Here is a 72,089-nt window from a genome sequence, read left to right as displayed (position 1 = left end):
TTTCTCTGTAGAGGTGGGGACAATGTGCCTAGCACACAGTAGGTGCTTAATCAATGTTTATTCATTTATTGATTACTTGATTGTAAAACACTGAATATATCTGTTTTTCCCATATATTATTTATTTTTTTTCTGAACTGTTTTTCTTTCTCTTTATTATATTTTTATGAAGAATTAATCCATGAGACGGGTAAGGAACAGGCATACGTTTGAAAGTATAGGTGTTGAAGAACTAATCATTTTTTGTATATGAGGCATTTGGGATTAAGTGACTTGCCCAGAGTCACACAGCTAGTGAATGTTATGTGTCTGAGGCTAGATTTGAACTCAGGTCCTCCTGACTCCAGGGTCGGTGCTCTATCCACTGCACCACCTAGTTGCCCTTTACGTTTTTTTTTTCAATGTAAACTCCTTAAGGGCGGGGATAATCTCACTTTTGTATTTGTTTCCTTATAGCTTAGCAAAGAGACTTACAGACAATAAACATTTAATAAATGCTTACAAATAATGACCACATCTGATAATGAATACTCAGTTCTCTTCCATCAATCCCCTGTGGCTCTGCTGAGAAGAGAGAAGTCTTGTTTCCTTTTCTTTTCTTCAGAACCTTTACTGGCTGTTCATTTACAAACTTTGACTTCCTTTTCATGACACTTACATTTACATTGTTGCAGTGATTGTATATGTTGTTCTTCTGCCTTTACTTATTTCCATCCACACCATGGTATACGTATTTTTCTCACATTTCTGTGAATTATTCATATGTGCCCAATAACATTCCATTACATTTCTTATGCCTTAATTTATACAGTTATTCTCCTCTACAGTGAAGACCATCCTTTACTATTTCTTTGATTTCTTAGAAACTTTTTATGGGGGGGGGGGAAGAGAAGAGGAGGAGGGTAGCCTTCATTTGTATATCTTTCCTGCCTTAGCCACAGGGACCTTGGTTATGCAGTTACTCTTCTCTTTGGCAAAGGGAGTTTGTAACAAACAGTTGCAATCCTGCACGCTAGAAGTTATAGTCAAATCATCTTCTAAATATTCAAGTCTTTACACTTGGGTACTAGACTTAGCTGAGGGGACACACTGGTTGAGACCACAAAACCATAATTTATAGACTTTTTGAGAGCCCTTTGAAGAAGTCTTACCAGCAAATAGGCTACTTTTAGCAGTTATAGCCTTTATTTCTGGAGTTGAGATGTGCACCATCAACCATCTCCCAAACTCTTGCTAATTAAGAAGATGTTAATAACATCTATAGAAGGTAGGAATGTGCCAGTCATTTGGGAAGGTTTTCAAACAAGAATCAATAGCAATAAAAGTATTTTTTTTTTTTTGGTTCCTTGTGAGGAAAAGAATAAAAGGGCAACCACACACTAGGTCATGTGTAACTTTATACTGTTTTTACTGGCTCTTAACCCTTTTCCTTCCAGGAATTGTTAAGTTCCTTTAGACTCATATATCAGCTGCTTGGGCAGGTTCTCACCAAGGATTACTACAAAGTCTCTCAACAACTCCATAGAATGTAAGTCAGCTAATACAACTGATTCCCTGGAAATTACGTAAGATAAGTAAATACCCTTGGTGTTTGTGTATTCATATTCAATGAGAATTTCATAATTTCCTCTCTGTGTGAAAGTCACACAGTCTCTTGAGGGTAAAACATGCCCTTGCTTAGAAATGTTAGGAGGAAGGACAGAAGGTTCCCCAGTATAGAGAAACAGAGGAATCTCCATTCAGGAGGGGCTTTCAGCCTCTGTATGCTTGTAAGAGACTACGTGACCAGGCTGTTTTCTTTTTACAGAGATAATCAGAACTGAATAGAGATTTCTGAAGGAACAAGAGGACATCTTCCCATGCCCAGGATTCTTTTGGGTTAAATGCTGGAACCTTCGATTTAACCCACTGAGACAGAAGAGGGAAGTCCCAAGAATAATTTTTTTTTTTTTTAGAGTGGACTATCTGACCTTAAGGAGTAGGTGTTGCTTTTAGCTTGTTAGACTGCACTTGGTATTTCTGCCATAGGTTGCTTGGATACACAAAGGTTTTTTACTTTTCTCTGGGAAACCAAAAACACACTGAGAAAAGTAGTCAAAGCTGGATAAAATATTAAAATATAGAGGATCATAATATTTAGCACTCACCTCAATAATCAGTGATAGCTTCCCCTTCCCTTCATAGTATTTTAATACACGCAAAGGAGAGGAATGGGAAAAAAAAAAGGAGAGGAAACTGGTGAGCTTGGAAAGAAGACAACACAGAGAGAAAAAATAAACTAATTTCTGCACTTAATGTATTTAGTGAGCCACTGTGATTCATCTTGAGCCCAGGATTAAGAAGACTTGAACATATTTCTAATTTGCAACATGGACTTTGAAATCATGGCTGCAGCATTGGTGACTAATTCAGCTATGTTCATAGATGCTTTGATCAGGTAGATTTTTCATCTTGTTTCTGAGAGGAAATGCGAATAAAAGTATAGTACCATTTATTCTTCATGTAGGGAATTACTTAAATAATTTTCTTTGTGTATTTACACTGTTGAAAATGAGTTTTACTTATGGCTCCATTGGCACTGAAAGTCACTTGTCTAAAGAGAATGATAGACATGCGGTTTTTGAAGACATGAAATACTGTTTTTCTTTTCTTTTGAGGTTATCATAATTTTAGTTTACAAGTGTGTTATGTGTTGTCAAGAAGTAACTACTTTGTTTAGCTCTGAATTTGTTCTCTCCCCCTCATCTTTTCTTGTGCTATTTTAAATACTCTAATGTTATACTTACTGAAAATATTCAGCAGTGACAAATTCTTGGTTGTCCATTACATACTTTAAAAAAGCTCCATGGAATAGAGAAATTTCAATTCAGGTCTGGTTCCTTTTTACCTCTTTCAAGCAATTGACATTTAGATTTGTATCAGTAGTAACTTTTTTTTTTTTTGCATTAGGTTAACAGGAGCATCCTTTCATGCCCTCTTTATATCTCCAGAAGAAACTTTGTATACTTTATGGCGATGTATATTCAATAGAATTAGTGTTGGAGTTGAACTTTCCTCACTTGGAAAATATAGCTATTTTTCAAAAATCTTGTTGAAATCAGAATTATGTCCTTGCAGCTTATAAAAGAGGTTCAATCGCTTTGAGTACGAAAGTCATTTCTCCTGATGAATTTTTTTCTATTTTTTTCACTACTGTAATATGAATATTCCTTTTCCCTCAGATGATGTGCTAATAAATGGTGATCAGGATATAATAGATATTTTAGACTGTCAAGTCCTGCTTCATCACAACTTAGTTATGTGAATGAGAAAAAATAGGTTTAAGTACAAAAAAATCTGAAAGGAGTTGTTTTTCACTGATTAAAAATGTTTGGTACATATATATGTGTGTGTGTGTGTGTGTGTGTGTGTGTGTGTGTGTGTGTGTGCGCATGTGTGGGCAATTCAGAAATACATTATAACTTCACAGTTGTTCTACTACCAAACTACATAAACAATTTTCCAAAACACTTATGTTTAGAGTGACATTTTATTTGAATGAGTAAGATAATTACACAAGACAATTTTTTAATTATTTGTATTAATTTATTTTGATTTACAAGACAACAGTTTTGACCCTAGTCATTACTTGTAAAATATCTAAGTGAGTACCTAAAAAAATGAACTATGTTAATAATCAGGTTTTCAGTGCTTTTGCTTAGGTCTATTTTAGTCCATTTTATTGGCATAATTATTATTGTTAATAGCTAACATTTTATGTTATTTTAAGATTTGCTAAACATCTTACACATAATCTTTTATCTAATCCTCACAGCAACCATGTGACTTACTTTCTATTATTATCCCCCATCTTTCTCCAAATTGAAAAGATAAAAATAAGCTCTGATTGCCTAGGGTCACAAGGCTAATAAGTATTTGAAATGGGATTGCCCCCAACCCATGAGGGTAGAAAACTTTGGATTATCACATAATTAAGATTTCAGAGCTAATGAATTTCAGAGTTATTGTGGAAATAGAATCAACAAGATTTTGCATATGATTCATTATTCAAGATTAGGGAGAGATAAAAGATGAGAATGATTGAAATTTTGAACTTGGCCAAATAAGTTGAAAGGGTGGTGGAGGCCTTAATAGAACTAGAAAAAAAAAATTAAAGGACAGATATGGTTAGAGTAGGGATTCTTAACACTCCCTGGTTTTGTGTGTGTGTGTGTGTTGTTGTTGTTGTTGTTGTTGTTTGTTTGTTTGTTTGTTTTTAATACTCCTACATCCCTTTGGCAATCCAGTGAAGCTTAAGCAAATTCAAGCAGCAATCTGTGGAGCACTACATTAGAAACCTTTTCTCCTATGTTCCTGAATGTTTATGTTGTATCTCTTACTGGCTCCAAACATTATTTAGTAATCAAAACTCCAGGGAACAAAATAGCATGGACAGTGCCCTGAGATCAGCTAGAATTGTATATTATCCGAGTTTGTTATGACTATAGGGTGACTGATTTTAAACTAGAACTTATCTATTCAAATGAGTTTTTTACTCTTTTAAATAGTTAATGTGGATAATTGTATGCAGTACTCTTAGTTTTCCAAATACATTTGGAATACCTCCTTGAAAACTGCAGCCTACAACCCATTATGATGAGAAAAAGGGTATGAGTAGTATGCTTAGTGATCACAAATCTACATTTTCATCTTCTGATAACTTGATTTTTAGAAACATCCAAAAATTATTTGGAGCCAAGATTAGAAATGAACACAGGTGATCAAGATTACCAACTTTTCTAGTTACCAACCATTTCTAGTTTAAAAAACAGTGTGACTGGAAAGTGATGGTACTATGTGTGTGTGTGTGTGTGTGTGTGTGTGTGTGTGTGTTTGTGAGAGAAAGAGACAAAGACAGAGACAGAGAGACAGGGAGAGACAGAGACTCATGAAAATAAGTTTTTTTTTTCCCAGAAAAAATTAATTTTTATGCCATGCTATCTTTCAATATAGAGTATGGTAAGAATGTCATGACTGATTTGTGAATAATTTCTCCTGCTGGGGCAGCTAGGTGGTGCAGTGGATAAGCTCCTTCCTTGTAGTCAGGAGGACCTGAGTTCAAATCCGGCACCAGACACATGACACTTACTAGCTGTGTGACCCTGGGCAAGTCACTTAACCCTGATTGCCTCACCAAAAAAAAAATTGTTTCTGAAATCAATCAATAAGCACGCATTTATTAAGTAACTACTATGCTCCAGGAAATATACTATATAAGAGGAAAGCAAAAGTAAAATGAAAAAGAAGCCTGCCCTCAAAGAGCCAATTTTATTGGAGAAACAATATGCATATACATAGAGCAGGTGTGATCAGGTGAACCCCTGATCTTTTGACTGAGACACATGTCTTTATGTGAAGATGCAATGAACTCTTGATTGGTTTGTAATGCCTAGAGGTCTACATTGAAGATTATTAATTACTTATTTCAGAGGATGGGCTAGAGGAGCTATAGGATTCTTCTCTCTTCATCTTTTTGGATCTCTGTAATTTGGTGCATGATTTATTTCATTTGGACTTCCACCCCAGTGACAATGACAGATTGCAGGTGAAGGACATGGAAACATGAGATGGATCTTGAGTCCCTGGTTGCCCTTTTTCACATTTCTGTTCTCTTCTCTGGCAGCAATCTTTTCACAAGTCAGCAATCACTAATCCTATAAGATGAATGTTTTTAGCCTTGACTATGAGCTCACTGATTGAGAATAGCTAAATTCAGGATTCAAGTATCAGCTGATCAGAGGAAGGAAAGGTCCACAATGGTATTGTTGTCATAGGAGTCGATCACCATAATAATCAACTTGCATCTGAGCCATGGAATGGCTCATCAGGAGAGAAGGATGATACAAGTCATTTGGAATGTGAAATCTCTGTTCAGCAATCTCACAAAGTTTTCTATATTTTTTTCATAGTTGGATTGGGGAAAAGAAGGAGTATGATAAGTGTTTTATATTATTTATCTTTGTTCTTTGAGTCTTTTGTATAATATGCAATATAGGAAATGAAGATCTATACTATCCCTGTTGCTCTTATTGTACATATACCTCTAAGTCCACTACTGGCTCATCACTTTGTTAATTCTTCTTCTCTCCAAGTTCAAAAAACAGTCAAAGAGTATATTCTAGAATTCATTGAGGAATTACTAACATTATGAAATTTTCTCAATAAGGAGTGTGAGTCCCAATCATAACATAAAAAAATTGGGGAAATCTCTTTTCCTTTAAGCTATCTACCTCTCTCACTCTCAAATCCTAAATTTCTAGACATAAGCAAGTATCGCTATCTGGCCATGATAGTTATTAACAGTATCAAATAATAAAGAAACAGATAAACATTTAAACGATGTATGTGTTGTGCTGGGGATTGTAGCCTGAGTCACCTCTGTGCTCTGGGAAAACAAGGGAAAGAGTATTACTGTCAATTGGGATTTCTTCATCAGCTGCAACAAGGGCTTGTTCAGCCTAGTCTCAGATCCAATCTACTTCTGCCACATACTATTTTCTATATTCTGCCTCTGTGGTTACATATGATACTCACGTGTCATCCACTCATGTCTTTATACTACCCTACTTGAAAAAACTCTTAATTTGAGAGGAAAATATCCCCCAGTCCATAACTGCCTATTGCTTCAGAATATTTATGCCCTTGAAATCTCTATGATCTTTGGAAACTCACTCTAGCCCAAGAGCTCTACAATCCCAGGGAAAGTTGTACCTTAATTCTCTGTGTAAGGTGCTATTTAAGCCAAATTACATTAGATATTTTTGGGGTGAGGTGATGGGAATAGTTAGGGGAATCAGGAAAGGCCTGAGGTGGTGCTTCAGCTGAGCTTTGAAAGAAACTAGGGATTTTAAAAGGTAGAAGTGAGGAGGGAACACCTTCCTGGCATTGGAGATGGAGTACATGTGTGATGAATAGTGAAAAGGCCAGTTAGGCTGGGCCTTATAGTGTCAAAAACAAAAAAAATCTGGCTGGAAATATTGGTTGGAACCAAGTTATGAAGTACTTTAAATACTAATCAGAAGATTTTGTATTTGATCCTAGGGGCAATAGAGAATGACTGGATTTAATAGAACAGGAGAATAATAAGTTCAGACCTATGTTTTTAACATTGGTGTGAAGATTGAATTGGAAAGGGGATTGACATGAAGCAGGGAGATCAGTTAGGACACTATCGTAATAGTCCAGGTGAGAAGTGATGTGGGCTTGACTTAGAGAGGTAGCTATATTTTAAGCCTCAGGGAGGAACCCTTCAATTCTCAGGTACTAGACTTGTACTTAGATGGCTAGAAATACAATTCAATGATTAAAGCCATAAGACCTTGGACCAATTTAATTTACAGAATGTTGTTTAGTACTTGACCCATTCATGGCAAGCTCTTATGGTGGACTTTCCACCACTTAAATGACCTGAGGGCTCTTATTGGACAATCCTGATATTAATGATGTGATACAAAAATCAACAATCACCCACCACCCTGAAGGAATGATCAAATATGGAGAATCAAGACCAGAAACCTTAGACTTTGCCTCCTATCTTCAGAAGGGTCAAACCCCAGGGAACCAAGCCCCATGTGCCAAATATGTGGTCCATATGGTGGATGATGCCATTTATTTTTGCAATTCACACTGTGTCTTCTGATATAAGGCAGTATCAATAAGAATTTATGCAAGATAGTAATGGTTTCTTAGCTACCTTACTGCCAATGACCCATGATGAGAATATACTGCTTCCAAAAGTGTCATAGACTCTGCTATGCCCTGATTTTCTTGGTGCTGTATCATTAGTCCCTTAGTATTCCCTGGTTAACCAGGTAACACCATAATCTGTGAGCCCTAAGGGGAGAGGAAATAATACTAATAATGATAATAATAATAATAATGAATAGCAAACATTTATATAGGAATTACTATGTGCTAGGTACCATGCTAATTGATTTACAATTGTTATCTCATTTGATACTCACAACAATCCTGGGATGTTGGTATTAGTATTGTCCACATTTTTTTAGATAAGGAAACCAAGATAAACAAGAGTGAAGTGACTTGCCCAGAATAACCCAGCTAATAAGAGTCTGAAGCTGAATTTGAACTCAGATCTTGCTGATGCTAGGCACTGTGCTCTATCCATTGTGCCACCCAGTTGCCCCAATGCAAATTATTTGCAGACATTCCCCCTCCCATCTCACCAGAAACCAATATACCTAGCAGAATCTTTCCCCCCCCTTTTTTTCTCCAAACTCTACCCTCTCCCCAAACAATGGCAGGATTTGAGCACTGCTTCTTTGTTCTGGGGGCTAACACTGTTCTCCTTTGCTAGGGCTGTGCTGCTTATTGCCATATCTATAAGCCATGGGTATCATTGCCCTTGACTGGTTCAACACAGAGGAGACACACCATGGCTCAGCTGACTCCATCTGTCTTTAGTTGCTGAATGTTCATGGTCAGTAAACTTCCTAATCCCAATAAATCAGTAGGAATTCCTCTTCATTCCCTTGGGTGTGTAACTAAAAGCTGAAACATAGCAGCCAATCTTTACTTCCTCCTTATTGATCTACCCCTACTTCAATCATGCGGTCAACCTCAAGGTCATTCCTATAAAATCCTACAGTCTAACAGTAAATATTCTAGACTAGGATTGACTCAAGCCATTCTGATGGTTCAAATGTGGAACTGGAAATGAGACACATGTAGATTATTTAATACTTAGTAAAAGGAAATTTACTTAGTAATAGCATCTAAAGGATATCTTGCAAGGATAGAAAATTGATTCAGTTGGGCACAATTTCCCTGGCTTCACATCTGCCATGGTAGCTATAGTCAGAAGCTTGTGTCAAACTTGAAGCGAGATCCTTTGACTCCTCATGTGTTGGCTTTTGTATTTAGGTGATCAGAAAGCTACAGCAATGATTCAAGTCTTAGTTCCCTGGACCAATTAAGTCCCTGGGATGGTTTCAAAACCATTCAAAGAAATACTAGTCTAGTCTTTGTGGGATAGATGTTGCTCCTATGACTCCATATGAATGAAGATAATGGGATATAGGCAAGAGATTTTGTGGAGGAAATATTAGTAAGACAGCAATTGAAGGAATATGTGAGATGGAGAGTGAGGAAGAATGAGGAGTTGAGGATGATTCTTAAATTCTGAATATGAATGTTTAGGAGGATAATGGTATCCTCACTAAAATTAGGAAGCCAAGCTATTTTCCAAAAGCAGTTTTTGTATTCTCTTACAAATCAAATCCTAAAGCAGAAGTTTATATGATGGTAGAGAGGTGTGCGTATGTGGGTGGGGGAGAAGAGGAGACATGAGCGGGGATATAAAATTAGAATGTACTGAATTTCCTGGATGGGAACAAGACAAATGACCCATTGATGGTAGGTGTGTAGTTAGAAAACCATTTTTTCAGTGGTGAATTTTAGAGCCCCAACTAGCAATATTTTCATTTGGACATTAAAACAACAGGTCTGGGAGATAGAATAAATAGTGAAATAGGAGAAACTAGAAGTGGTACTGAGAGCAATCCAAGCTTGGGTCTAAATTTGCCAAGAGAGAGGGCAGGGTTACTAGTCTCAACCCTTGAAGAAATCAGTGAGACCCTGCTCAACAAAAGGATCCGGAATGGGAAGACCATCATCTCTCTAGAAGGAGATGGGCAATGAGTTTTATCTTTGATCCTTTGGAATCACGGGTCTATCCTTGTATTAATAAGAGTTAAACATCTTCCAAAATTGTTTTTCTTTGTAATATTGTTATTATATAAGCTGTTCTCCTAGTACTATGAACTTCATTCTGTATCAGTTGACAGAGGTCTTTCCAGGTTTCTCTGAAAATGTTCATTTCATAACTTTTATGGCACTGTAATCCTCCATTTCATTCATATAATATGATTTATTTAATTATTCACCAGTATGTGGGAACCCCCTTAGATTCTACTATTAGTACTAATTAGTAGTATTACTATTAAGAAAGTTACTATAAAATGTTTTTGTTATGTAGATCCTTTTCTTCTTTCTTTGATCTTTTTGGGGTACATGCTTAATAGTGGTATTACTGGTTAAAGAGGTAATGGTATTAAGGTATAAATTCCAAGTTACTTTCCAGAATAACTGTAACAGTTCAAAGCTCTAACAATAGTTCATTACTGTGCTTGTTTTGATCACATTCCTTTTAATATTTGCCATTTTCCACTTATGTCATCTTTTCCAGGCTGATGGATGCGAAGTAGAACCTCAGTTTCTTTAATTTGTATTTTTCTAATTATTAAGAATTTAGAGAATTTTTATATGATTTTTGATAGCTTGGATTACTTCCTTAGAAAACTATCTGTTCATACCCTTTTATCATTTATCTATTTGAGAATAGCTCTGAAGCTTGTAAATTTGAATTAATTCCTTGTATATCTTGGGAGGGATCCAATGTCTTCATTTCATAAACGAGATAATAGAGGCCAGAAGCTCTCCCATTTACTAGTCTTATAATTATGGGGAAATCTCTTAATGTTTTTGGGCTTCAGGGATGACCTCTTAACCTAGGGTCCATGAATTTTTTGTTTAAATATTTTGATAAGTATTTTGATTGATATTTTTATTTCAGTATAATTGGTTTTCTTTTTAACCCTACATATTTTATTTTGTGCTTTTAAAACATCTTTCTAATAAGGGTCCATAGACTTCTATATATGCCATGTTTACTGCTCTAAACAGTGAGTTCACTGAAGACCTATTTCATTATTTGTTCTAATAATGTATAAATATGATGGAAAATAAATTATTAATGTCTAAAATGATACAAATAATTCAGTCAATATTTGTGAAATATCATCACTATATGCTGAGGTCACATTATTGGATAACTTTTCACTTAGAAGCAAGTTGAATTGTTTAAGACTCTTTATTGACATTTTTGGCCTAGGTAATGTTCGGATATGTTTACTTGTGTACATGCAGTCAGCTATGCAAAAAGTTGTTGAACCTCAATTATTAGGAACCAAAGCAAGAAAAATTTTAAAAAGCACGAAAACCCTCTGAGCAGACAAATATATATGATAAATTCCATGAAAAAATAAAGCTTTTCTTCTTTAATCATTATTTATAACTATTTATACATGACACATTTTATAAATAACTTTAATAATTCTTGTTATCTGATTCCTCAATTCATAGCAACAAATTAGAAGTGAGAAGGTTAGAAACTGTCCTGAGACACTTAGAATTATGCAGACTATCAGATTCAAAATCATCTAGAAATTATCTAATCTAATCCTTTTGCTTTCTAGTTGAAACACAGAAAGAGGTTAAATGATTTATCAAGGTCTCACAGACAGCTTAACAGTATATCAGAATCTACTTCTCCTGACTTCCAAGTTCAATGGTTTTTCTAATAGTCCATACTGCCATACTGCCGGATAGACTGATCAGAGTAAGAAGTTCTAATAAATAGCAAGAGTATGGGAGAAAATGAAAAAAGAAGCCTAAGGGCAGCTAGATGGTGCAGTGGATAGAGTAATGACCCTGGAGTCAGGAGGACCTGAGTTCAAATCTGGCCTCAGACACATGATACTTGCTAGCTGTGTGACCCTGGGCAAGCCACTTAACCCTGATTGCCTACTTTAAAAAAAAAGCCTACAAAAAAGCTTAAAACAGCATTCTAGAATCATAGAATATGAGTTAGAAGAGATCACTGGGATCATCTAAAATATGCCATACTTGAATGGGAATTACTTCTATATCTCTGGCCAATATTTATTCAGTTTCTGCTAAATAAGCTTACTCCCACAACAGGGAACTCAACATCCTGAGGCAGTTCATGACCTTTGGGGCAGCTCTTATTATCAAGAAGTTTTTCCTCATAATTAACAGAAATTTGCTAATTTGCAACCCCTTCCCATTGCTCTTCTGAGGCTAAGCTGTACAGTTCTAACTAACCCCTCTTTATTCCAGTCCTTGAAATATGGGGAGACAGCTGTCAAGTCTTCCCTTCTATAGGCTAAATAACCCTAGTTCCTTTATTAAGATGTGGTTTCCAGTCTCTACCATTGGGGGCTCCCCTCTCTGTTTGCCGATTCAATTTGTTAACTATTCAAAAGACAGAGGAGAAGAAAAAGGTAGTACTATCTTTATCCTTCCTAAAATACGCCATTCAGAATTGAACAAAATAGTTCAGATGCAGTCTGGTCATGGCAGAATATAGTAAGATTTTTATAAACATAGGATCATTTAGTATAAAGGAAAAAATCCCTGAACATCTTTATAGACCCTCTGGACCTCTCTGGTTTAGAGTGCTCAGTACTATACAATTTCTGATGTGCATAATGATCATTTTGGGTCATATAGAATAGGCTAAATTATGTTCAGATATGTTCTTAAGAAAACAAGAAAGTATGCAATGCATTTTAGAAAGGTTTCCATTCAGAATGGTTAAAAGACTTGAGATTAATGTTTCACTTATATGGATAATTCCCTAATGTAGAGCACAACCTTCTTCAGTAATTCTGGATAGATCCAATTCAATTCAACAGTGATTTATTGAGTTCCTGCTGTGTGCAAGGCAAAAGGATGCATGGCTAGTAGATAAAGGGGCAGATTTGGGTCAAGTCCTGACTCTTACCTATACTAACTGTGTAACCTTGGGTCAGGGGCTCTCAAAATTTTTGGTATCAGTAATTCTTTACACTCTTAAAAATTATTGATATCTTTAAAGAACTTTTATTTCTATTGGTTGTATTTATTGACATTTGTTGTATTAGAAATCAAAATATCTTGTTATTATCATGACATTTTTGATCTCATTGACCCATGAAAGGTTCTTAGAGACCACTAGTGGTCTCAAGGTCCTCCTTTGAGTACTTCCTCTGTAGGCTAATTTTTTAACCTCTAAGTTAAACCTTCAGGCACTCTTTAACTATATACATTGCAGATCTGCATTGCTAAAGAGTGTTTCTTCACTAGGAGCTTCCTTCGCTGATGAAATCAAAAGTACAGAATAAACATTTAAAAAAAAAGACAGGAGGAGGGGAGCCAGACAGTCAGCAATAAGTTGTGAATAATTTGCTATCTGCTAGGCACTGTGAAAAGCTCTGAAGATACAAATACAAGCAAAAAAGACAGGCTTTACCCCTTAAGGAGCTTATATTGTAATGGAGGGAAGACAACATCAGAGGGAGGAGGGGTGTTATCTGAGCAGAGGCATGGGGGCTAAATCAACCATCCAGAGGACGGATTCCCTGGGTCTTTTCTCAAAATAGAGGTTCTGGACAGAACTCACCAAAGGGAAAGGGTGGCCATAGGAGCAGAGGGATGTTTCAAGGTGAGAAGGACTTAGCCAAAGAGAGAATCTGCAGGGTGAGAAGGCAGCTAAAATACAGTGGTGAAATTCAGAGAGTAGAGCCAATCTAGAAGAAAATCGAAAGATAGTTTCACAAATGGAGTTTCTGTGAAGAATTCAGCAACAGAAGAAGGAGGTTGGATAGTGTGATATTCCAGTGTGAAAGGCCCAGAAGAATTAAGCAATGCTCCAAGGTACTGTACTAGGTATTGGACATACTAAGACAAGAATGAGACAGTCCCTATACTCTAAGACCAAACAGTCTATTAAGGCATTGCTGTGATTATAAGTAATAAGATAATTATTAATAAGTAATAGGACAATTGAGTTGATAAATAGTTTAGTAGATAGAGTGCCAGGCCTGAAGTCAGAAAGACCTGAGTTCAAATCTGACCTCAGACACTTACTGGTGATGTGACCCTAAGCAAGTTACTTAATCCTGTTTGCTTCATTTTCCTCATCTGTAAAATGAGCTGGAGAAAGAAATAGAAAATCTCCTAAAAGGGTCACAAAGCATTGGACATTACTGAAATCATTCAACAACAACAAGTAAGACAGCTGTCATATGATATGTGAAAGTAATATCATTACTTTAAGGCTATACCACAGTTGTGTGTGTGTGTGTGTGTGTGTGTGTGTGTGTGTGTTGCAGCAGGTAGATGGCGTTACCTACCTGGACAGAGCACTGTACCTGGAGTCAGAAGGACTTGAATTCAAATCTGGCCTCATACATTTGCTTCCTGTGTGGCCATGCACACGTCAACAAAGCCCTGCCTGCCTCAATTTCCTTATCTATTAAATGAGGGTAATATTAGCACCCGCTTCACAAGGTGGTTGTTAGGATTGTGAGATTATATTGGTAGAGTGTACTGCAAACCTTAAATGCTAGCTAGTATTATCCATTATTAAATGTTATACTGTATATGATAACATTCAAAACTGACTGCCTCCATGAAGTCTTCCCCATTCCACAGCTATTTCTCACTTCTATGAACTCCTGCAGCACAGTAACCATCTTTCATTTTAACAATCGTATGTACTGTGTGGCTAAGTGATACATTAGATAAATCCCTGAGCCTAGAGTCAGGAAGACTTAAGTTCAAATCTGGTGTCAGGCACTTACTATGTGACTGTGGGAAGTCACTTCATCTCTAACTGCTTCAATTTCCTCAACTGTAAAATGGAGATAATAAAAACCTTTATCTCTCAGGCATGTTGTGTTGAGCAATTGTATAACTGTTACTCAGTAAAACCCAGTAGTGCTCTATTGTCTCTGGGATCAAACATAAACTCCTTTGTGTAGCTTTTAATGCCTTTTACAACCTATCATCTAGTCTCAATGTAAATTACTCCCCTTTCCACACTGACATATGGCCAAACGATCTCCTTTGTTTCTCACATAGAGCACTCATTTCCCATCTCCCTAGTTTTTCAGTGTTTGGCCCCTGTGCCTAGAATGCACTCACTCTTCAACTCTACCTCATAAATCTCTCTTTAACACCCTGTGTTACCAGGGTACAGTATAATCTACCCAATGTATACTGCATATTGGTACCCAGTATAATAATTAGCTCATTTCAAGCCCATAGGGAATATAATCATCTCTAAAGTCAATGCGGTACCCTCCTCTGTGACTTTAGGGAGTTTATTTTAGATGAAAAGTTCTGAGTTGAATCACAGTTATTACAAACTCTCAAATGTTAAGAAAATTCCTAACATTTAGGCAAAGGTTGGAATCTCTTCCTAAAATAACATTTATATCTATCTCCAGTTAACTCCTGACGTCTTTGTGTTTAAAGCAAAATTTAGCAAAATGCTTGAGTAATGAAACAGAGGATCATATTATAGTTCCTTTGGAAAGAGAGGCACCAAGATGTGAAGGCGGGGAGAACCTAGATTCCCCTCAGTCCTTGAGTAGGTAGGTAAACTGATGATATCAACCTGGGTCTTCTGCTCCAAAATTCCTGGAAAGCCAGTGGCCCTCCTTGACAACCGTCTTCGCTGTCTCAGCCCAGTCTTGTATTTTTTCTCTCCTTTTAATGATTGTCCTAGGGCTGTTTGGGCTGCTCTGAATGAACCTGTTTATTCCTCTCTGCTTTCAGACCATTCAATCTCTATCTGGTTCTGAAGTAACCCTTCCTTTTTTATACAAATTTCCTAGGAATGGCCAAGTCTCTGATACACTGTCTGAATGATTTGGAGAGTACAGGCTAAGTTCACATTTAGTACTAATTGATTATCAACTGAATAAAGAACTATTCTTAGCTAAAGTGAATATTTTTAAATGAGTGGAATTGGTGGAATCAAAACCTTACAGCTCTCTTCCTTCAAGCTGAAGCATCATAAAATGAAATTTTTTGTTGCCTTCAACTGTCCTGACCTCTCTCCCTAACAACTTTATAGTTAACAATGTCATAATTACAATGTATGTAGCAATATGTACATTTGCTGTATTCTCTGTGAGAACATAAACTTTAGAGTAGAGACTGTCAGATTCTTTGTACTTGAATCTCAAGCACCTAGGACAGGGCCTGGACACATGATAAGAAGGAAGGAAATAAGCATTTATTAAGCTCCGAGTGTGCACCAGACACTTTTAAATTATTTACAAATATAATCTTATTTAATCCCCACAACATTTTACAGTTGAGGACACTGAGGCAGAGATAAAGTGACTTGCCAGTGTCACCCAGTTAATAAGTGTCTGATGTCAGATATGAATTCAGGGCTTCTAGACTCTAATCATTGCCCCATGTAGCTGCCCTACCTAGTTGGACTAAATAAATGCTCGCTGATTTATTGATTAAATAAAGTCTTTTTGTCCAATGTGTTGAGGCACTGGTGCTCATTTCCTAAAGCAAAACTTTTTCCCAAGTAATGAGAGAGCTAGATAGTATAGTGGATAGAACACTGGGTCTGGAGTAATGAAGACCTGAGGTCAAGTCTCCTGCCTCAGATACCAGTCGTATAACCCCAGATAAGTAACTTAAATCTCTATCTGCCTCAGTTTCCTCAACTATAAATTGGGGATCATAATAACACCTGTCTCGTTCAGTTGTTGTAAGGATCAAATGAGATATTTTTAAAGTACTTAGCAGAGTGCCTGGTTCATAACAGCCACTTAGTAAATGCTTATTCCTTTACCTTCTCCTTAAAAACAATAGATAAATAAATGAATTTTCTTCAGGACAGAAGATTATAACCTCACCCAGTCTGCCTTTCAAACCAATCTGTGTTTTATTTATTTGAATAATAAAGACAAATAGGTATTTCAAAAATGAATAAACAGGTTATAATGTCCATATTAAATAAACGCAGGAGCTTTTCAATGTCACATGGTTTAGAAATTACACAGCACAACTTATAAGTGGAGGTCTGAAAAATGATGCTCATTACAAGGGATCTTGACTTTTATTAGGCTCAGTATGTTGAATACACAAGAAAGATTTATATCTAATAGAACAAACTTCATGTACATCATAGACACATGCACAATCTGGACCCTAATATGAATCATGACTAATATTTTAGTTACTTTTTATAGGTGGTTAGCCAGAGGGGATTAATCACAGAAGAACTGGCATTTCTTTGGAAAAATTCAGTCCTTAGACATATCTGAACATCAAATTGTATTGGATCTCATTAATCTATTAATCATTTTTGCTGTATATGAGCTGAGTAGGCTAAACAGAGAAGCTGACTCAATATGTTAGAACTGTTTGTACCATACTCTTAAAGGCCAAATTAATCCAAACACCAATTTCTCTGGAATTCAGTTGAAATCCAGGAGGCATTTAATAAATGATTCCTGAATTAAATTGGATGTGGCTATGAGGGGAAGCCATTTACTAATTAGTCTAGTTTGCAAAATCCAGCCATGCTATTACTCAGTTTAATATAGGTCTACACAGTTTTGATTACCTATATAATTCAAAGAGAATATACGTATATATATATATATATATATACACACATACATACATTTTATATATATATATATATACACACTTCAGTTGCATGCCTTCAGAATTCTGTTTTTGAATGAATGATGTTGATAATTAAAAAGAAAGTTCTTGAATTTTTTGGTTGATTGGCTAGACAGACAAAATAAATAGGCTAATTTGCAATTTTAGGGTCAGAAGACTTGAATGTGATTCCCATTTGGGTTATTTAATTTATTTAATTAATTAACCTTGGACAAATCTTTTCATCTCACTAAGCTTTAGTTTCCTTAAGGGACAGATCCTTGACTTTAGAGTCAAAGGACCTGGGTGACACTGTGTGACTTTGAAAAAGTTACATAATCTCTAAGGGTCTCAGTTTCCTCATATATAAAATGACAGGTGTGGACTAAGATGGCCTCTGAGGTCCCTTATGACTCTAGATAAAGAGTCCTATAACCCAGGTTTAAATCTCTCCTCTGACATTACTATTGTGACCTTGGTCACATCACTTAATCATTCTGGGACTAGGTTTCCTTATTTGTAAAATGAGGGGGTTGTTCTAGATGATCTATGAAATCTTTTCTTGCTCTAGATCTATGATCCTATTTATCTCACAGAGTGAGCAGGGGAAATATTTTGTAAACCTTAAAATGCCATTAAAAAAACACTGTAAATTTTCTGGGTTGGACTAAAAGTGTGATTTATGTTGTAGGATGATCCAGTAATAATGTGAATAGAATTAGGTAGAAAAGGAAAAAAATCAAATGTATTTTCACCTACATTAAATTCTTAAAAAAAAACAACTAACTATAATATTATGACTTTTTATTCATTTCTAAAAACAGGTATGAAATAAAGATGATATAAAGTTGTGTTTGTTTATATTATGTTCTTTAATCATTCATTAAAGAAATTTTAATCCACTTCCCAGAATTTGATATTTCTTGATGAGCAGTATTCTTTTATTTTTAATAGTATTTTATTTTTCCCAATTACATGTCAAGAAAAATTATAGCATTCATTTTTACAAGATTTTGAGTTCCAATTTTTTTCTCCCTTCCCTCCCCTCTTCCTAAAATGGCAGGCAATATGATGTAGGTTATACATGTGCTATCATGTAAAAGATATTTCCATATTAGTCACAGTTGTGAAAGAAGAAACCAATCAAAAGGAAAAGAAAACACAAAAAAGAATAAAGTAAGTGAAAAAAAGTATGCTTTAATCTGCATTCAAAGTCCATCAATTCTTTATCTGGATGTGGATAGCATTTTCCTTTCTAAGTCCTTTGTACTTGTCTTGGATCACTGTGCTGCTGAGCAGAGTTGAGTCATTCATAGTTAATTGTCACACAATGTTACTAATACTGTGTACAATGTTTTCCTGGTTCTGCTCACTTCACTCTGCATCAGTTCATACAAGTCTTTCCAGGTTTTTCTGAAATCTGCCTGTTCATCATTTCTTATTGCACAATAGTATTACATTACATTCATATACCACAGTTTGTTCAGCCATTCTCCAATTGATGGGCATCCCCTCAATTTCCAATATTTTGCTACCATGAAAAGGGCTGCTATAAATATTTTTGCCCATGTAAGTCCTTTTCTCTTTTTATGATCTCTTTGGGATACAGACCTAGTAGTGGTATTGCTGATCAAAGAATGTGCACAGTTCGGTTGTCTTTTGGGCATAGATTCAAATTGTTTTCCAGAATGGTTGGATCTGTTCGCAACTGCCAATGGTGCATTAGCATCCCAATTTTCCTAAATCCTCTCTAACATTTATCATTTCCTTTTTTTTGTCACATTAGCTGATCTATATGAGATGACACCTCAGAGTTATTTTAATTTGCCATTCCCCAATTGATAAATGTTCAAAGGATATGAACAGACAGTTTTTGGATGCTATCTGTAGGCATATGAAGAAGTGCTCTAAATCAATTTTGATTAGAGAAATGCAAATTAAAACAATTTGACTAAGTTCTCTATATATTTGAGAAATGAAGTTTTATCACAGACACTTGCTGTAAAGATTGTTTCCCATCTTTCTGTTTTCCTTCTAATCTTGGTTGCATTGATTTTATTTGTGCAAAAGTTTTTTAATTTAATATAATTAAAATATCTATTTTATACTTCTTGATATTCTCTATCTCTTATTTGGTCATGAATCTCACTTAACTTCTCTTTTAAGAATCTATATACTATACCATTTGGTGCATTTGTGTTTAGTATTGATATTACTTCATTGTCTATGGTACTTTTAGTAAGTTGTAGTTTCCTTCCTTATCTCTTTTAATTAGATCTATTTTTGCTTTTTCTTTGTCTGAGATCAGAATTGCTGCTTCTGCTTTTTTTTTCTACTTCAGCTGAAGCATAATAGATTCTGCTACAGCCCCTCACCTTTACTCTTTGTGTGTTTCTCTGATTCAAGTGTGTTTCTTTTAAACAACATATTATGGAATTCTTGTTTTTGATCTACTCTGCTATCTGCTTCCATTTTATTGGAGAGTTCATCCTATTCATGTTGTCAGTTATCATTACTAACTGAGTATTTCCCTCCATGCTATTTAGCCTCCTCTTTGTTCTCTCCTTTCACCCGTTCCCTCTTCAATAGCGTTTTGCTTCTGTCTACCGCATACCCCCATCTGCCCTTTCTTCTGTCAGTCCCTCTCCCCCCTTACTTAATCTCTTGTTGTCCTACTTTTTTGTTGGGTGAGTTAGATTTCTATAATCAACTGATTATGCATATTATTCTCTCTTTGAGTCAGTGCTGATGAGAGTTAAGTTCAAGTGATGCCCATTGCCCATCTTCTGATCTTTCCCTCCACTGTAATAGGTTTTTCATGTCTCTTCATGTGAAATAATTTACCCTAACCTACCTCTCCCTTCCTTCGGTACTCATTATACTCCTCTTTCTCATCCTTTATTTTTTATATAATTCCCTCAAATTAACTTTATATCCATACCCTCCATCTACGTATATTCCTTCTACCTATATTAGTGGTATGATTTTTAAGAATTACAAATATCCCATATATGGAGGTAAACAATTCAGCTCCATTGAATCCCTTATGTTTTATTTTCCTTTTTCACCTGTTTAGGTTTTTCTTGGGTCTTGATGTTGGAGATCAATTTTTTTTATTCAATTCTGGTCTTCTCCTTATGAAAGCTTGAAATTCTTCTATTTGACTGAATGATTTTTTTTTCTTGTTGAAGTATTATGCTTAATTTAACCGGGTAGGTAATTTTTTATTGTAGTCCTAACTCCTTTGCCTTCTGGAATATCATATTCTATGACCTCCAGTCTTTTAATGTTGTAACTGCTAAGTCCTGTGTAATCCTGATTGTGGCTCCCTGATATTTTAATTGTTTCTTTCTTGCCCTTCCAGTATTTTTTCCTTGACCTAATAGTTTTGTAATTTGGCTAAAATACTCCTTGGAGTTTTTTATTTTGGGATCTCTTTCTTGAGATGATCAGTGTATTCTTTCAATGCCTCTTTTGCCCTCTGGTTACATGATATTAGAACATTTTTCCTTGATAATTTCTTGGACAATGCTATCCACGTCCTCCTTTTGATTAGGGCTTTCAGGTAGTCCAAAAATTCTGACATTGTCCTAGATCTATTTTCCAGGTCAGTTGTTTTTCCAATGAGGTATTTTACATTTGCTTCTATTTTTGCATTCTTTTGCATTTGTTTGATTGATTCTCAATATTTCATAGAGTCATTAGCTTCCAATTGTCCAATTCTGACTTTTGGGGGGTTGTTTTCCTCAGTTAGCTTTTATACTTCTTCTTCCATTTGGCCAATTGTACTTTTCAGGGAGTTGTTTTCTTCAGTGGATTTTTGTGTCTCTTTTTCCATTTGGCCAGTTCTACTTTTTAAGCAGTTGTTTTATTTTTCCAAGCTGTTGACTCTTTTTTCATAATTCTCTCACATTACTCTCATTTCTTTTCCTAATTTTTCTTCTATCTCTCTTATATAATTTTTAAGCTCCCCTTTGAGCTCTTCTATGAGTTCTTTCTGGGCCTAATACCATTTCCTGTTTTTCTTTGGGGTTTTATCCATAGGTGTTTTGACATTGTTGTCCTTTTCTGAATTTGTGTCCTGATCTTCCCTGTCACTACCATAACTTTCTATGGTCTGATTCTTCTTTTGTTGTTTTTTGATCATCTTTTTTGGCCTTCTTTTAAATTTAAGCTCTACTCCCATGGTGGAAGGAGCACTGTCTCAAGTTTCTTGTGCCAGTAGCTGCAGGCCCTGGCTGTTTACCAGGTGTTGTACTAATGTTTCCCTAAGGCCCATGGGGGATCCTCATGTCTGTTGCTGCACTGAGGGGGTGGCATGGGGGACTGTGGTGCTAAAGGCTGTAGGGGTCTGGTAGCTTCTCTGGTGCTAACCCAGGGGTCCTAGTGGTGGTGTCTGGTGTGTGCTGAGGCTGGTGGGCTCTTTCAGCCTTTCACCAGGGCTACACTGAAGCACATGGAGGTCTGGTTGCTGAAGGTTGCCTGTTTGCCTGGCCCTATGCTGAAGTACACGACTGTGGCTCAGGATCTCCTACTGGTTTGCTGAGGTGCAGCTTGCTGCTGGCTTGCTGGGATGCTTCCTGTCCTGAATTGCATTACCCTTTTGACTGAGACAGACCTTTCTTGCCAATCTTCCGTGTTTCTTGGGCTAAAAGATTGTTTCACCCTGTCTTTTTACTGGTTCTGCTGTTCCAGGATTTGTTTTAGAGTGCTATTTTACAGTTGCTTAGAGGTGAATGTGGGAGAGTTATTGCAATTTACTACTTACTCCACCATCTTGGTTCCTAGAAGTCCATCACAATTCTTTTAAAGTTAGTGATTTTCAAAAAGATTCAATTCCAAGAAATTAAACTATTGCCTATCAGAGAGAATCAATGTACCTTGGAAAAAAGCAGAGACTCTGATTTAATCATAATAAAGGTAGAGGGAAGCAGGACTATATTTTAATTTTATTAATTTCCTGTTTCAGATTAGATTTAATAGAAATTGATGAGCATATCTCCTCTCTCTGTTTCTTAGAAGTGCTACATAAGTAAATACTTTTCCTCAGAATGATACAAAGTCAAGATAAGCTGCCATCCTTTATGTGCCCTTTGTTCACAGGTTAGGGCTTGGTTCCTTTTGGGCCTTCCTGCTACTTAAGCCAAAGGGTTGGGATTTAGTTTTATATAACTCCATATGTTTTGCAGAGTTTATTTGTGCTATTTAGAAATAATACATAACTCAATAAGTGTTAAAGCAGAACCTTCTTGGAGTATGAACAGTATTTATTTTGTAAAGGCTGAATCATTTCTCTTCAAGGAGGTAAGACAGCTATTCTTGAGACTTGGTTGGTCTGGTGGACTAAGAATATAAAAAGTTCTGGCTAAATGAAGTCAATGATCTGGAGGTTTATTAGAATTTCTACTGCCCTGGGGATATCTTTACATTCTAAATTTGAACTTGAATCACTCTAGTGGCCTGAGCTAGGTTCAACCCAAAATATTTGGCATCAGGTGGAAGTAGACGGCAATGACTTACTGGTTCATTTTGTTGTTGAAGTTGGGGAAGGTGTAATACTGTCATGGATATTTGTAGGATCATTCTCAATGGTATAAGGAGATATCCACTGACCATGTAGGATTAACCTGATGGATATTTTATACCCCTTGTGGAACTACTTCCTGTACCGATGAGTCAGAGGAGGGAGCAGGCTTTCACTGCCAAGGAAATAGGGAGCCAAAGAGTCTTTAGAATCGTTAAAAAGGTGGGATCTAACAGAAATAATATGGAGATTCTTCTAGCTCCAGAGTTTCCTTGGCTTAAGGTGTTTATGGATAATTTGCTCTTTCAAAGTCAGCTGAATCAGTTACTGGGACTGTTAATTAAATTGTATTGACACTTCCGGGATTAAGGCCATAATAGTCCTTCCTCTTTCAAACTTGAGTTATTCCTGAGATATTTCCCTACCCAAACTGATTGCTCCAAGCCAGCCAAATCTTTGTACCCAGATTTGAATAACTCTTGGGAAGATTACCATTGGGAAAGGGCTGATGTTCTCCTGAGGCTCCAGCTGTGATACTGGAGGATAATGAGTACATGCAACATGGTGGCTTAGAAAGTGAAAGGGTTGAGATACACACACACACACACACACACGTGCGCGATTGTGCACGTGTGTGTGTGTGTGTGTGTGTGTGTGTGTGTGTGTGTGGAACTGGCAGACAAGTTGCTGTTATATCAGAATATTATCAGTGGATCCATAGAGTATTCTAGTTTCCATTGATATTTAAGGAGAAGACCCCTGAGGGAAGCAGCATCTCTGATCAGAGAAAAGTGGGTAGAAACTTGCTCTCCCTGATCCCCTGTTTGGGTCAATTATGGTCACCATGGTTATGGATAGTAAGAGTTGTTGGAAGCCAGTACCTGTAATAGTGTTTGTGGAATATGAATGCTTATTATTATGGGTAAAGCCAGAAGAAGCCCTTGGAGATAACCATTTTGAGTAGTTAATATTAAAACAAAAAAAAATATTGGATTCCAGGAATGGTTAAAGATCTTTCTTCCCTAGTAATGGAAAGCTTAAGATCATAGATTTCAAATGGGAAGAAACTATAGAGACCATTGAATCCAACTGCCACCTTTTACAGATCAAGAAACTGAAGTGCAGAGGGATTAAGTGAATTGTTTTGATTCACAAAGCTAGTAAGAGCCTAAGTCTTTCTGACTACCAGTCCAGCTCTCTATCCACTATCCCACACAACCTCTCAATGAAGAAGGCTGAAGTACTAAAAAAATACCCTTATAAAAACTTTGTGTAACTGGTAAAGAAGGTAGATGGTACTGGGTAGTTTACAGTAGATTAGGAACTTAATAAAGCTGTTAATAATGATTGCTTCAGGGATTCTTCACCTTGTTAATGTGGTATACCAGGTATCCCAGACCCTAATATAGTGGCATGGAGTTATTCATTTCATGAGTGGCTTTTTTTTTCTTCTGTATCCTCATAGCTGAGACTAGATAGAAGGAGTTAGCTTTTACCTAGTAAGGATATCTGTATATTCTTAGTATCCCTACTCAAGATTACTTGATTTTTTTTTTTCATTTTTCCACAGTTTGGTGAATAAAACCTAAAAGAGGTCCTACTTCCTGAAATCACCAATGTCCACCATTAAATTGATGATATAATATTGACTGGTATAGACAGGGCCATGGTGGCAGAGGCTAGAGATGGGATCACAGCATGGAATCATAATGATCATAATGATCAGGTTTCAACATTCTTAGTTAAATTTTTGCAATACTTTAGATGGGAAGAATCTAGTTGGGGTGGGGAACCTGTGACCTCAAGGCCACATGTGGCCCCATATGTTCCCCATCTCTGATAGATGATTCTAGATTTTGTCCATAATAGCCTACTGACATTTGCTTTTCCATAATCTAAATGGGAAGCTCAGAGGCTTATTGAATTCTTTGGGATTTGGAGAATCCACATTCTCAATTTTGCTGACCCTATTTATTGAGTCACTCACAAGTCTGCCTTTTTTAAGTTACACCTGGAAAGAATTATAGCCCTGAGAAACCTAAAGCAGTTGGTCAAGCAATCTCTCTCACTGGGTCCTTGTGATCTGATGGGGCCTATGTTTCTGGATGTTTCTGTCATAAAGATCAGGTGAGGTGGAACATTTGGCACTTACCAAGTACTAGGCTATTAGAATTATAAGGTCTCTGAGGTAGTCACTTATATCAGTTTTGAAAAGCAGTTACTGACCTGTTACTAGACCCTAATTACAACTGAATGGATAACACAAGATAATATCATGACCCTGTGTCCTGATTTCTTCATAATAAGCTGAGTGATGCAAGATATTCCCTCTTACAAGATGGACAAGGCAATTTCCATTGTTAAGAGGAAAGTGAGTATTCAAAATCACATTTGCCTGAGTCCCTTGAGTGTTAGTACCTTTCCTTGGAAAGAGGTGGCTGAGAACTCAAATCATAGCTCTACTGTTTTGCCTTCTACCCTAGCTCAAGGATAAGACAACGTATTGAGGAATGTCATTTTGCCTGCTTCACAGATGGTTCCACCTGCTTTTAGGGAGGTATATAGAACTGGACTTGGTGAGTTCAGTAATCATTCCTAAGATATCAGGGTCCTGAAAAATCCTTCAAGGGGGCCAGCCTGCAAACTGTATCTGATATCAGCCCTCCTGCTGAGATTATGCTTTTTAAAGGACTTATGGTTTTGTAATTAATTTTTTTCATTACTTGTATTGACTTTCACCTCTAATGTTGCCTATGTTAGGTTTGTTTCTGAGATGAGAGTTACTTTAAAGCATTTTAAGTGGTGGAAGTATTCTTGGAGGATTTTTGGGACCTTGCCACTAAGAGGTGGGATGTGGTAAGAACATATTTTTTCCCTTTTCTTTTATATTGGCTGGGGGTGGTTTCCTTTAAGAATGTAAGAAAGACATCCTCTGGACTTGGTTGGTCTGGAGGACTGGGGATATAAAAAGTTCTGTAGCAGAATTTCCCTTACCCTATGTGGGGATACCTTTATGACCTGGCAATGTCATTTCTGTGGTGAATGTGGAATAATAGCATTTTATCAACTAGGAATTCTTTTTCACCTTATTCTAGGTAAAGTTGTTATTTTTTTTTTATTTTCAGTCTGCCAATGTTGCATTTTCCAGTTTCAAATTTTTATCCCTGGATTGGCTTCAGCAAGGTGGGCTGAGAATACTCCTTGCATGTGGTATTATTCATACATGGTAGCCATTAATGCGTTCTCATGTCAGGTCAGTGGAGTAACAGGTTGCAGAGTTTTGAGTGGGTTCATTCAATGCATAATCTGAGCAAAAGGAAGGGTGGGAAAGTCTTGTTATCAGAATATAAAGTGTTCCCTGCCTTTATCATATAATCATAGATTAAATATCTAGCACAGGACTAGGAAAGAGAGCAGAAGGGACAGAGCAGGACCAGGTATGTCTATGAAAAACATCTACAGATGCTATCAGCAACTTCTGTAGGCTGTGTAAAGCTATGAGGGTGTGCAGAACAGTGGGGTGGAGGTGGATTAGTCAGGCTCGGTTACAAGCACTGAGATCTTTTCCTTTGAATCTAACCGTTTTCCTTTCCCACACTACACAGACATGCTAGCTACGCCATCCAGGGTGGGTACTTGCTTGGAATAGCACTGCTAGAAAACTGGATGAGGCCTAGGTAGATTTAAATAATATGCACCCCAGGGGCAACTGATCTCTGAAGACAATATAACATCCACCCTGAATGGGAAGTAAAAAATCCTAAATGCCTTACTTCCTTTTCTTTTCAGTCCTACTTACCGCACAAATGTACCCAAAACCAGGTACCCAAGGAAAATCCTGGGTGCAAGTGGTGTCACAGGGGAAGGAAAACTGTAATTGAAAGAAAAACTAGTCACTGAAAGAGAACTAGTCCCTGAAAGAACCTACCACAGTGTCTCTTGTCTGGCACAGGGAAAAGGGCCTTGGGAATGGTGACTCAGCGGAGGGAGTTCTGAGCTTTTGTATAGATCCCAGATTCAGGAGAATATTATGAAAATTCCGTTTTGGCAACAATCCAGGACGGGGGGAGGAAAAGTGGAGAGAGGACAAGGTGAGAGGAAGTAAAGACAGGGAGAGACAAAGACGAACTGACATGAGGACAAGTAGTTAAACCATTTAGAGGTCTCTAAATCAAGATTCTTTGCAAGTAGGTATGTGTGCAAATGTATTTCCCAAATGAGTTCCTTTTTCTCAACTCCTTTCTCTTCTTTTCATTTTCTCTCCCCTTTCACCACCTACCCTTTTCCTACATTGGAGCTGTTGTCGGGGTACCGGGCAGAGAGGAAGGGAGAAAAGGAACAAGATTGCAATCTTCCCCCAGCGAAACCAGCCTTTTGCTGGCATGATCGAGGATCGCGGAGAGAGTCACAGTCCGGGGAGGAAAAAAAAAGTGTGGGCGCAGGGAGGAGTGGAAAGCTTGACCCCCAAACCAGCTGGAGCCACGGCAAGCTTTAATAGCGTGCTTGCCTCTTTTCCCACCTGCTGCAGTCCCTCCCTGCCCGAGCTCTAAGGCTTCCAAGTCACTTCCTTCCCCGACAGCCTCCGGACTTCGCTCCAGCTCCACTCTTTCAGTCCAACTCCAGGGGCCTGGGCAGGAAGAGCTCCAGGCACCGCCAGGGCACCTCTGTCACTGCCACCACAGAAGCAGCAGGTTCTCGGGTAGTGGCAGAGGCAGCAGTGACCGAGAGCATCTTCCCCCTCCCGTTTCCTCCACTCCCTTCCCTTCCCTCCCTCTCTCTAACCACCCCCCACCCCCTCATCCTCCTAGGGCCGGCTCCTGCAGCTCTTTGCTGCTATTGGTGGGCATAAGCTTGGTGGGGCGGGGCCAACCCAGGCCGGTATCACATGGAAAGCCTCAAAAGAGCTGAGTATATTGCAGAGCCCATAAGAACCCCGGGCCAGTGTAGCAGCAGCCGTCACCTCCGCTAGCAGACTGTGCCTTTGAGAATTTGGGATTGCATTTTGCTCACTCGCTTTTAAAAAAAAACCACTGGATCTTACATGCCTCTCCTTTCCCCACTTCCACTCTATGTCCCCATGCTCCTGAGCCAGCAACAGGTAAGGGCTGCTGTCTATTTTCTTCCTCTCTTCCCTCTTGCAGTATGTCTGTCCTGGGGGAGCAGATCTGAGCAGTCCCCCTATTCTTCTTTTCTCAGCCCCTCTGCTAACAGAGGTCCGCAACTGTCATTCCAGCGTGGTGCTCCCCCACGCGCCGGAATCCCATATCATGCCTGTAATGCCTGTAGTTTGTGTGTGCCCAGGAACATCCCCAGAGCTAAAAATACAGACATGCTTGGAACAGTTGAGTAATAAAAACAGATTTCTCTGCAGCATCTGTTTGTGCTCATAACTTCCACTGCACCAGCTGTAGAGAGATACCGAGTTGGGAGCAGGGGGTGAGTGTGTGTGTGTGTGTGTGTGTGTGTCCTCTCTAAAGAAGAGGGGGACCAGGGAATTGATCCCAAACCTAAATAGTTCTATCGTTCAATCTCTGGCGTGTCATTTATTTATTTATTTTCCTAGTAGTTTCTAGCGTAGTTTAGAGAAGGCTCTCAGTAGAGTGAGCTTTCCAAAGTTGCTTTGGTGGATGGGTAGGTAAGTGGGAGCCTAGCTTTCGTTGAACTTCAACCTGAAAAAAGCCCATTAAACTTTCCTCTATCACAAATTGCCTTTCAGTCTCCTATGCAATGTAAACTATTCTTATTAATATCGATAATGCATCGTTTGGCAGCAGTGTAGAATCAGGGAAGGACATTGTGGTGGAATGACTGTTCTGAGGAAAGATTGCATCATAACACTGGTTTATCATGACAATTTAAAAAAAAAAGGAGAAATAGGAAATAGCAGGCTTTTTATGGTTGCCCATTTCAGTAGTGTGTTAACCAGTTTATCTCTGGCTGAAAATTTACACGGATTTCCAGAAAACTCAATTTACCTGTTGTGTAAATGATGAGGCTAGCCGAGTGTTATCTGAAAACCTTTTTTGCTTATGCAAAGGATGCGTGTCTCTTGCATCCTTTATTATTATTTTTTCTTCCACATCTCTAATCAACAGGCTGTCAGGCTTCCTCTAGCTAACTATTGTGTTATGCATTCTGTATCTTACCTTTGTACTTGTTTGCTTTTCCATCCTAACTGCCAACATTTCAACATCACCCCCTCCACATTCCCATGAGTATTTAATTTATTTTACCATCATCTAGAAAAATTGATGCTTCAAAGAAGCAAGGTGTTATTCCAGAGCTAGGCGGATTTATGTTGGGGGGGGGAGGGTGGTGAAAGGAGGTGATGCATTTTCCCTAGCTTCATTTTATTTTTTTTATACTACATTGGCTTTTCTTCCTTCCTTCCTTCCTTTTTTTTTTGTCCAAGTTGGTGTCCATCAAGAGTCTATTCTGAACATTCCTTAAGATGTATTTTTATTTTGAAAAAGTTTTAAGCTTGTCTAGAAGCACAGGTCATATATAAAGCTGATGAGCAACTTTTAAACAATAAGACTGGCTGAAGTTCATCATACCTTTACCTGGGCTGATTATTTAATGTTTTAAATATTTTAACAAAGTGGATATTTTAATCTTAACTGGGTATATCGGTTTCATTCCATGGGCTTGTGTTGGCTACATATACATCTCAGTATGTCAGAATTGTTCAGATAATTTTCAAATTGAGAAATGCCTACCCAGGATTTCCTCCTCTTCCCCTTCCTCCTCCTCCTCCTCCTCCTCCTCTTCTCCTGTTTACAGAGCTCTGAAGAGGTTGCCTTGCTAGCACTTGTGCTCACATAGCAACATGTGCCCTGAGCATACTCAGGGCTGGTCTATATGGCGTCAGCTGGGGAATATCTGCTCTAAACGCTCATTAGCAGCTCTCCTTCACAGCCCAGTAGACTTATCTTTCCCTCCTTTGAATGAGAAATTCTTGCATACTGTATTTCTGACTTTTTCACTGAGAATCATTACCATGTGAGGAAAATCAGTGGGTCCTCTGAAATGTCTTTTTTTATTCTGATAAAATGATACACTACCATCTCCAGTTTTTATAATGGGGGGATTATTCTGAAATTCTTTTATTTGCCTCTTCTTCTCTGTTTCACCCTCCACAGACTTCATATGTCTCATCTCCATATCTACCTAAAATTAAAATGTAGAGAATTTTTTTCCTGTCCCTTACACTTAATTTTGTCTCAAGCCTATAAATAGACTTGACGTGAACAATGCCACATGTAGTCTCTCAGTTTCCCAGTGCAGCTTTCTGCTTTGGTTATTATGGACTGGGATAAAATGATGGGCTGATGCTAGAATCCCAGAAACCTCTTTGACAGGAAAAAGATTTTATGGTTTGAGTGTTCATTAGAGTAATGATGCCATTGAGTTCTAGAGGTCAAGGAGATCAATGGGCTTTCTGTGTGCTCACCTCATCTCACCTCACATCCCTTCTCTTTTTTTCCCCCAGAAGTTCATTTAAATTTGTGCCTGATTATTCATGGTTATTAAGCTTTATCTCATGAAGTTTTTCATCAGCTGCATGTTCCCTGTTAGATCTTGTTTTGGGTGTTCTGGTCACTCCATAATACCCAGGCACACTGGCAGGCACGTCAGTCTCTACAGTGAAATATGAAGACAGTTATCATATCAAACTCTGACATATGTCCTAGAGTATCATTATATAATCAATTCCAAGAAGCCATCTATATCTACATACATGACTGAAGCTTAGGAACATCTTCTTTAGGTGTTGAAGGATATAATTTCCCAGACTAAGTGTTTTTATTTTGTTTTGTTTTTTGCTTCCACGTCTGAAACATATGAAGTTGTAACATTTTTAATGGGTGCTTTGCATATGGAACAAATTCTACCAGTGGAAATAGAACAATAATAGTCACTCAGTGCAAGCTCTTTTCAAGGGTCTAAATACAGAAAGCTATTCATAGGAAGCGGGTATTGTGTGCTTTGAGGAATTCAAACAAATGTCCCAGGGTTAAGCTTTCTGGAGAGTCCCATGTCAGTCAGTGTATTTCCTATGGTTGGTTGGGGAAGGGCAGGAGAGGGTGTATGGGGAAGGGTTAACCTGGAAATAGTACAGGAGCAAGGAAATAAACTAAGGAGGCTATCTGGTCATGTTACATATTTCTCTTTCTGAAGTTCCGTATGTCTCTCTTGATGCACTTTTGAGCCAGCCACGTAACTTGGAAATTACTGTGGAAAAACATTCCCTTGCTGTAAAGGATTCTATACCCTCAGGAATGGGGGAATGTATTCTTTTGTCCAAAGAGAAAACTTCACCCAGAAGTAGACAAAATATTGAAGCAGGTGGAAGGCTAGTAGTACAAATGCAAATCCTTTTCATAAAGTAACTTGAAGCCCCACTCAAATTGGGCATCATTTAGGTGTCAAAAGCTGCCAAAAAATGTAACACGCATCGGAATTTTCACAGATGACTAATCTCAGGAAATATGTGTTAGGGCACATTCTTGCATAATAATTTGGGAGAAGGAACAGGGGAGACAGAAAAGTATAATAAAGCATGTATGTGTGTATTTAGGGGAAAGAGAACCTTGTCTTTGTTTTTAAAATGAATGCAAAAAATAGTAACAAAAATAAGGACTTACTTGTGTGAAGTGTGATCTAAGCAGTTAAAGTAGTATCTTAGATATTAGCAGGTAGCATTGTGTGTAGTTTGGGGAATTTTTTAAAAAAGTCTGGGTCCTCTCATCAGAAGATCGATGCATTTGTGTTCAGGACAATGGACTTTTATTTTAGCATTTTAAGGTTTGCAAAATGCCTTAATGTACTCTATCCCATGCACCAGACTACTTAAAGTATAAAAGACTAATTTGACTCTAAAATCAAACAAAATAAATACCCCAGCCAATCTATTTCTGACACCAAATCAAGTTAATAGGCTTGGTCCAGTGATTCTGAAAAGGAAAATATCTTGGACTATGAGGTTTCAGGTAATTTATCAAAGGGAAATAGGTGACATGTAGTTGAGATGAAACATGGAAGTAAGTTGCTTTTATCTAGGGGAGAATAACATAAAAGGTAGAAGCTGTTTGATTATAATATTAAATAAAGCTGAGTGGCTTCTCCATAGGAACAAATAGCGAACAACAGCACTTTAGGAGAAAGAATCATTAATGATCTACCACGGCTAACTTTTTTTCTGGTGGGAGAACACCAAGTTGGAGCAACACGAAATGAGTTCAGCTATCAGTTCATGCTCCAGCACCACAGTGTTGAACTCCAAGCTTTTTGTTGCAAATGTCAGCTCCATCTCAGGAGAAACTCAAAACTCCTATTGCTAGGCAACAGAATCACTCCTTATCCCCTAGAGCAAATTGCCTTTCAGTCAGAATCAGTTGTACCATAGAACTCTTATCTGGCCTTTCTGTATGTTGGTTGTTTATTGAGTGATCTAGCAAGCCTAAACTGCTATTGAAAAAAATGACATCTAGTGAGATGAAGTGGATAGAAGGCTAGCTTCCAAGTCAGGCATATCTGTCTATCTTTGATACATATTGGCTTTGTGACCTTGGGCAAGTCATTTAACCTCTTAATACCTCTAGGCAGCACTTTAAGAATCTAAGTTACAGAAAAGGTGCTTACCTGCATTGTTAGGGGGAGTTTCCTCTCAGAGGAGGAGCCCTTTAGGCAAATTAAATCACAGGTCTAGCCCCTATCACTATCATCAGTTTTGTTTGCCCATTTATACAAAATGAACTCTTGTTTTTAAGTTCAGCTAGATGGTAACTGATCTTTTTTTTTTTTATTCCCATATTAGATCCACAATTCCATTGTTACTCTAGGCACTGAAGTCTAAAGTGGAGAGGGTCCTGGCCTTAAACTCAGGGAGACCTGGGTTCACTTCCTGCTAAGAATATTTGTTAACTGTGTCATCCTATGAAAGTCACTAACCTCTATTAACCTCAGTTTCCTCATTAAGAGGAGGATTATAATAACTACCTCATTATCAGCCTTATTATGGGAATCAAATGTGATGATGTATGTAAAGCAATTTACAATTTACAAAGTGCTATGTAAACATCAATGACTACCACTACTAATATTTTGTACACATACGATGTTACCTAAATATTTTTTAGTTGTTTCTTTTTAATGAACTTTTAGCCTCACATCAACCTTCTCAGGTTGGCAAGTGGAATAAATTAGAATACTACACCAAGGGAGGGAGCAAAAAGGGTAAAATGAGGCATAGCAATGGGAAATTGCTTACTCAAGATCATTGACTGTGCCAGGAGTCTGAAGTTGTAATTAGATGACCCTGTAACTAATCACTAGTCCATGTTTACAGTTTCATGCATCAAAATCTACTAAGGCATGAGAGAGATAATCAGAGGGACCAAATATTAGGGGACAAAAGAGGGGGGAGGACATGACAAATTTGTATTACATCCTAAGGTAACTTCATTATTTTATGTTAAAACTTTTCAGGAAATATAAAAACAACTGATCTTTGACAGGAGCTACAGTTGACAAGATTATGCATAGTTCTTTATTTTCTAATTCACAATATCTTTTTTTTTTTTTTTTTTTTTTGCAGAGCATATTCTCCAGATGCCAGATAAGTTGCTAAGGTAACATCTGCATGTCAGTAGACAATCCTTGGTAGACCCAAGGCACCTGGAGACTCCCATCTCTACCAATTTTTTTTCTGTGTGTGTTCTTCCTTAGCATTCAAAACTGTTTCTCCAAAGGGTTCTGCAGAAACTCAGACTGTTTTCTAAAGCAGAATCACTTCAGTCCACAGCAGAAGCGATGGGCAGTGTACGAACCAACCGCTATAGCATTGTCTCTTCAGAAGAAGATGGCATGAAATTGGCCACCATGGCAGTTGCAAATGGCTTTGGAAATGGGAAGAGTAAGGTCCATACTCGACAGCAGTGCCGGAGCCGCTTTGTCAAGAAAGATGGTCACTGCAATGTCCAGTTCATCAATGTGGGTGAGAAGGGACAGAGGTACCTGGCAGACATCTTTACCACATGTGTGGACATACGTTGGCGGTGGATGCTGGTCATCTTCTGTCTGGCTTTTGTTCTCTCGTGGCTGTTCTTTGGCTGTGTGTTTTGGTTGATAGCACTACTTCATGGGGACTTGGATGCACCTGATAACAACAAAGCATGTGTATCTCAGGTCAGCAGTTTTACTGCTGCCTTTCTTTTTTCCATTGAAACTCAGACAACAATAGGCTACGGCTTCAGGTGTGTCACTGATGAATGCCCCATTGCGGTTTTCATGGTAGTGTTCCAGTCCATCGTGGGTTGCATCATTGATGCATTTATCATTGGTGCAGTCATGGCTAAGATGGCAAAGCCAAAAAAGAGGAATGAGACTCTTGTCTTCAGCCACAATGCTGTGGTCGCCATGAGGGATGGAAAACTGTGCTTAATGTGGCGAGTAGGGAACCTCCGGAAAAGCCATTTGGTGGAAGCTCACGTACGAGCACAGCTCCTCAAATCCAGAATTACGTCTGAAGGAGAATACATCCCACTCGATCAAATAGACATCAATGTGGGCTTTGACAGTGGAATCGACCGTATATTTCTAGTCTCTCCAATTACAATAGTCCATGAAATAGATGAAGACAGTCCTCTATATGACTTGAATAAACAGGACATGGACAATGCAGACTTTGAAATCGTTGTAATACTAGAAGGGATGGTAGAAGCCACTGCTATGACAACGCAATGTCGTAGCTCTTATTTGGCAAATGAAATACTCTGGGGTCACCGCTATGAGCCTGTCCTCTTTGAGGAGAAACACTACTACAAAGTGGACTATTCCAGATTTCACAAAACATACGAAGTGCCCAACACACCTCTTTGCAGTGCCAGAGACTTAGCAGAAAAGAAATATATCCTCTCAAATGCTAATTCCTTTTGCTATGAGAATGAGGTTGCACTCACGAGCAAAGAGGAAGATGACAGTGAAAATGGTGTGCCTGAGAGCACTAGCACAGACACACCCCCTGACATAGACCATCACAACCAAGCTGGGGTGCCCCTAGAGCCCAGACCACTAAGGCGAGAATCAGAGATATGACTAACTGGCTTCTCTTTCAGGACGTGACTTTAAAACACAGTCTGTTGTTGGTCAAAGGCACATTAGGCTGAAACTTGGCCCAAACAGTTTGCAGATGACGGTACTGGTGAAGAGATATATCAAGGCAAGCAGCCGCAGGGGATGGAGGCTTGTTATAAGGGTTTCAAAGGGAAGATTGGAGAGTTGGAGCATTAATATAAAGCACTAACATGTCTACGCATGATCAGATGGCACATATATGTTGTAGAATAAATTATTATTTTTGAGATAAAACTTGAACTTGCAGGCAAGTGTTGGTAGGGTTTGCAACTTTTCCAGAATACTTCTCTAGGGAACAAGAATGTTTTTAATGGCATAACAAAGGCAAGACTCTGCCTTAATTTTTTGGAAAAAAAAAGCTGCTGCTAACTACATGAACAAAAATTATATTTTTGTTGTAGTGTAGTTTTTATTCTGTGTAATTTAAAAATCAGTGTTGGAACTTTGGTGAAAGCTCACGATACTCTTAAGTGGCAAATACTTGGCTAGCAGATGCCAAACCAAGAGCCGGAACTTTTGAGGCCAGTAGTTTTTTTCTCTAGAATGGATTTTTCTCTCCCTGGTTACATAAGGGGCATTATGTAACGCAAGCCAAACGGTAGCTTCCAAGGATCTCTTCTCCATGATTTTTAATGAGTTATCTCAAATTGTAAGTTAAACTACCTAAAACAATACCAAAGATAATGCATAATTTTGCACAGTTGAGCTTACTTTCAAAAGGAAAACTAAAAGTCAACAACAATAACAACAAAAAACAGGCTGCTTAGGAAAAACAAAGCAGGAACTTAACATCTTGAGCCTCAGTGGACTGGAACTGCCCCATCATTTTGCACCTTATTCAGAAGACAGAGCATGAGACATAGAGCCTAGGAAAGTGCAACATTTCCCCCCTTAATGCAACTCTGTTATTTTTAGGGGAGAAGGAAAAAGGAAGTGAAATTTCAAAAGATACACGGAGGGGAAAAACATGACACAAACCAACATCTGTTCTCTGCTTGCTAGGTAACATCAAGCAAGGCTGCTTCAGAAGGTCAAGTGGGTTGTTTTGTTTTAGGTTGGGGTTATTTTGCACATTCCGAAACTGCTTCTAAGAGGTAGTGTCCTGGCCTAGCTGAGTCTGCATTCTGAAAACTGAGCCATCCAGCAGGAAAAAGAGGCTGTGACTGAACCCCCTTGACTGTCATTCCAGTTCCAGTTACGCTCAAGCCAGGCTCAGACAAGGCACTGAGCTGCACCCTGAGGGTCACTCTCTCTTCCTAAGGGCATCTGGGAAGGGCTGTACATGTCACACAGAACTGTAAATGACAGGAAGGTAAAGCAGGGGAGGGAGTGGACGTGCCACTCTGATGCAGCAACAGGAAGAAGAGGGGAAAGGTTGTTTTATTTATTATTATTATTATTATTGTTATTATTATTATTTTTGGCCAAGGGAAGAGTGACAAAATGTAATGATTTTCTAGGGTCAAAAGAAAAAAAAAACATTTAAACAATAAGCAAAATAAGGAGTGAAGGGGATAATTCTGTCAAAGAGTTGTTTTCTCCTTCATTTTTGCATACTCAGTTGAGTGCACACTCAGTGTTGGTCATTGTCTCCCATGGAGCCCTAAAGCATATATACATATATATTTTTAAATGATATGCTGGTTTCTCTGAAGGCTATTCTTTTGCCTTACTTGCTTTAAAACCTCCTGCCATACTAGCTCCATAAAGAGACTTAGATGTTGCTTAGAAATCCCTCATCTGAGTCCTGTGGTTACTGACTCCCCCTACCCCACCAACCCCATCTTAATCTAAGTCTCCAAGTCAGCTCTTATGGTATTAGATCACTGTATGCCATTAAAAAACAGCTTGTTCTGATGTCATAGTTTTTGTAAATGGACATCTGTGATGATCTCTGATTGCTGAACATCCCTACCTGAAGGAAATGCCTGCGGCAGCCTGTGGCATCTGCCACCTCCATAGTTCTGAAACTGGGGAAATAGTTGCATTGGAAGAGCAAATTTGGATAAGAAAGAGGATGGAAGATACTGCAGAGGGAGGTATAGGGAGGAGAGGCTTTTAAAAAGGAGACGGAGATCAGTAGGGCTTAGGAATTGAGGGCACAAGGAAAGAACAGAAAAATGATGGTCCTTGACAATGAAGGCAAATGATTGCTTTAAGTGCTGCTATATATGGGAATGTCCTTGCAAAGTATGACAGCAATCAAACCAAAGAGTATTCAGTGACATGTAAAACAAATGAAGACACCTTTGAGAAGTGGATGGGCTCAGTGGAGGTTATTTTCTCCCTTTCCCACCCAAATACACAGAGCCACCACTTAGGAGATTTGAGATGAGTGAACGGGGTAGGGGTGGGAGGAGTAAGGACTGAGGGTGGCATATTTAACTATTTCTAAAAGAAAAACAAATTAAAATTTCTGCTGCACAGGTTTGGGGTTTCCTTTTTTCACAAAAAAATTTTTTTGCAGAAAATACATTTTTAAAGTGTACATTTTATACAGTTTATCAGATATTTTCATATTTAAAGCCAAATGTAAATAGATGTCTATAAAGAAAAAAATGCCATAGGAAGTATAAATTTCAGTGCAACAAATTTTGTTAGCTAGTACCTGTATGCTGCTGGTTAGCATGGTTTTAGCAAATATTCCAAAACCTTATAGGGCTCTTAATGCTATGGGCTTCTGTTATTTATTTAAGCATGGACTTTTAATTTGAAAATATTTTCTAGTTACAGGCATTTTAAACAAGCTTTCAGATGGCTAATTTGTCAACAATGGAGACTTAGACAATGCACTGCTCTCCTTGCTGTATTTGTTTTCCTTTCCTTTTTTTTTCTTTGCTTTGAACCCTTTGTACTTACTGATTGGATGTTAGATGTTTCCTTACAGAACTTGCAAATCTGACACTTGGGTGCAGGTGGGAGCCACTGTGAAAGTGACAAATATAAATCTTCGAGCCTTCCCGGTTCCTTAAGTGTGGCTTCTCTATTTGCAAGCACAACTACCGTTGGCCTTACTTAGAATTGTTCCTCCTTATACTGCTTTCACCCCTTTCAAAGATGGTATGGTTCAGAGACTTAGATGGGAATTTTTTTTCCCCTGGGTTTCTTGTTATATATTTATATTTTTGTTAATGGGGGAAGAGAAGACTCAGACATAATGACTATATTTTGCTAAGTGAGACAAGAAGTTTTCTATCCTTCAAAGAGAATACTTGAATGAGACATTTTAACAATGTCATAAAAATAACACTGCAGCCATTTCCAAATTCTGGTTATTTTTTCCTCCTTATCTCATCCTTGGTTATTATTCACTACCACCACCACCACCACCTCCACCACCTCCACCACCTCCACCTCCTCCTCCTTCTCTTCATCTGATTAGAAAGTACTAATGCTTGTTTTGCTTAATTTGATCTATTCACTTCCTGCAATTTATCAGATTAATTCCCTTAATCACCCCCCCTCCCCCTACTAAAGAAAGACAGGATCTGCTGAGTTTTCTTGGATTAAGTTCTGGTTTTCATTAGAAAGGGAAATTAGATGGTTGAAATTAGAACGTAAAAAACAGAAATTCTATATTGTAGAATCTTTCAGGCCCTCACTGGTTGTTCTCTTATTAAAGATAAAGAGTGTTACATGATGCCCACCATTCCTTTACCAACTAGATCTGTTTTCCTATAACTGGCTTTCAGCTCTGGCAAGATGAACAATCTAGGCATTTGACAATCGTTGTACATTACTATGTTCCTGTTTGCCATCTTTTTTTTTTTTTTGTATCAAAGTCTTCCTATTGTACTGCACAAATCATGGATTGTACATATTTTTATATATTATGTCTTATTTTATTATTTCTAAATAAAAATCCAAAATATTAAAAAAAAAACTTATCTTAAGGATTTTTGCACTTCCTTTAAAAACAAAACAAAACAAAACAAAACACACCACTAATGAATGGACAATAACTAGGACACAATGCAAAATCTACCACATAATGGGACATAATCCCTGAAGCCTGGAATGAATGGGTGAATTGAAATGTAAAGAAGAGGCAGGTGCAGCACAATAGCAAATTAGCCTAATCGAATGTAAAAGGAGGTCTTTACCTTCCTCATAGTCTAGTGCCAAAAAAATAAAACTAAAGAACATTGCTCAGGTGATGTGGGCAGGAGGGTGGTATTTTGCATACAAGGCTGAAAAGAGCTTGGAAGGATTTTGGAAGCCTTTACAGCAAGGTACTTTTTTTTCCCTTTCTAAGTATTCTATTTTTAGGAGAAGCATCATTTTTGTGAACAGAGAGCTAGTCTCAGAGCCAAGGAGACCTCGGATACAGTTCTTCCTCTGATACATACTGGCTTTATGACCCTGGGAAAGTTAATGCACCAGAAAAACTCCTCCAAAAGGTAAGATTTGAGCTGAGTCTTCTAAAAATCCGGGGAAGCCCAGAGGCAGAAGTGAATGGGGGATGGGGGTGGCTCAACCTATTCTCTCTCCCTAAGCATTCTATTATATTTTCCATATGGCTTTGAAGGAAAGGAAGTCTGCTTTTTCTTGATTTTCCCTTGTCTGGTCACTTGATTTTTCAGGACCATGTGTCTCAAAAACCATTTTACAGTGGGACTAGTATCCAAACATTTGTCAATCAATTAGCATTTACCTGACACTGTGCTAAATTCTGGGGAAACAAAGAAAGGCATAAAAAAAAGCCAACAACAAAACAGAACAAAAAACAGTCCCTGCTCTCAAGAAGATTCCTCTCTAATGGTGGGGGCGGGGCATGGAAACAACTATGTACTGTACAAGCACGACACAGACGGGATGAATGAGGGGGCAGTTTCAGAGGCAAGGAACAAGGATTACAAAAGACCAGGAAGCACAATTTTTTTCTGAGAATTGAAGGAAACCAGGAGGCCCAGAGGAGGAGAGATAGTGTTCGAGGCAAGGGAGAAAGTCAGCATAAATGCTCAGACTCCAGAGAGGGAGGGTCCTGGGGGGGGGGAGGGGGTGGAACAGCAAGGAGGCCAGTGTCACTGATTATATATGACAGAGTAAATGGAGGGGAGTAACATTTAAGAAGACTGGAAGGATAGGAAAAGGTCAGGATATGACAGATTTTGAAAGTCAAACAGAGGATTGCATATTTGATCCTGCAGGTAATGAGACAAATCTAATCCCAATTTGTGATACAATAATTTTAGGTTTAAAACTCCCAACTCATTGACAAAATCCTCACCTCCTGCTGGTTCTTTGTTGTTCTATCAAGATGTACAGCTGTCTTACAAATCACAGTCTTTGAGAGCTGATACTTAAGAGAAATACTATGATCTGCCCAGGATCACAATATGTGTCAGAGATAGAACCTGGACCTAGGTCTTCTGATTCTGGTAGGAATGTTTTTCTAATCACTTCCACAGCTTAGGGTATATTTAGAAAGTCCCCTATTTGACCCTGAACTCATTGAAATAAAAGTGCCAGTGAAGCTTTTGTACCAAGTGCCCTGTGGGGAGTGTTCTCACATAATCAAGGATCGATAATAGAATTCACTATCCACATTAACACAAAACACCAGGTCCAGCAGCTTGGCATAGGAATGACTCATAGGGATTGGGCCTGTGATTTTGTTGCTATGGTTTCCCCAAGGTGAGGAAACACCATCCAGCAGTACAGGTCAACATTCTCTCTGCAATTTGTGGCATTAGAGAATTGTCCAGATCCCCAAAAGGATAAGTGACTTGTCCAGGATCATACAGCCAGTCTGTATGAGAGATAGGACTTGAACTCTTATCTTCCTTTGACGAAGACCAGGTCTCAATCTACTTCCCCATGCTGCCTCAAATAACTAGACACAGACTTGTTAAAACATGCTGTTTACAAACAAAGCATCTGTTTTTATTTTAGGCAGGCATGTACATATCCCAAAGGCAACCCTCTGACAGCCCCTTAGCCCTTGGCAACAGAGATATCAGATGACAAACATTACCTCTGAAAGAAAAAGATCTGGGTGTTGGACAAAGTATAACATGCAGGCTAGGTGTTTTCTCCTGTTTGGTCAGGCACTCCTGAATGTCTGCATGGTCAACAAAGCCTTATTGCCTTGTCCTGCCTTCCTCTTCATCTCCCCTGTACAAACTTTTCCAAGGTTGGCTGAAAGTTTCAGCAGGCATCTCTTGGAAACATTCAGTCCTGTTGGCAGCCAAATAAGACCTCCCAGGGGTTGCCATAGAAACCAGCAGAAACGCCAATGTCTGTAAAATCTTTAATTTCATCTGAGCAACTTTATTGAAGAACAAGAACAAAAAAGAGAGGTGTCCAAAGAGGAAATTATCTAAAGATCTGTGTGTCAAATTGTAAATTGCTCTTCTAAATAAAGTATGTGAGTGCTTTTGCCTCTTACAATCTTGTGGGATAAATGTTGTAGTTCTATCTGAAAGAGACCTCCGAGGCCATGTAATCCAACTCCCTCCTTTTTCAGATGAGAAAACAGAGGACAAGTGAGGTTAAATGACTTGCCAGGGTCACATAGATAGTGTTATAGGAGGAATTTGAAGCCAGGTTTTCTGATTCCAGGGCCAGTGCCGTTTTCACCATCCCTCACTGCCTCCTAACACTTTAGCACCTCTATGATTCAAACTACAAACTTGAGACTTTCTTAAGAGACCTCTCAGTTCGGACCCTGACCTGTTACTCAATTTCACTGAGTGTTGTTGCAAAGGGAAGTACTTTGTAAAATTCCAAGCACCATATAAATGTGAGTTATTGCTGATAGTGTTTATCATTGAGTCCTGTTCAGGCTCACCTTTCTAATCTCATCTTGGCTTTAGTGGGAAGTATTTGGTTGCAAGTTAAATGACTATGTATCTAGCTACATGGGTTCATTGTGAGCTGCTGAAATTGCCATCTTTAAGCATTGGATGCTCCAAAACCTTCTGTGAGTTTACAGTGATTCTGTAAGATAATTATGGGGCAGGAAAATGCCCCAAAAAGCAATTAGAAGAGGAATCCAGCAAAGTATTTTTTGCTCTGCTATTTAAATCTCTACATAAATCAAGGGGTGGAGGGGGTAAAAGGGTGGAGAGATACAAAATACTTCAATAATGACACTTTGCACCTGGAGTGAAATGTTTCAGCTTTGCCAAAGCCTTGTTATGCTGGCCATATTTAAGATGATGAACAGTTCTTATCATTCCCTAAAGTAGCTATCAAGTTAGGTTAGTTTCTGCCAAAAGAACAATTTACTTTTTCTTAGGATTTAGTGGCAGAATACATGATGGAACAGAGGGCAGAATGACAGCATGATGTGAGAGATGGGCTGTGCAGTGAAATCAAAGTTTGATTTGGTATCAGAGAACTTGAATTTGTATGCTGGCTCTGCCACCAACTAGCTGTGTGACAGTAGGTAAGTTAATTCCCTTCTCTGGGACTCGTTTTCCATTTTCCATTGTAAAGTGGCAGAGTGGTAGATTGATCAGAGGTTCTGAACCTAGAATCTGTTAACATTTTAATACATATTTTGAAAGTTATATTTCAATGTGATTGATTTCCTTCAAAATCTCACATGCTGCAAGAATTTAAAAACATTATTCTGAAAAGATATCCATAAACTTTACCACTTACCAAACGGAATCCACAGCGCAAAAAAAGTTTAAACAATCCCAAACTAGATTATCTTGAAGGTCCCTTCTGGATCTAAATCAATGATCCTGTAATGATTCTATACTTGACTTTTAAGATTCTTCATGGTGATTTCCATGAGGTAGGTACAGGATTAATTTACATAGGGAAATACAAAAGCACAAGGTAAACCTTATGGACAGGAATTTTATTCTGAGACTCTTCCATGTGGGCTTTTACAGACGAAAATTTGTTTTTCCTTCATTGTCTCCTGTTGGGTCACTTGATTTTGAGTACCATGTGTCTCAAAAACATTTTTACATTGGATTTGACATCCTGTTTTTATATTGATTAGTAATATTCTGGTAGGAGAGAAATTTAATTCTTAAATGAATAAAGTACCTAAAGATCTTTCTGTACTTTAAGAACTGACAGCCTGGAGTTCCAGAATGTTATAGCATTGGAGGGTTCATGTTCAAGTCTATTAATAACCTGACATGTCATGACACTCAAGTATCCAGTCAAACTTGTCCTTATAGAATAGAAATACTGATCTTTGGAAATATCCAATGTAGGAAATCGATTATTTTAAGAGTATATGTTCTATAGACAGCTCTTTGTGTCTAGCAGGATATAATAAAGCAAAGGAATGTCCTCAAACTATATCTTATAAAAACTAGGCCAGAAGTACTGGATACATAGGCATATAGCGAAATCTTTCTTAAAATAAATGCCATATAAACAAAACAAGTTTATCCAAAGGGATTTCATAGACTCAGTGACTTACACATATAAAAAAAATGATGAATAAACATGCCGAAGAACTTATAGTATCCTCAAAGATTCCTTGTGGTGTGAGAAATAGAAATTATTCTGCCTTAATTAAACTGACACAATCAGTTAAAATTCTGGGTTCCTAGTGGAAAGATTTAAAAACCTTCCCACTGAGACAGATAGACAGACACAGGCACGCACACACACTACACAGACACGGACAGACAGACAGAACACACACACATACACACACACACACACACACACACACATATACACACTTTGACTAACTTAGGCAATGAGACTGAATTAGTTCTCCTAAAGCAAGGCTGACTACAAGGTTCTGACTCTTATAGAACCAGGAGTGAATTTCTGCTACTGTTGACTTAAGCTCCCATTCTAGTATGTTTTTCCCCAATGTCAGATGCCAGTGATGAACACACTGGTTCAATTTACCCAAATAACATCAATTAGCTTTTGCAAAGGGATATTTACTGCAAAGATATAGAAAAAAAAACCAGACATTCCAAATATTTTATCCCAATTTTTGGGTGCATATCCTCACAGTTGGGGTTTGTAAGAAGGGTATACAATTGAGGAGAAAGAGGCAAGAGGAGCAGGAATCACATTAATCTCATTCTTATCTCAACCAGACAAAAGAAGGTTGAACAAATCTTTTTTTGTGTGTCACATAAACACAGTTTCATATAGAAATACATCAAACACAACTGGAAAATAGTGATAAGGAGAAAGGAGAGGGAGAATAAAGTTTCAGAATGAAAAATTACAAGCAAAACAATCTTCATCTTTGGAGGTCAGAACATAAATAAGAGATTAAAACTAAAGAAAATAAAGGAAAAGTTCAATGATTAGGATTTCAGGTGACAAGAAGAGAAGAGTCAATGAAGTTAATGCAGATCACTTCAAGTAGTATTGAACATGTCTTTCCTTTTTGCTCTATTCTTATTTGCAAAACGATGATGGAGGTGAGTGGAGGGGAGATGAAAAAGTTTAATAGGACGTGATGGAGAGAAATAGACAAATAATAATAACTGTGATGATTAATGGAATGAATTCACCCATAAAAAGAAGATGGCAGAATGAATTAGAAAGTGGACTCTAACATTATTGTTTAAAAGAAATATACTTGAAACATAAATATTCACATGACTAAAGTAAGGAGTTAAAGACAAATGTATTATGCTTCAGACAAATGCAAAAAAAGGGAGTAAGCAATCATGATCTGAAATAATGAAGCAATATAAATAAACATGATTAAAAGAATTAAGTGGAGAGATTACATTATTCTTAAAAGCATCAGAGATAGTGAAATAACATATTCACTAAATGGTACTTTAAAGGAAAGTTAATTGAATTTCTGGAAAGAGAAAAAGGGAATAAACATTAACATAACACCTACTATTTGCCAGGTACTGTGCTAAGAACTTTTACAAATATTATCTAGTTCATGTTTGAAGTCAGTGGGGAAGGAACCAATAGATGAGAGAAACTGAAGATTAGTCCATTAGTCAATAAGCATTACTAGTGTATTTTAGGAAAAGTACATAGGAAGCTGAGTAAAAGATGTTCACTCTATTCTTGCTAAGCACTGGGTTAGCAAAGGAAGACAAAAAAGATAGCCCTGTCCTCAAGAAACAGATATTGTATTACGGGAGACAACATGCAAATAATTACATATAAATAAGATAATTTCATAGGGAAGACTAGATCACACACAACAGAAAGCTTTCACACCTTTAATATAATGAATGGCAAAATTAATATGTTAAGAGAAGTGACAGCAATGAGCTTCTCTGCAAAACTAGAAAGCGTTAAAGGCAGATAAGGTCCAAAATCATTAGCTGAAGTGTATTTCTCTAATCAATAGTGATTTAGAGCATTTTTTCTTATGACTATAAAGAGCTTTAATTTTTTTTCTCTTCTGAAAATTGCCTATTCATATCCTTTAACCATTTATCAATTAGAGAATGACTTGTATTCTTACAAATTTTACTCAGTTCTCTATGTATTTGAGAAATGAGGCCTTTATTAGAGAAACTTGCTATAAATCCCCCTCCCCACCAGCTTTCTGTTTTTCTTCTAATCTTGGCTGCTTTGGTTTTGTTGGACAAAAACTTTTTAATTTGATATAATTAAAATTATCCATTTTACATCCTGTAATACTCTCTTTTGTTTACTCATAAATTCTTCTCTTATTCATAAATCTGACAAGTAAAATATTCCATGCTCCCCCAATTTGGTTGTGGTATCATTCTTTATGTCTACATCATGTACCATTTTGACATTATTTTGGTATATGGTATGAGATGTTATTCTATATCTGGTTTCTGCCAAACTGCTTTCCAGTTTTCCCAGCATTTTTGGTCAAATAGTGAGTTCTTGTCCTAAAAGCTTAGATCTTTGCATTTATCAAACACTGAATTGATATAGTCATTAGCTAATGTGTATTGTGTACCTAATCTATTCCACTGATCCATCCTTCTATTTCTTAGCCAGTACCAGATTATTTTGTTTATTATTACTTTGTAATACTTCTGAGATCTGGTACTACTAAGCCACCTTCCTTTACATTTTTTTTCATTAATTCCTTTGATATTCTTGACCTTTTGTTCTTCCAGATGAATTGTGTTATGATTTTTTCTAGCTTTGTAAAATAATTTTTGGTAATTTGATTGTTATTGCAGTGAATAAGTAAATTGATTGAGGTAAAATTATAATTTTTAATATATTGTCTCAGCCTATCCATGAGCAATTAATATTTTTCCAATCATTTAGATCTGACTTTATTTGTGAAAAGTGTTTTATAGTTATGTTCACATAGTTCCTGAGTTTTTTTTATATTATTTGTATTCATTTTAAATAAAAATTCTCTTTCTACTTCATGACTTGACTTTGTTGGTAGTATATAGAAATGCTGATGATTTATGTAGGTTTATTTTATATTTCACAACTTTGCTGAAGTTGTTAATTATTTCAACTACTTTTTTAGTTGATTCTCTAGTATTTTTAAGGGTACTATTATCATCTGCAAAGAGTGATAGTTTTATTTCCTCATTGCTTATTCTAATTCCTTCAACTTCTTTTTCTTCTCTTATTGCTATAACTGATTGCTATCCTCTGTAAACTAACATATGATTAGTTCCCAAATAACAAATGCAAACCTACAAAAATTCCTGAAATTTAAACAATTTAATATTACTGGAACCAGAGGGATCAATACAAAAAGAATTGTTTTTCACAACTGCCTGAACACAATGTTGATCCATAAAACATTTGAGAATAATATTTTAATAAATATTGCCATGTACTCACTAAAATCACATGCAATAAAAGTTTTCAAAATAGAGACCTGGTAGAAAAATGAAAACCATGTGGAAACAGGACAAACATATACACATCATCCAGGTCATCCTGTCAGCTGTTTGATTTGCCCTGGAGACATTTTCAGGGAGTTGACAGACAATATGCTTACACACCAACTGTCTTATTCAATAAAAAAAAATCAGTCATTCTATTCATTTGTTTAGTAGTTAGGAGAACATTAACTATGCAAGAGTCATAGCACAGTAGCACCTTGCACTTGAATTATTTCTACTTGAACTACATCAGAAGAAGAATGACCACTACCACCATGAGAACAATTATACAGGCCCCACAACAGTAATAATATAAATTATTATTAATGCTATTAATAATAATAATAATTAATGATCATTAAGAATGTAACAAATAAACTGTAATAGAAACAGAACATTTGTACAGAAAAGAAAAGCCATTGCCCACAATTATTGATATATCATTGCTCTATAAAATTTTAAAATCATTTTTATCACATAATTATAATGAATATTCATATGCTCCAAATAATATGCAATAAAAAACTTTCAAAATATGAATATTCAGAAGAAGAAATCAAAATCATGTGGGAACAGGATAAAGTACATTTCATTTCTTCTGTTCCAAAGATGTTTTCAGGGAAAGAAGAAAGGGGGAAATAAGCAATTATTAAGCTCCTTCTATTTGCCAGGCATTTTGCTAGGTGCTTTATAAATACTAACTCATCTAATCTCACAACAGCTCTGAGAGGTAGGTGTTTCAATTATCCCCATTTTACAGTTGAGGAAATTAAAGCAAACAGAGTTAAGTGACTTGCCTAACGTTACACAACTAGTAAGTGTCTGAAGACAAATTTGAACTTGTATCTTCCTGACTCCAGGCCCAGAACTCTTTCCGTTGGATCACTTGCAGTTCTTGCAATTCTACAGATGATAAGCTTACATTGTGATGTTTTTATTTGATTACAAAAAAGTCAGTCATTTTATCCACATGTACAAACATTAAACTGAAAGAACAATAGCATGATTGCAACTTGTCCCAGAACTTTAGCTTATCACCATGAAAAAAAGTTGAGAAAAAAGAATGCTTGTATTTTTTTTTCACTCTTTAAGGTTCCCAAAGCATTCTCGTTTAGTTAAGTCTCACTACAGTTTCTGGACATATCTATAAAATGTAATTCCTCCCCATCCCTTATTTCTGATCTCCATGCCTTTATTTTCTTTCTTGCATAGGTTCTGTCCCTATGAAAAGTCATATCAGAAGACAACTGTCATAACAAGCGTCAAGAGCTAGTAGGTCAACTTGAAGACATAAGGATCAGGATGATCAGCAAGTGACTATCCCAAGTGAGAAAATCCCAGGATTTTTTTTGTCAAAGCAGAAACTCACCTTCTGCTGAATACCTCTACCAGGTTTTCAGTAAATTTGTCAAATACTCAGAGTTTATTCTATTGATGTTCATGTTCACTCTAACACTGTGTTAGAATCAAGTATTGCTTTTGTCAAAATGCTGAAGAAGAAAAGCATCAAATTGAAGCATGATTTTCCTTTTATATTTGGACATCAAAATATACTCAGGGTAAAGAGGAAAAAGCTTATTTGGGCATGTCACTCCTTTTATCTGTTTCTCCCTATTCTAAGTGGCTATCCTCAGAAGACCCCAAATTCCTTATAATTCTATTCAAAGATTTTTCTGAAACATACATTAAATGTCTATAAAAGATATTTTTCTAGGTGTTAGAGATGCAAAGATGAAAACTGATATAAACCCTATCCTCAAATAACTAGCTATCTAGACAACAAGCATTTATTAAGCTCCTACTATCTGTCAGGGACTATGCTAAGCATTTTCCAAATATTATTCCATTTTTCCTCACAATTACCTTAGGAGGTATGATTCCATTTTATAGAAGAGGTAGATAGGGGATAAATGACTTGAACAGGGTCATATAGTAAGTGTCTTAATCCAGTTCGAAATTCAGAACTTCCTCATTACAAATCTACAGCTCTATCTGCAAAGCTACTTCTCTGCCTCTTCTAGTCTAATTGAGAGTTATAACATGTACACAGCTGTAACAATGAATAAGCACTGTCCATGGAGTCAGGAAGACCAGAATCCAAATCTAGCCTCAGATACTTACTAACTGTGTGACCCTGGACAAGTCATTTAAACTCTCAGAAACCCAATTTCCTCATCTGTAAAATGGGGATAACATAGCACTTACCTCCCAGAGTTGTGAAGATAAAATGAAATAATATTTGGAAAGTATTTTGTAAACCTTGTAAATACTAGCTATTATTAAATAAGCATAATATCAATTAGAATGCACTGGAAGAAAGGAGACCTAGTTAAAGTGCTATGGGAAAGAAGAGATTTATATTCTTCTTGCAGAAGAATTTATAGACATATGTATACTTATGTATAAATATATTCATATATAGTATTATATAATATATTTACTATATAGGTACAAGACTCCAAAAAATGGAGAATAAAAGTACTCAGTGTGCAATATGAAGCAGATATGGGACCGATATATTTTTTTCCTATGCAAAAAATATATGCTTAACACAAAAAATACAAACTCACATTTGACAGAAATAAACTTAACTAAGTGACAATAATTACTGTTATTCTCTCCTGGGAGGTTAATACTTAAATCCAATCAAACATAAAACAGTTCTGCGGATTGTTAAATGGACTTTTTTTAATTTCACCATGGTTCTGCAATATCCAGACAATTCCTGGAGCATGTCTTGTGGCAAAATTGATTTAACTTGGACCTATCCTTTTGTTAGTAGTTGCCTTGGCCAAAAGTGTTGGAGTGATTTCTGGGGATGTCTCCCTTTGCTTCTAGACAGCTCCAATCAAAAGGACCTAGGACCTTTGAACTTTACAGATTCACAAAGTTGCTTCCAAACCTGGACACATCCTTCTTAGGACAGAAACTCATTTACCTATGATTAGGAAAACAAACAATGAAAAACTCCAAAACCAAGCCGAAGATTGCTTAGGCAGGACATGTTGTCTGGAGCTGGAATGAGAACAAGCCACTTTTCTTCTAACCTTTACAAGTAGTGATTTGAAACAGTCAGAAGAAAACACAGGATTGAGAGTAGGATCACTCCCTTTTAGATATCTACTGAGAAATGAGTTCTTTCTGTTCAGCTGCCAATAATCAGACCGCCTCATCTTCTGAGAGCACAAAGCCCTCTTAGTATAGTCATACAAATATAGTCATCTGGAAGCAGGAAGGACAGCTTTGCACATGCCCAGATATGGCCTTTGTTACATTAGAGTATGATACAAGAAGATAGAGCTGAACAGATAGATTGGAACCAGACTGTGGAGGATCTTAAATGCCAGAGACAGGAATGTAAACTATATTAGGTACACAGTGGGGAGCTGGTAACAGTTTTTAGTAGAAGTGTGAAAAATGGCAGTGCATTAGAAGGGCTATTTACCCAGTGGTATGGAGGATGAATTAGAAAGAGAATAGATTTGGGGGCAGGAAAAGCAGTTAAGAGCCTATATAGAGGTCTGGGACAATGGCTTCTGAAATGAGAGCTTTGGTCCATGGTAGGATGGCATGGTCCGATCCCTTTGCCAAAGAGATTTGTTATCCTATTAATTAGAGAAAGGCAAATTAAAACAACTCTGAGGTACCACCTCACACCCATCAGATTGGCTAATATGACAGAAAAAGAAAACGTTAAATATTGGAGAGGATATGGGGAAATTGGGACACTAATGCACTGTTGGTGGAGTTGTAAACTGACCGAACCATTCTGGAGAGGAATTTGAAACTATGCCTAAAGGGCAATCAAACTGAACATACCCTTTAGCAATACCACTACTAGGTCAGTATCCCACAGAGATCATAAAAAAAGGAAAAAGAACCTATATGTACAAAAATATTTATAACAGTTCTTTTTGTGATGGCAAAGAATTAGAAATTGAGGGGATGCCCATCAATTAGGGAATGTCTGACCAAGTTGTGGTATATGAATGTAATGGAATACTATTGTTCTGTAAGAAATGATTAGCAGGATGCTCTCAGAAAAACCTGGACTTACATGATGTTGAGTGAAGTGAGCAGAACCAAGAGAACCCTGTACACAATAACAGCAACATTGTGTATTGATCAACAGTGAATGACTTACCTCTTCTCAGCAATACAATGATCTAAGACAATTCCAAAGGATTCAAGATGGAAAAAGCTATCAATATCCAGAGAAAGAACTAATGGAGTCTGAATGCAGATCTAAACAAACTATTTTCACTTTATATTCTATTCATTTTTTTCTTCTTTCACAACGTGACTAATAACGAAATATGTTTTACATGATTGCATATGTACAATCTATATCAAATTGCTTACCATCTTAGAGAGAGGGAGGGGAGAAAGGAAATTTTAAAAAAAGTTATATTACTTTACATGTAATTGGAAAAAATATAATATTATTTTTTAAAAGTTTAAAATTTAAACTTTTTAAACATTTAAAAAGATCAACCAACTTCATCCTCGTACTTACTTTTGCTTTCAAACTATTGAGATTTGTTGTTTTTGTTGAAGAATATGAAAAAAAATCCAGCCTCATAAAGATATGTACTTGGGAAAACGAGGAGTGTCTTAACAGGAAAACAATTTGTTAGTATTGTTATAAATTTTTTTTTCTTGTTGACCTTTGTAGGAAGTGGGAGGAGGACCCCAGACCACATTTTGAGAACCACTATTCTTGCTCGCGTGCACACACACACGCACACACACCCACCCACACCCACCCCCCCCACACACATAGTAAATAAGTAGGTTGCTTGCTCAAAATTTTTCCAATGACAGGTAAATAACCAAAGAAATTTAATCCATCAAAAACTACTAATTCAAGAGAGAAAATATGAAATCCTGGACTAGGATGGTTATAGTAGGAGTAAAGACTGGATATAAGAGAAATGTAGAGGCAGACATGAAAGGACTTAACAACTGAGAGGATGCTGGGATTGGCTAAAGAAAGACCCTCAGATGTAATTTAGGGGCATCCATTCTTAAAGGGTAATGAAGAATGAGCAAATCAGAGACTTACTAATCATCGTAGTAGGAGCAAAACCAAATAAACAACCACAACGTCATGGAAGCCAAGAGACAAGAAGTTAGTAATTTCCTTTCTTGCAAACCTCATTACTGGAAGCCATTTGCCAATCTCCACAATTACAAGGAGTATGTGTGTGGGAGGGATGTGTATGGACATACTCTTTATTTTTTTCTGCCACCTTAAGATAATTTCTACACTCCATCTCTTAGTGAAATAGCTTTATTTGAATATTCTTCAGTAAGTTGTGTGCTCTCTCTGTTCATATTTTCATCTATCTAGATTTTCTCAAAATCTTAATTTCTGGTTTCTACATTTGATTCTCTGCCATCATCCTTTGGGATCTTAAGTTATAATGTTGATGACCTCTCTAACTATATAACTATATAATTCTTCAGTCTCCCATTTCTAATATTTTTCTAAAATGTTATTTGATTTTTTCTAGTAGTCTCTTATTTTTTTCAAATTCATGTAAAAACAATTTTGACTTTCATTTTTTTAAATTTGAGTTCCAAAATCTCTTGCTCCCTTCCTCCAAGTCTGTAAGCAATTAGGTATAGATTATACATGTATAGTCATGTAAAACATATTTTCATATTAGCCATGTTACAAAAGAAAACATAGACTAAAAAACACAAGAAAAATTAAAACAATAAAAAAGTAAGTGTCAATGTAAATTCAGACTCCAACAGTTCATTCTCTGGAAGTGGATAACATTTTTTATCATAAGCCCTTCAGGGTTGTCTTGTATCATTATATTGTAGAGAATAGTTGCCATTCACAGTTGATCATCACATGATGTTGCTATTACTGTGTACAGTGTTCTCCTGGTTCTGTTCCTTCACTTTGTATAATTTCATATAAGTCTTCTCAGGTTTTTTCTGAAATCATACTGCTTGTCATTTCTTATTGCATAATAATATGCCATCATAAACATATACCACAACTTGTTAAGCCAGCATCCCATCAATTTGCAATTCTTTGCCACCACCAAAAGAGCTTCTATAAATATTTATATACGAGTAGGTCATTTTTCCTATTCTTTGATGTCTTTGAGATACAGACCTAGTAGTGATATTGCTGGGTCAAAGAGTATGCATAGTTTTATAGCCCTTTTGACATAGTTCCAAATTGCTCTCCAGAATGGCTAGATCAGTTTACAACTCCACCAACAGAGTATTGGTGTCCCAACCCTATTTGTCATTTTCCTTTTCTGTCATAATTAGCTAGTTTGATAAATGTTAAATGGCACCTCAGAGTTGTTTTGATTTGCTTTTTTCTAATCAATAGTGATTTGTTTTGACCTTATTTTTGTATATGGTGTGAGATATTGGTCTATACTGAGTTTCTGCCAGATTGCTTTCCAACTTTCCCAGCAATTTTTGTCGAATGAGTTCTTGTCCCAAAAGCTTGGATCTTTGCATTTATCAAACACTAGGTTATTATGGTCATTTCTTATTGTGTATTGTATACCTAATCTATTCCACTGATCCATCTTTCTATTTCTTAGCAAGCATCAGATTATTTTTGTTATTACTGCTTTGTAGTACAGTTTGAGATCTGGTACTGCTAGGCCACCTTCCTTTACATTTCTTTTTAATCAATTTCTTTGATATTTTTGACCTTTTCTTCTTTCAGATGAATTTTGTAACTATTCTTTTTAGCTCTCTTTTTTTTTTGATAATTGATTGGTATGACCCTGAATAAGCAAATTAATTGAAGTAGAATTGTCATTTTATAATATTGTCAGCCTGCCCATGAAAAATTAATGTTTTTCTAATTGTTTAGATCTGACTTTATTTCTATGAAAAGTGTTTTGTAATTGTGTTCATATAGTTCCTATGATTATCTTGGCAGGTAGACTCCCAAGTATTTTATATTGTTGATAGTAATTTTAAATGGAATTTTTCTTTCTACCTCATGATGCTGTACTTTGTTGGTAGTATGTAGAAATACTGATGATTTATGTGGGTTCATTTTACATTCTGCAACTTTGCTGAAGTTATTAATTATTTCAACTAGCTTTTTAGTTGATTGTCTAGGATTCTTTAAGTTACCATCATATCAACTGCAAAGAGTGATAGTTGTATTCCCCATTGACTATTTTAATTCCTTCAATTTCTTTTCCTTCTCTTATTGCTATAGCTAGCATTTCTAGGACAATATTGAATAATAGTAGTGATAATGAACATTTTTGCTTCACCCCTGATCTTATTGGGAAGACTTCAAGCTTAACCCCATTACAGATAATGCTTGCTGATGGTTTTAGACATATACTACTTATCGTTTTAAGGAAAGCTCCCTTTATTACTATACTTTCTAGTTACTTTTAATAGGAATAAGTTGTATTTTGTAAAAGTCTTTTTCTGCATTTATAGAAATAATCATGATTTCTGTTGGTTTTGTTACTGGTGTGGTAAATAATGCTGATTTTTTTTGTTTGCATCATTTTTCAGTCATGTCTGACTTTTTATGAACCCATTTGGGTTTTTTGCTTGTTTGTTTTTTGGCAAAGGTACTAAAGTGGTTTGCCATTTCCTGCTCCAACTCATTTTACAAATGAAGAACTTAGGCAAAAAGGGTTAAGTGACTTGCCCAGAGTCATATAGCTAGTAAGAGTCTGAGGCAAGATTTGAACTCAGGTTCTCCTGAATCCTTGTCTACAATCATACCCTACCACTCCCTCCATGCTCCACCAAGGCATTTAGCAGATGATCCTAGGTTTCTATTTCACTGAGAAAATTGAGACCATTTGACACAAACTTTCCTTGTGCCTTTGATCCTATACCTTCCTCTCTACAGCTAAGTGGTACAGTGGATAGAATGCTAAGCCTAGAGTCAGGAAGATCTACATTCAAATCTAGCTTTAGACACTTGCTAGCTGTGTGACCCTTTTTAACTTCCATCGGTCTCAGTTTCCTCATCTCTAAAACAGCATAATAATAACATCTGCCTCTTAAGGATGTTGTGAGGGTCAAATGAGACAATACTTTGAAGTGCTATAAGTAGTGCTAGCTGTTGTTATTATTAAGACCTAGCTCCTGTATTTATTCTCTCTTCAATCTCTGAATCTCCATTGGATTCTTCTTAAAAGTCAATAAACATCTTCCCTAATCTTTTTTTAAAAGTGTTCCATTAATTATCACTCTCCACATGGCTATTTTACCACTTCTTTCCTATACTTCACCTCTAAAAATCTTGAAAAAATGTATTGTCTCAATTAGAAGTCTCAAACTCTCATCTTGTAGGCAACCACCTCCAGCTGAACCAGATTAAAATGTAATTGGGAAATATTTAGCAAGATATATAAAATAAAATATAGATGATGCTAATTTGCAATTTCCTAAGTTAATATATGGCTTCAAATATCAGTTTCTATTTGAATTTGATGCCACTGGCTATACCCAAGGCTTCAATTTTTTCAGCACCCACTCTCCTCTTCTATTTAGCTTCCATCCTGATATTTGTTAATGAAACTCTTCTCTCAAAAGTCACTAATACCCTCTTGGTCACCAAATGCAGTGTGTTTTATTCTCTATAATTCTTGACTTATTTGTAGCCTTTGATAGTGCTGTCTACACCCCTTTACCAGATCCCTTGCTTCCAGATATTCCCCTCTCATTGGGTCTCTGCCTATCTCTCTAACTACTCCTGTATCATGTTTCCTGAATTCTTATCCTATCCTTGACTCCATAACATTTATCAAGAGTCTGTCTTTGTTTACTTCGTCTTCTCACCCTAAACTCTTTCCCTTGGCATAACTAGGTCTTTACCATCCTTATTCAGGTAAATCCCAAATCTAACTCCCCAGTCCCGACCTATCCTCTGAGATCAACATCTCCAACCACCGCTGGTACATCTTTACCTAGGTATACCTTGGCAGAGTTGATGCAGTATATACCAAATCTTTAGGCATTATAGGTATTATATTTTCATATAATCTCAAGGATTAAAGAGTGCTTTCCTCCCAACATTTGTGTGAAGTAGGTGGTATATTCCCCCCTCATTTTATGGCTGAAGAATTTAGTCTCTGAGAAACTCAGGCAGCCAGTGTCTGAGGTAGATTACGAACCCAAGTTTCCTGGTGTCAAGTCCAGGGTTCTGCCCTTGAAACTACACTGTCTTCATGGAGGGAACAGATGTCTTCTAGTCCAATTCTTCAATAATTCCCTGAGGGCAGCTAGGTGGCACAGTGGATAGAGCACCGGCCCTGAATTCAGGAAGACCTGAGTTCAAATCCAGCCTCAGACACATGACACTTACTAGCTGTGTGACCCTGGGCAAGTCACTTATCCCCAGTGCCTAGCCAAAAAAAAAAAAAAAAAAGAATTCCCTGTACAACATCCTTGAAAAGTATTCATCCAGGTCCAGTTTGGATATCTCCAGATAAGAAACCAATAAGGAACCAAAATTCTCTTTCTGAATAGCCCTAATAATAAATGTTTCACTTTATTGAGCTGAAATCTACATCATTGCAGCATTGACCTATTATTTCTAGTTCTAAATTCTAGGGCCTAGAAAATTTGATGTAACTGTTCTTCCCGATAGTCTTTTGAAAACTTGAAACAGCTATCACATCATAGAATCACAGAACCACAGAGGTGGATGGGGTGCCATCTTGTTGGTGCCAACTTACACCAGAATAATAGCCTCTGAAATAGACCTTGACAGGTGATCATTCAGCCTTTGCTTAAAGGCTTCAAGTAAGAAGGTGTCTGCTACCTCTTGAAACAGTCTGCTTTAGGTGTACTTTGTTAGGAAAATATCCCTTGCTGCAAGTAATTCTTTGCAACTTCTCCCCATTGTTTCTTATCATGGGTCCACACAGAGTAAGGGTCATACTTCTTCCACATGTCAAATACTTGAAGAGAGTTATAATATTCTTACCCTGCCCCTCCCACCCTGTTCCAGGCTAAACATTCCTAGTTCTTTCAACTGATAGTCCTATGGTATAAACTCAAGGTCTTTTGGCATCTTGGCCACCCTCCTCTGGACACTTACCAGCTTATCAATATCCTTCCTAAAATATGACACCTAAAACTAAAATCAAAACAAAACAAAACACAGTACTCTAAATATGGTTCGACCAGGTCAGAGTACAGCTAGTTGAATCATACACCTCATGTTGGTCCCTCTTTCTGTTTTAACACAGCATAAGATTGCAATGGCTTTTTTGTTTGCCATGTCACATTGAAATAAAGTCATAAATTATAATGTGATACCAATTTACTGGAATCGACCATCAGAAACAGGCTGAGAGTTGTCTCTGGAGATTTTAAAGAAGGGAACAAACTGTTATCTGGATGGTTTAGAAATTCACGTGCCCTAAGGCAAAGATTTGAAATAGATAAGTTCTCAAGGTCCTTTCCAAGTCTATGACACTAGAAGACTAAAGGTTTTAACTAGTCCTTTCACATCTTTATTTTTAATTATAGTGCTACTACTATACCACATTAATAAGGATAAAGAAAGAATCAGATGAGATTATTTTATTGCAATGAAAAAGAAAAGACAAGAAAGAACTATTCAAGTTGTGCTTTTGAGTTATAAAGGAAAACTTTGCTTATTGTATCCTGAACTGAGCAATAGTTAGGCAATCTGTAAAACTTAATCTTTTGACTTCTGATTTTTCCTAGGCTCTGTCATTAATAGATAATATGATCTTGAGAAAGTCATTTAATCATTTGAGGCTTCAGTTTGCTTCATTTTGTAGAATGAAGCATTTTGAACTAGATAAGCTAACCTTCTTTGACTCTGTGGAAACACTTGATTTCTATTCTATTACACTCTATTTGTTGATATGGATCCAATACATAACTCATCATCTTTTCTTCTCAAAGCCATCTTTTTTTCAATTTTTTCTTTGTTGAAGATACCAACTTTTAGTCGCTATCCTTCTAGTCACTCGTTTGTACCCTTGAAGTAATCAATACGTCACTGTTCTTTAAGCATCTATGACTTGCCAAGTCTCATTTCTATGTTCACATCAGCTCTTGCATTCATCTCCTTCTCTCTTGTATTTCCTCTCCTCCAGTCAAATCTTCATTATCTCTTTCCTGGACAACTGCAATAGCATCTTTAAAGGGTCTCTGCTTCAATTCTTTCCGTTTTCCAATCCAAACTCCACACATCTGTCAAAGTAATTTTCCTAAAACTGAAGTCTGACCATGTATTCTGGATGAAGCCTAATTCAGACTAGTCTAGTTAGTCAGCCTAGGATTTGAGCTTAATGAAATACCGATGGACCCTAAAATGTAATAAAACAGATTTACTAAAATGAAATATTAAAATGTAAACAATTACTGATCAAAATAGATGCTGCTCCTCTATGCCTGCATAGTTACCATTGCAGAAAGTCTGGGTCAGAAAGAGAGAGTGCAGTGGGAATTCTGCTAAACTTCTGGTGTGCCAGCTCCCCATAGGCTTGATGTTCTCTATACATTCTTGACCTCTCCATGTTCTGTTGAGTCCAAATTACTACCCTTCTTTCTCATACTGCCACCAGCTTTTCTCACATGAGTGTGACTGGCCTATTAATGATTCAGCAGGTAAGGACAATGTTCATCCCTCATTCACCTATGTAGACTCTAAGTACATTGTTGGTGTTTCTTCCATATCCAACAATGGAAAGAGAGGAATGTCTTTTAGCAAACACATCTGAATTTATGGGACTCTTCCAACCCTTTCAAAGTTGCAAATCTGCAAGTCATATTTGTTTTTTAGGTTTTATTTCACACTCATGTAAATGATGCTCTCATGCTGTTACAAATCCATGCACATTGGTTTCTTAGCACATCCCAACATGTACACTCCAGAGTTTCCCACGAATTACATTCTTTGTTTTAATCCCATGTTGACTCATTCTCCTATGTTTGCCATAGCTCTTGCAGCAACTTGACCTACGATGTCTTGTGAGATTTGGTTCATCCATCTTGTTCCAGCTGCCAAGGATCCTTCCCAGAAGGCATCAGAGAAGGGATGCCATGCCAGGAATCAATCACTGTCCATGGCTAATTGATGTCTTTGCCAAAATATCATCCCTTCTCAGTCAGATATTTTCAATGGACAATGGGACTTGGACAAAACCATTTTCTTCTCTGTCTCTTTGTTTCTTCTTTCCATAAAATCATTTAGTTTAATACCCTCATGTTACAGATGGGAAAATGAAGGACCAGAGAGAATTGACTTGTCTAAGTTTATACAGCTTATGATTATCGGTGCCGTAACTAGAACCCAGATCTTCTGATATCTAATGTCATACTCTTTCCTCTACAGTTAGATGCATCCTGGTAAAAATAGACCACGTACAAGAGCAAAGTAAAAAAAGTGGGGCTGGGATTTGGGGGTGATGTATTTTCAAATATTTCTTGGGTTTCTATAAGTGTCTTTATCCTCTACTGTGTGTACTTGTTAGAACCACCCAGAATGAACATATAGGGTGAATGATATAGTTGTTCAATCAGTCAATAAATATTTATTAAGTGCCTACTATGTGCCAGGTTGGATATTTCTAACAATAGAACTATTAGATGAAGCTAGATGTTTTCCACTTGGCCATTATTCATGTCTCCAAAACATTAGTGATGCCAATATGAAGGCTCGAGGCTGTATAGATAATTTCCTACTTAGTGAGACTTGAGAGGAGCTATGAGGCTTGTGTCAGGCCAAATCATTATTTTTTCCATCAGCTTGCCACAGTGTCTAAAATTCCCACTATTAGAATCAATCTTTTAAGTTGTCATTATCTTCAAAATCACTGACAAAATGGCCCGCTGGAAAGGAAAGATAACCATAAGTTGGCACCTTCCAAGGGAAATATTTGTGTCCTTTAATACGTCAGATACATTAGTTAACCATATAAGCCAAATGTCAATTCGGAAAGCATACAAAGTAGAGGTAATTTGTGATGGTGTGAGTGTGGAATAGAATGAGAAGGACTTAGAATAAAAATTTTAAATGAATTAAACCTGAATCTGACTGTGTGGGATCTTGGACAAAGTACAAAGTACTTTGGGATGTTACTGAAAGGTGTAGTTAGGATGGAAAGAGGTTGTCAAAGATAATATTGAATTATTTCATTTTTTACTACTGACCCTATTTCCATTGTTCAGTGGAAAATAGTTTTGAAATTCTACCTATTGAAGGAAGAAAAGGGTTTGCAAGGGAGGGGCAGAAGAGGACTAAATGAGGCTGTTACATTAAAGACAAAGTGTTGTATTTGGGGTCAGAAGACCGGGGTTCAAATTCTGGGTCAGTCATTTACTACCTATGTGACCTTTGACAAGTCACTTCACTTTCCCCAGCCTCAGCTTTTTCTTCTCAAAATTGAAGGGTCAAACTAGATTACCTCAACGTTTCCTTCTAGCTCTAAAATTATGATCTCATGGTTTCATGATGAATATTGATTCTAAAAATTTTGTGGAAGGGTTAATTTTCTTACCCCATGTGGCTGAATATTTATTTATTTAAACACACCTTTCATAGCCTCCCTTTTGGCCAATGACTAGCACTAATGTACAAACTGTATAACCCACAGTCAAATGAGATGCTTTGGAAAAGACTCATAGAATGTCACATGCACTAAATTAGTTTCTTAAGGATCTGAAAGAGGGAATTTTCAAAACATCTCCTTGGTATGAATAAATCCAGAAGTAAGACGTAGGCAGCATTTCTGCCCTGTTTCTTCTGTTCTGCCAGACTGGGGCTTATTTTTAGACAGTAATGCCCTCAAACTCTGTGAGAGAATTGTACCATTTCCAATGACTTCAGATCAAAGGGGAAAATCATGGCATCCCTGGTTCCTTGGGTTTCTTCTAAGAACCACTTGTGGTGTTTTATGACCTGCTGAATACCATCATTCAGAGACTATCAAAAGTTGCTGCTGTGATTGAGGTGAGTACTAGTGTCTTTGGGAAATTAATAGTCATTTTAGTCAAGTTGTTCTAGTGAATTACCGTAATTCTTCTCTTTTTACATATGCTGAAATGCACTTGATTTGAACCCATTTTTCTTTTATTATACTTTGGAAATGAAGATTCTCTTCCAATTCTCTTCTTCCTGAAGTGTATATTGATCCATCTGAGCACCATTAATGCATAGTAAGTAGCACATACCCTATCTCTTGGAGTAAAGAAAACACTTATTTGAAAATCTTGCTAGGTTTCCAAAAGGTTAAATGTATACTCTCTATTAAGTTAGTAGCATTCAGGGTGAATAATCAATTGGCAATTTATCCTAAGAACTTTAAAGTTGAAGGTGTAAAGTATCATGAAATAAACAGAAATTAGGGCTAGAAAGAGATGTAATAGATAGTTCACTGGACTTGAAGTCAGGAAGACCTGGATTTAAATCTTATTTCAGATACTTATTAGCTATGTGACCCTTGACAAGTCACTTCAACCTCTCTTTGTTTCAATTTCCTCATCTGTAAAATAAAGGGTTTGAGCTTTCACTGTATGGCCTCTTTGGTCCCTACCAGCTCTAATCCTATGATTCTATGGTTTTGTCTGTACTATTATTAAAGCATTCCAGAATTCATGATTTGGGGCTCTGTTCTCTAACTCTTTCTATCATCCACTTCTTCCCAGGATCTTTTGGCATTTGCTCAATAAGTCACAATTTGTGAATTGAACCTTAGGATAAAATGTACACAAATATCCTTGAGAAACAAATGCCTCTTATAAATCACATAGTACTAGAATTCAGATGAAATTTTAGGGAAATTTTTAGCTCAACAAAAAGACATAAATTCATCTCAAAAGAGCATCTGTAAGTAGAGACTACCTCCTTCAATAGTACTTCCAAAATATTCAGACATACAGTTTTAAAAAGGGAAGATGTACCAAAATATAAAACAATACCAAGTCTATTGACCTAAGTTGAAACAAGATTCTGTGACAACTGTCCTAGAATTATTGATGTGAAAATAAGAGATAGAGAAAATGCTGAGAGAGAGAGAGAGAGAGAGAGAGAGAGAGAGAGAGAGAGAGAGAGAGAGAGAGAGAGAGAGAGATAGATCACGGGAAGAAATAGGGAATCTTAAAGGACTGGTCCCACCTACCTCCCCTCTCTGAAACCAAAAGGACAATTGCTCCCTTGGTGTGGTGATTAGCCCGGGAGGAAGAGAGGAAATGCTTGCATAGGTTTGCCCTATATCCTTCCTGGTACTTGAGTCTAGTTGGAGGCCCCTTATAAGGGATTCCAACAAAAATATCTTCTTCTTTTCTCAAAGTGTTCAGAAGATACATGCTCTGGTTACTCAGTTGCTCTCACTAGATCTCCCCAGAGGTTGTGACTGAGTCCATAATTGATCCCCATGCCTCAAATTTAGTCCGATTTAAAGTGCCTTTACCAAAGACAAGATAGAAAATCCCTGTCCTGCTTAACACTGGGAGCCATTTTTCTGATCCAGTCCCCTTACCTGGCAATATATCATTTTTTTTCTGGCTTAAGTTGGGATGGGGTAGGAATTGATATATCCCACTTACTCAATCTAGACAGCTAGAAGATAATAAGGTATTTATGGATAAGTACAAGATTGCCACTACTATAGCCTACTAACAGTGCATCCTCCCTCCAGGTAGGGCTGTACCTTACATGAATCAAGGTACATGAATCCAAGGTGTCTAATGTGTCAGGATTTGCCATCCCTCAGAGAAATATGTGGCTCACTAAATAGGTGTCTCCCCACCCCCCTCAGGTTATCAGAACATGAGTTAGTGTAAGTAGCAGAAGAAAAATAGTTTTAATGGCAAGGAACCCAAATCTCCAAGGCTACTGACCCAGTTTTTGGCAGCCTTGCTCTTGACCTTAGTCTTCGTTTTTAAGAATGTCAGAAAAATCTAAATTATTCGCATCTCTCTGGATAACCCTGAAACTTGTTCAAACCTTAATAAAACACCACTTTTGAAAAAAAAACACCAAGAAATGGGGAAAATTCATTCAATAGAAGGAAGGTTATTTTGATCATCTCTTGTTCTCTTTTAAAGTATTTGCATACTATAAAAATGAAGCTTAATTGTTTCTTTTCTTTCTTTTTTAACACAACCCTATAAGTACAGTATGTATATAACTATAAAGATCAAAAGACAATTAATCATCACTGAGTTTGTTTTACTGGTGTCTTCCAAATGGAATAAGAAGTAGTCTATCACATCTGACATTTCAGTAAAAAAAACAAAACAACAGCAACAAAGATTCTAGTTGATTGTGTAGTTTGAACTGTAGCCTGAAGAAAAGAAACTCTAAAAGTTATATAATTTTTAATGCTCTTATTGCTTTATTTGATCTTGGCCTTTTAAGAAGCTGTTTTATCTTTCTTCCTTGCAGTGTCAACACTGATATAAGGCCATTGTTGGTAGTGTAAAATATCAGATCTAGGATGGAGTGAGTGGAGTTTTGTTCTAGGGTGCTAAAATTCTGAAGGTTTTAGAACCATCCTAGCATTTATGACCTTCTTCCCTTTGGTGACCGACCTCAGATGAATTTCACTTAACCCACCCTCAGAAACACAGGGATGAGTCTCTCATACAGCTATATTACCTACCACTGCATCATTAGCCATTCCTAAAGTAGCAACCGTATGGTTTCCTAGGGCTGTGTTTGTGGGTGTGGGTGTGTGTTACTTGAAGTATTTCTACCCAAGAGAGCTCCATCTCCAGTTTAACTTACACTGTCCCTACTTTGTTCCAAGCATAAATAATTCTCTTTAAAACTCTGTGGAATCTTATTAGTCTTAATTGGTACTGTGTGAATTAAAATTCCCAGTTTTCTGTCTTACTTTCAAAGTGCCTCTTTGCTTTATTATGATTTCAGATCAAATCATGCCATAGTCACACTTATCACAGCCCTCCCTCACCCCTGGAATCAACAATCTGCTTCCTTTTCATTTTCTTTCATAGCTCTAGGCTTCCATTGGTGAAGTCTCTTCACAGTTACTTGATACTTCCATATTCTCTCTGCTAGTGCTCAATTCCCCTTGATGTAAGCTTACATTTAATAGTTAGGCAATTGTCAGACATTCATTTAAATTGAAAGAGGGACAATGCATTTAAGGGAAAGCTGTTTAGAAGATAATATAAGAGACTCTAAGAACTAGTAAATTACATATTTTTATAACTCATGTGCAAAGAAACTTTAAGAAACTGACAAAAATAGAAATAAAATGCTTGAACATACACAATTCCAATAAACCATGTTCCTTTTATATCCTTAGACAATCAATACCTATGATTTTAATCAGGTTTTCCATGATCTTGGTCTGCTTCTTTAAATTTTTAAATATTTATGGTTTTATTTTAGTGGGCACTCCTCTGACCAGACCAACCCCCTCCATGACTCAGCAGACAGTTTAATAAAGTTACTGTGCTTCAAAAACAAAAACAACAAACAAAAAACAGACAAACAAACTAACAAAAAAACATCTCCTAGTAGCCAACCTTTTGTTGATGAGCTTTTCCAAATTTAGGTAGGCTAAGTTGTCAGATGACTGTAACCCATGACAATAACCCATTGCCAGGTTCATACTCAAAACCTTATCAGCTTAGTAGAACCTATCAGAACTTGCAGTGGCACAACCTTTAAGTACTGAGGTTGATCCCATCTTGGTCCCAGAGAACAGATGATTAAAAAAAAAACAGTAACAACAACAAAGTACTTCATTTCTTTGAGTAGAAGAAAGGTAGACAATAGATACAAAATATTGCATATTCTGTGAGAGTAGAGAGAGTTATTCCTGGAGTCAGGAAGCCTGGAATTTAAATCCTGACTCAGACGCTTTTTGGCTGTGTGACCCTGGACAAGTCAGTTAACCTCTCTCTGTTTCACTTTCCTCATCGTAAGATGGGGATGATAATAAAACGTTGGAGAGTTATTGGGATGATCAAATGAAATAGATAGATAGATAGATTGATAGATAAGGCCACTGTCGCTAAGCTACTATTCTTTTTATAATGTGAGGGGTTACTGTGGAAAGAGTATATATGGAAATAATTTTGGCATAAAAACAAAGGGTATACATAATATATTTTGATAAAGAAAATATGAGAAAAGTACATTTGCCTGGCCTGTGGGTGAATGCAAAATTTTTTTTGAAAAGAAGGAAGCAAGAGAGAGAGAGAGGGAGATCCACGTCTTAACCAGTTTGCCCTGCAATATTATAGAAAGTTATTTGTATAACTTGAAAATTTTAAAAAATATATTTTGGGAAAAAAATCTCAAATAATAGAAAACCTTACCCAAGCAGTAAGAAAAAGCAATCACTAAACAAAAAAAAACCTTAGATATCATATTTCAAGAAATCATGAAAACAAACTGCCCAAATCTTTTAGAAACAAGACAAAAAATAAATGGAAATAAACCATTAATCATTCCTGAAATAAACTCCCAAATGAAAACAATTAGGCATGACAAAACTAAAGTCTAGAATTTGCAAGTCAAGAAAAAAAACTACAAAAACCCAGAAAGAGAGAATTCAAGAATCTCAGTCAGAATCATACAAGACTTAACAGTAACTAATAGAAAGGAAAAACAAATCATGAAATGATATTCCAAAATGAAAAATATAAAACATTACAACCAAGAATAATATCCTTCAATAATTAATATTATTCTGGAAAGGAAAAAGCAGATTACTATAGAGAAGTTTCAAGAATTCCTGATGAAAAGAATAAAGTTGAGTATTTGAAATGCAAATTCAGTATGCAAGAAAAAGAAAGGTAAAAAAATTAGCTAAATTTGGGCCTAAATGATGAAGTGTTTATATTCTAATAGGTAAAGAAGAAATAAGTATCCCTTCTGTATCTTCTTATCTTCAAGGAATTCTGAGGGAAGTACATGAGAGAAATGCAGGACTAGTGAAGTAAGAATAACCAGAGAGAGATAGAATTTCACAGGAGACAAAATACAAGAAAGGAGTTAGTAATAAAATCCATGGCTTCAAGTTCCTATGCACAAATACCCAAAGATTAGGCAACAAGCAAGAAGAATAAAACTGCCAATAGAAGGAGACAAATTTGACTGCACAGGTAGACTTAATTTAATAGGATTTAATAGGATGAGACATAGAACTGCAATATGACTATGGATGGATACATTTCATTAAAATCAAAACAGAATAAAATAGAATAGATAAAAGTGGTTTAGGTGGGATAGTATTAGATTTTAAAACAATATACTCATGTAGAGAAATCAGGAACCAGAGTGGGATAGCATAGAGTATGGATTGCAGACCATCTGGACAGAAAGGGGAAATAGATGAGGAATATGGGAAGAATCACAACCTTGACAGTGACATGATATATAGTATATAATGAAGGGAGGGAGGGAACTTCAATTTTCCAGACCATCTGTTTTAACACTATCTGTGAAAGTAGAGCAGCTAATAACTTCTTGACTTATCTTAATAAATGATAATTTCATCTTTTAAAAAGTAGAGGAACCAACAAAGAGGAATTATCTACTGGATCTGATTGGCAATAAAAGGGATAAATTTGTTGTTGGAGTAGAAATGATGGGTGCCTTGGTGGGAACTAGTGAAATACAATTTGTGATTGAAGAGAGGGCAGCCAGGCATAGTGAGTAGGTGCTTTAAGATTTTTTTTAAAAACATCTTCCAAGGGGCAGTTAGGTGGTACAGTGGATAGAGCATCGGCCCTGAAGTCAGGAGGACCTGAGTTCAAATCCGGCCTCAGCCACATAACACTCACTAGCTGTGTGACTCTGGGCAAGTCACTTAACCCCATCGCCTAACCAGGAAAAAAAAAATAAAAAAGCATCTTCCAAAGGGCTTAGAGGGAGTATAGGTAGGTTCCTATCTATAGATTTTTCATTGTAAACTCTACCCCCTCCCAATAGCTATAACTATACATATGTAATTGCACCCCAAAAATGTTATGATTGATGATAATTTTACATAAAGTAAACCAGGAATTAGAAGCAGCTTAAATAAATATGGAAATCATGTTTAAAATTCCTGTCAGGTACAGGCAAAGTGGATATGGCAAGAATTCAAACTTTGCTGTCCTTTTGGTAATCTCAAGGAACAATTAAAGCCAGCAGCTTTTGTCCATTCCAATCACTCCCATCAGATGCCTTTTTCTCTATCAATCAGATGTGGTGGTCATTAAAGCCAAACCTGCAACACTCATATCTAGTTTCTGAACTCCAATTGCAAAATGTCTACAGAGGCTTCTCTCTATATAAGAGGGTCATTTAGTTGCTTTTGGTTTTGCTTCTCCCCAAACCTGAATGCTGACTGAACTTAACCCACAGCTTAGTACTTCCTCCTCCCAACCCTATGAGTCTGTGCCCAACTGCCATGAGACTATCTTGGTGAAAACGCTGCTGTCTAGATGGGGTACGATTTCCAAAATTTGCAAAGTTCTCAGCCTTCCTCTGGCCAATCACAAAAATCTGAACACTTGGTTATGTTCTGATAATGGTGAAACTATGTGGCCCTTTTAGATGATGAAAAATGAGGTTATTGTAGTTATTACATGATGCATCTTGTAACAACTATTCTTTCATGTGGTTACATTCTATCATTCTCTTCTTATGCCTCATTCTTCCCAAACCTGTTCTTCCTCAGTATGACCTCTCTACCCCTCAATATTATATATATATGTGTGTGTGTGTGTGTGTGTATGTATATATGTATATATGTATACATATATACCCCTCAATATTAGATATATATGTATATACATGTGTCTACATGCATACATACATGCATACACACACACAGATATATATATATATACTCTACTGTGGTGAGAGTCTCCTCCTTTTCTAATCAGTTCAAATATATAGTCTTTACCCTCCAAAACTTTGCTTCTTTTCCCATATTCTTTGGATCATTGTAATCTCACCCTAGATGTCCTGGGAAGATTTACTTGAAACTTAAGTTTTGACTCATATTTCAGATATCCCCAAAGTGGGTAGTAGGAAGATATGATCAATGTAAATCAAATATAGGGCAGGTATTTGTGTCCTACACACAAAAGAAATACATAATACAAAAGGATTTCACAAGTTTCTATCTAAAGAAAGAAGAAAAAGAGGATTTAGTAACAATTCAATTGCTGTTATATTTTCCCAAGGAGTGGTTGTTGTTCTTTTTGTTGTTGTTTTGTCCTTCATTCTCAAAGAAGACCATGACTTCAGGAAGGTGATGCTTTGACTTGCAAATGAATTGGATTTAAGTGAGGGAGGGCTGTTTTACCTAGCCTTAATTGTTCCAGGAAGTTGAGACTTCAATCTCACCAAAACATAAAGTAGTTTGTGAGACTGGTCAATGGCAATTGTTGCATTTCACCTCAAATCTGCACTGTCCCCTCAAAGTTCATGGCTTCTGACTGACCATGCCCAGGTTAGATCTTTTACTTCTGTTGGATGTCATATTTCCTAATGACAAGAATTCCCCTGCCATCAATCAGCTCTGACCAAGGAACCCAGATCCACAAGGTTGCCTCTAATTCTGGGCACATCTATCTCAAAGTTGATGTTTGGTCTCTTGTACTCAAAAAAAGAGAAACACACACACACACACACACACACACACACACACACACACACAGAGAAACGGATCAGGTTCTGAGTTTCAATTTCCAGATTATTTAGGCAGCCTATTTGCTTGCCATGCACTCATAGTCATATGGAAGCTGAAGTAGGAAAAAAGTGTGAGTTGCCATACTTTCAGTCCTCATCAGAAATCTTCGAGTTACATGATACCACTTAGAGTGTCAGTTGAAGAACTTTCTTTCCAAATCCATCCAACCATGTATGCTAGTTAGCAGTTGGCATGTTGAGAATGTTGAAGCAATCCCCTTTCCAGCCAGTAAGCATGGGGAACTGATTATTCATGGGATTTTCATAAAGAATGGCTCTTCTTTCTCTTCTATTAATGACCACCTTGTGAGAGAAGCTCTGGGGTGGAAGTATAATAAGCCAAAGAATGTGGGGGGAAAGGAACGTAGCCTCCTCTCAATAAAGGTGTACTAAAATGAACCTGGTCTGGATTGTGTATGTGGGTCCAGAGCATATGGTCTTTTTGGTAGGGAAGGAAGAAATGAAGCACCCTACTTCCTTGGGCACAGGAGCATTTATCATTTTAGACTTCATTTCCAGTCTTTTCACTGTTTAACCCCTTCAAATTCTCTGATTTACTCAATATTCCCTAAAGATGACATACTATCTTCTGCCTCCGTTCCTTTGCATTGATTATCATGCCTGAAATGCACATCATTTTTATGTCTACCTAATGGAATTTTTGGTTTGCTTTCACTCAGTTTATGTGCTGAAGCCTTTGGTGATGCCCAGGTTCTAATTTGCCCCCCTTACCAATTGTATTTATTTTGTATATCTTCTGTATATATTTATATGTCCTAAAAGACACTACTTTTTTTTCCTCAATGACCTTAGTGGCTAGCTCACAGTCTTTCTTTCCTCCCTAACTCCTGCCCTCATACTAGGGGGCTTAGGCATACATTTTGATTCTCCTTCAAACATTATAACATCCCATTTTCTCAACTTACCTAGTTGTATGACCTATTCTTCAACCCTACTTCAGCTACACACAGAGATAACTATACCTTTGGTCTTGTCATCCACAAATATATCACTTCTGTGTTCATGAACTCTGAAATTCCTTTATCTGATCATGATCGGTTGACATTTCACCTCTCATCCTTGCTGGAAACTCTAGTCCCTGAACCTTTCCAAGGCTATCACCTCATGCACTGGGTATGTTCTCTTCCCTTCCCCATCTTGATCTCTTGATGAACCTGTTCAACTTTACACTGTCCTCTTAACTTGAGTCCCTTGAGTCTTTATTCTATTGCTAATCTTGCCTTGCCATGCTTGAGCCTGAGATTACTCTTGCATCTTCTGCCTTCATTTCTACTCATATGCTGCTGACTCAACAGCTCATTAGTGAATGCACACTGACTGGGTCCACTACAAATTTATGTTATATAATCTCAACTGGACCTTCATTGCAGCAATGTAATCCATTTATACTTCTCTAACTGATTCATTATTCCCGTTACTACAATGGTTTATCCAAATCTTTTTATCCTTCCTCAAACCTCCCATATTGCCCTCACACACACACACACACACACACACACACACACTCCTCATCTTCTCAGTTAAGAACTTGACCTTATATCTCACTGGAAAATTTAAGACCATGCATTGAGAGCTTCCAATTCTCTCCTCTACCTCATCTCATATTTGTCGGACAATTTCCACCACTTTTGTCTCCTCATTCTTGTCTCACATGAAGAGATGGCTCTTCCTGCCAAAGCCAATTTCTTTACATGTACAAATGATCCCATTCCATCAAATATTTTCTTCAGCAGATTGCCCCCTCTATCATTTCCACATTTTTACTTATCTTCATTTTCTCTCTCTGTCTAATGAATGCATTCCTATTGCCCACCAACAGCCCTATATCTCCCCATTCTCAGAAAATCCTCACTTGATCTATCTGATCTTACTAGCTATTGTCCCATATCTCTCCTCCTTTTGGTGTCTAAACTCCTTAAGAGAGCAATCTACAGTCAATGTCTCTACTCCATAGATTCTGTGGTCCAGTGACACTGGTCCCCTTGATATGCCTCAAACTAGGCACTCCAATCCCACATATTGTGCATTTTTAGTGGCCATCCTCCATGTTTGGAATTCTCTCTCCTCATTTCTACTTCCCAGTTTCCTTGGATTGCTTGAAGTCTCTGCTAAAATTCTGCCTCCTGCAAGGAGCCTTTCCTCATTCCCCTTCTTCAAAGTTCCTTTTCTCCATTTATTTTCTCCAATTTATTTTGTTTCTAGCATGTTTGTACATAAGCTTTTCATATTGCTTTCCCATTAGACTGTGACTTGTTTGAAAGCAGGAACAGTCTTTTGCCTTTCTTTGTATTCATAGCACTTAGTGACCAGCCTGGCACATGGTAGGTGTAACTCTGAGCTTCTTTGGGAAAACACAAAAGGCCTTTCTCAAGGGCATCTTGAGCATGCCCAGAGAAGTCTGGTTTATGCAGGTGCTTAATAAATTCTTGTTGAATGATTGAATGTACATGTTAAAACGTATGCTACTTTAGGATAGGAGCTGTTTCACTTTTGTCTTTAAATCCTAAGTGATTAGCAGTACATGGCACATAATAAGTATTAAATAAATGTTAGATGATTGATTCATTCTTCAATATCATAAACACACACAAAAACAAATCCCTCAAGGTCTCATTTTATTTGAAAAAAAATGAGGACCTTAATTGGTATCCTTTTACTTCTTTTAGTTGTTTTCCTTTCTTAGATTTCTAACTGCCTCAGTTTTACTTAAACACCATAAAAGACATTTGTGTGTGTGTGTGTGTGTGTGTGTGTGTATGTGTGTGTGTGTGTGAGAGAGAGAGAGAGAGAGAGAGAGAGAGAGAGAGAGAGAGAAACAGACAGATGAACTGGCACAGAGAAATAGAGACAAAATACAGAGACAGAAAGAGGGGGTTGGCAAGATATCTTTACCTATGCAGACATCTACCTGATCTGCTTTTCGCTTTATTTCTCCTCTGTTGAAATAATGTGGAGCTCCATGACTAACCTTTGAATTTGCTAACAACAGCAACAAATATAATATGGCTTCCACTCTCCTTTCTGGGAATATGCTGTTTCTATTTACTTTTTCTTCCTCATTTGATGCATAGACATTTTGGGGAAGTGTTGATAAGTAGACACTACAAGGGGAAGCAGAGTGGAAGAGCTTAGGCTCCTTTGGTCAGAGAAGGGGAATCTGTCCTTGTTGGGGAGAAGAGGAACAGTTGGTTAGAAGATGACCACATCTGAGTAAGGCCCTGATTTCCTGGTAGATGATTGGATGAGATGTGAACTAGCCTTATACAAGTTGAGTATAGTGGGGTTAAGTGAATTGTAGTGGAAATAGTCTTGTACTACAAAGTCTTATAGTACTTGTAGCTATTCTAATAGACTGCTGTTTTCTCTGCCTCCTGTTTCTTCCTTTTCCATAAATTTTTCATATTGCTACCAAAATAATCTTCCTAATCCTCTGGTCTCTCCATATTACCCCACTGTTCCCAAACCTTGAATGGCTACCATTGCTTATTGGATAGAATACAAACTCCTCAAGACCCTTTAAAATCTTGTTCCACATGATCTTTTGCAGTCTACTTTCTTTTATATATTCTATATTTCAACCAAACTCTCACATTCACACACTCTACATGAGCAGAATATACTCCCTACATATCCTTGTCTGCTGA

The 72,089-nt window shown here is 37.1% G+C and overlaps 1 protein-coding gene and 1 long non-coding RNA gene across 2 annotated transcripts; one reads left to right on the top strand and one right to left on the bottom strand.

Moving 5' to 3' along the window:
* Positions 1–26,024: 26,024 nt before the first annotated feature.
* LOC114050816 lies at positions 26,025–27,457 on the bottom strand. Its single transcript, XR_003570082.1, has 3 exons — positions 27,371–27,457; positions 26,651–26,722; positions 26,025–26,157 (listed from the first exon to the last, which is right to left on the bottom strand). It is a non-coding gene; the product is annotated as an uncharacterized LOC114050816 (long non-coding RNA).
* Positions 27,458–27,790: 333 nt separating this feature from the next.
* On the top strand, positions 27,791–38,814 carry KCNJ2 (potassium voltage-gated channel subfamily J member 2). Its single transcript, XM_027873281.1, has 2 exons — positions 27,791–27,949; positions 33,452–38,814. Exon 2 carries the CDS (start codon positions 33,667–33,669, stop codon positions 34,948–34,950), a length of 1,284 nt encoding a protein of 427 aa, XP_027729082.1. The 5' UTR covers positions 27,791–27,949; positions 33,452–33,666; the 3' UTR covers positions 34,951–38,814.
* Positions 38,815–72,089: the final 33,275 nt, after the last annotated feature.

The sequence above is a fragment of the Vombatus ursinus genome, unplaced genomic scaffold, assembly GCF_900497805.2.
Source record: "Vombatus ursinus unplaced genomic scaffold, bare-nosed wombat genome assembly UNPS02014801.1, whole genome shotgun sequence".
NCBI classification, from domain to species: domain Eukaryota; kingdom Metazoa; phylum Chordata; class Mammalia; order Diprotodontia; family Vombatidae; genus Vombatus; species Vombatus ursinus.
Note: the sequence above shows the minus strand (reverse complement) of the source record. Positions and strands in the feature narration are given on the sequence as shown.

Coding starts and splice junctions, on each gene's coding strand:
- KCNJ2 (XM_027873281.1), top strand. CDS start 33,667: ATGGGCAGTGTACGAACCAACCGCTATAGCATTGTCTCTTCAGAAGAA.